We start from the raw sequence: 72,089 nt of genomic DNA, 5'->3' as shown, positions 1-72,089 counted from the left end.
ATCACAAAATACCTCTCTGAACAGGCAGTCATTCAACCTCACAAGTTTTAACCACATACTCCAAATATATCACACAGCTAACAGTACAGATCAAAGCCCAAACTTGGTATATCTGCACAACATATAATTGAATGCAGCTGTCATAACATCTGCCTGAAATCAAGCCTTGCACGACCTTTATTTACCGAAATATCAGTTCCTGCTTCTATAGACACAAGCTATGACCTATAGCCCTATTCTATGGGGGAAAATCAGCAAAATACCACTTGGTTGTGTGAGCTCGTTTACACAAATATCAAGCATCACCTGACGGCATAATAAAATCACCTGTATGACCCTCATTACTGCAATCTCGGGTCCTCAGTCAGCCACACCAAGTTCACAATGTAGACAATGGCGCAATGGTCCCTTTTACTGAAATACCGGGCCATTCGTTACTTAGGCGATAAAAATACTATGTCGCTATGGTTAGCCCTTTACGGAAATTCGACCAACACATTGCTCGGCGACAAAATACTATGGCGCTATGTCATAATGACAAAATGGGTCCCTTTTTACAAAGTTATCGAGCCCCATCTTTGCTTGGCGCCATTAATACTATATGCCCTACTGGACTCTGAAGTTCCGGCCAGGCGAAAGCCGGTCTCGAACCCAGAGTACGGTAGTGAAAGAACTCTCACAAACGTGAGCTGGTGCACATAGTCTTACCTGAACACAATCCTCTTCACTCAGCCAAATAAGCAATCTTCTCAGGGATAACATGGGTATAACGGGGCAACAAAACATAAACAAGAGGATATGTGACAAATCAGGTAAGATTCGGCTAAATTAAAAATAAAATAAAATATCTAACAGAAAACATCGCTGCATTCAAAGTTTAACAAATAGGGATTTATTACATAAAATAGAATTATTTACAAAGGATAGAACTTTTCATGATGACAGGGTAAAATAACGCTGAGCCGATGACAACCAGTTCACCGCCTTCACGAAAACAGTTGTGCTACAACAAGCATGTTACAATAATGTAAGTAACGAAGTTTAGAAAGATGGATATCCGCTTAACTACTCATAAACAGTTATTCCCATAAAATTTACAATGCCTCGCGCCGTCGAACCCCGGTGCAAACAAAAATCACCACAAAATGTACAATGACCTGACTCGGTCACGAACCCTAGTCCCATGACGAGTAAGGCGTCAAAGATACCTATGCAAACACAATAAAAAGGACACACCCAACATATACACGGGTGTCAATATCAAATGGGCCAGTGTTAAAATAAACGTAGAACAAATAGGACATAAAAAGATCTCTCCCTGCTTTCAAAACATGAAGATCGTTTCTTCCCCCTGGCACACTTGACACACTGCAGACGACCATAACCAACTCACAAGCCTGTGACGTCAAGCTCAATGACCTCCACCCTCACCACTTCACTCGCGGCAGTCCCCTAATTTATGAGCTCAAATGGGGCGGCAGGCTAAATTCTCGCCTTTCAAAGAAACATCTCACGTAATCTGCTGCTAAAGCCCTCTTTTAAATACACCTGGGCTATCTGCCCTCGTCTTAATATCTCCCGCAGTATCGCAAATCTTACTTATGCCTCTCATGGGCTAAATCCTGGTGCTACACAAACACTAATCATTAAGCGATAGTCACATGGCCATACTAGGCATCTCCACATATATTCAATAAACTCTCAATTGTGCTGGGCTCTCTCATATCAATCACAAATCTTAATTCTGCCTATCATGGGCTCATATCTCTTAAATATTCGGACTCGCTCGCTCTATTAGTGAATCTGGGTGAATTACTGGTCACGTCTTGGTCACAACTATACACATCTCCGTCTGCAGAAACAAATGCCTAAATGCGATCTAATAAAAGTACCTATCTGTTAGACTAACCTCCTATGACCAAAGGAGTACGATCAGACCCTTAAAAGCACACGTACGTTAAAATAACACAATCAAAATGAAATATGAACACGCTAACAAGGACTCTACAAATAACATTTACCTTAATGTACGGGGTTCGAGTTTGAGGCCTAGCCCTATATTACAAAGAAAATTGTCCTACCACAACTAATCTGTTGACTGACGGCCCCCATATTCCTATCTAAATTTAAATGACATGCTTGAAACAGAATTGGAAAGCTCTGACCTTATGTTATCGCTGACATTACGGAGCGGCCTTCCCTGTGGACCACTGAATCTACCACATCATGATAGACTGCGGCGCTGGCATCAGATACTGTAGACCACTTGGAGACATTCTTTCTTGTGTTGCGTCTTCGTACAGCTCCCTCTGTAGTTGGAAGGTGTCCCCTTCGACGTTGTGCTGATCATGTGCTCCCAACGTTCCTGGATCGATGCCCGTTGTCGTGTTGGCTTCAGCTCCTGGTTGTGGCTTCCTTGCAATGGTGATGTCAAACACTCGTTCTGACTTGATGCTGGGGTAACTGAAAATAAATTCATATATTACAGACTGTCCAAACTCGATGCCGGTCTCCACTACTATCGTGTCTCACACGTCACATTAACCAAGTCTCGTTCAGAGTTTTAACCTGGTACACAATAGTTTCTTCCCTCCTCTCAGTCACTGTTCTTTCACCCTATCACACGGACAACATATAGTTTCAGAATTCCTAACCTGAGCCAATATTAATTCTAGCCTTTCGTCAGTAATACCTTGACCTCATAGAAATATGAAGCTACTAGTTCATTAGTCTCTTATAAGCAGTACCTCATCTCCCCATAGCATATTCTCACAGGTAAAATCTTAAATTCATCTGAATATTCAAGTTGATTACTTACTTCCTTGCAGAAATAGCAATATGGGTAGTAGGTGTAGCTCGAAGACAAAGCGTTGTTCTCAGTACCAACACGCAGTATGACGATTCGTTCAAGCAGCCTTCTGGTCCAAGAATGACTCTGATATGCCCGGCGGCCTTATTTTATAATCCCGGGTAGCGTCATCAAGCCGCTTGACTGCGTGCAATCTTCGCGCGCCCGCGAAGTTTTCCCGCATTAAGTATATCATGAGCTCTAATTAGCGAATGCATTAATGAATGCAGCCCTAATGCATATCAAAATAAAGCAGAAATAATACAGGTTGCAATTCTTGTCTCAAATCCAATGCAACTCTTCCGTAACCAAAGATATTAATTTAATTCTTTCTTCCCTCTTAATATAAGTTTTGCCGGGGTCTGGGAAGCGTCCCCAATCTTCATCAAGAGGCTTGGCTTGGGACATAACTCCTTTTAATGCGTTTCTGGAGATTTCTCATAATGACGCTCGCGTTCACTTCACACAAGAACGCTTCTTCTGGACTCTTTTATGACATATACTGTAAGACACTGGCTTCGTGGGTGGCCTTGTGTGATACTAATATCCAATACTAAAATTAATACAATTATTGTCCCAATGAACAGGATGGTTCAATATATTAGTTTCTTAAGTTGGCCACGGCTCTACCGTGGCTCTACGCCTCTGCATTCGGGAGACTGGCCTGGGACACAGTGCCGGACTTTACGCCTGGTCCCACCCGTCGGCTGTCCTGAGAATGGTTTTCCGTGGTTTTCCATTCTCCTGCACAAAGGCGAATGCCGGGACAGTTCGTAGTATAGGCCACGGCCACCTACCCCCTCAGCTTCTCCGCACATCTCCTTCACCGTAACAAATCTCCCGGCCTGAGAGACGGCGTCACCGTCTAAGAGGCCCGCCTCCCCCTGAAGGGGAGGAATGAAAACGTTTAGTAGTAGTAGTTTCTTCACGTCATACACCCAGTAATCCTCCTTTTGATGTTTCATTTGGTGCTGGTATGCTATCCACATAATTTCACCTCCTGTCTCAGGTTTTAGTTTCAATCAATATTTAACTATTAGTTGTTGTATTTTTTTGTTGTTGTTTTTTTTTGCTTTACGTCGCACCGACGCAGATAAGTCTTATGGCGACGATGGGATGGAAAAGGCCTAGGAATAGCAAGGAAGCGGTCGTGTCCTTAATTAGGGTACAGCCCCAGCATTTGCCTGGTGTGAAAATAGGAAACCACGGAAAACCATCTTCAGAGCTGCCGACAGTGGGGTTCGAACCCACTATCTCCCGATTACTGGATACTGGCCGCACTTAAGCGACTGCAGCTATCGAGTTCGGCAACTATTAGTTTATCTGCCCGTATACTCATCCTTTCGCATATCATTCACACTCCACTGTTTGCAGTTCAGCTTGGCAATCCCCTTGATATTTTAACAAGTTTCCTTACGACTGCATCTACTGCAAATATTCTATCATCCACTCTCTAAATTGCTGCTCCATGCAATTACTTTGTTTTAACTACCAAATTAAATCCATCTTTCTGATTTTTATGTTCTATGTTCACCGAGCAAGTGGTCGTGGGTTCGAGCCCCACTGTCGGCAGCTCTGAAGATGGATTTCCGTGGTTTCCCATTTTCACATGAGGCAAATGGTGGGGCTGTGCCTTAATTAAGGGCACGGCCATTTCCTTCCCTCCGGGGAGTTAGCCGTGCGGTTAGGGGCGCGCTGCTGTGAGCTTGCATCCGGGAGATAGTGGGTTCGGACCCCACTGTCGGCAGCCCTGAAGATGGTTTTCCGTGGTTTCCCATTTTCACACCAGGAAAATGCTGGGGCAGTACCTTAATTAAAGCCACGGCCGCTTTCTTCCAACTCCTAGGCCTATCCCATCGTCGCCATAAGACCTATCTGTGTCGGTGCGACGTAAAACAAATTGTAAATAAAATATTCTGTGTTCGGCATCTTTCTATGCGGTACTTTTATACTAGCCAAAGCTCTTACTCCCTTCATTCTTGCATTTTATCTGCTCTGTCCATGTGCCGTTACTGCTTACAATAGTCCCTAGGTAGTCAAATATTTTTAACAACTGCTAGTTTTGTCTTACCCATCAACTACTGTTTACTTGTTGAGAGTTTGTCACCTCTCTTACACAACATAACTCTAATTTTCTGAGGAATAATTTTTAGATTCCACCTTCTGCTGTAATGTACTTACTACCTTATTAATATTATTTTTCATCTTGCCTGGTGTTAATGCGAGTAGAAAGACGTCAGCCACGAAGATCAGACCCACATCTTTCACTTTGATAGAACATTTAAATTACGAATACATATTTAAATTGTTTTTATCATTTTATTTGATATTACGATCTGGCTCAACGTACGAGTATATACGACAGCCCGTCTACTCACCCAATCAAAAACTTTCTCTAAATCGATTGCCGTAATGTATAATTTGCCTCTTTTCCTCTTCATGGGTTTATTCCTTTCTTTACTACCACTTGTTATTATTTATTCGATTTCTGAAACTTGATTGAAGTCTCGACAGGATCGATATATCTTACTTAGTGAATCTAGCAGCGTTATCCATCTATAGTAACTTGGATTTGATCTCTCACCCCGTTTCTTGGCCTATTGGGTAAATTACTACTTCCTTCCATAATTTTTGTATTTTCTGTTTTTTTGAGGATGAAGTTATTTTTTCTCTACTTCCTTCCAAAATTCATTATTGACACTAGGTATTGCTTCTGCTTTTTCGTGTCCCTTTCTTTGTTAAATCTTTTACTTCACCCAATGGCATTTCCTCATCTAAAGTAGGCACGATCCGCTCAATTTCCATCGAAATCCCAGTCATTTCGATTTTAACGCTCTCGTTACTTCTGTCCTTTTCTTTGTGCACTTTTCATTGTACCACCCCCACTATTTCTTGGCAGCACACGCATCTTCTTTCTTGATATCAATATAGTATTTTCTATAAGCTATATTGTCGCAACCATTTAATTATTTTCAATCGCAACTCCAATCCTTCATAATTTTGAAGCTTTCGCCTTTTAATGAGCCTTGAAGTCTTTGTTGAGGTCTTCATTCCGTCTATTATTTGGGCACTAATCTGTTTTTAATATTTCCGTGATAAATCGCATTACTCTCTTCCAGATTACAATTAGTGGAATTCTACCCATCCTTCAACTGTTACCCTTTTGATGAATGGTAATGCCTCCCTTTAACATAGTACCAGATCTATAACACTTTCTGCCGTTTCTGTTATATGTGTCAAGTTACCCTCTTTCACCCCAGGGTCACTACCCATTCAAAATATACAGTTCTTCAGTACCACATAATTTTAGTTATATTTCACCGCACCTGTTATAGTTCCATTCGACTTGACTAGTTCAATTTTTAACTAATATTTCCATCATCACCACCATATTTACCTTTTCACAGTACAATGGCTTTCGGTCTGCAACCGTCGCACTGAAGAATTCCATCAGCACAATACCTACATCTTCATACACATTCCTTAGCCTGTTTATTTCTGTTTCCAGCTCATGAAATTAATATTTATTTACACAGGGGGAGCCGTGACGATGGATGTAGATAAAACCAGGACATACACATATTTCTCCCTTCTGATTCTTTTTTTTACCCAAATTACTTCTATTTCTGTTTCGGCAAGTTCAAGTTTTTCCCGTATTTCCACCCTGTTAAGGTTAGTATTTCACCAGGACATCTCCCTGTGCGAGTTATCCTATCTCTTGTGTTGCTAAAAGAGTTTTAAAGCCTTCTACACGGACTTCATATCCTGATGCAATCCAACTCTAAACAAACGTAATAATGTCCATTTCGGACATTAATTGTTTCACATGCTCGTTTCCTGTCTTGTTCAAAAATCCTACATTCGCACATCCTAGTCTCCATTCTAGACTTTTATTTTTTTTTACCCTCTATAAGGTTGGTACCCGTGCTTCTTGTCACCCTCGCTTTTTCTACTTTTAAAAAATTCTGCTTTCTGGTTAACTAATAATTTCTATGTCCATATTGTCCATATACCCTTTTTGCACCAGAAGTCCTTTAAACTCAAACTTTTACCTCTGGCCAATATTTATTTCCTTCTGTCTTTCGTCACTCTGGTGGTATATGGATGTGACTCAAACCGGCAGTCAGCTACTCCAACGTTCACGACTTCTGGTAGTTCTACTACCTGTCCTCCTTTCGCCGACTCTGCATTGCACTGGACCGTTCTCCAGCTGTAGTTTCACACGTTGCTAATAAGCACTATCCTTACTCGCAGTAACCTTGCATATTCCTTCCTCTGTCGTACGCGTCGCACTTAGCTACTGCTGCTGCTGCTGCTGATCCATTTCTTTAGCTCCACTGGTGTCGAAGCTCCCACCAATTACCATCACCTACTATAAAGCGCATTCCTCGTATGTACGTGTTGAGTCCTGAATTCCTTTCTCTACCTAAATGTAAACGTAGGATTCTCTACTCTGTGATGATATCCCTGTCCATGTCCCTTTACACTCCTTTTCTCGTTTTACATTTCTAGTGTTCCTTAAAACTTTATTTGCCATCAAAGCCGATACTAATGTAACTTTAATTGGTCCCGTTCCCTTCACTCTTCCAACTCCGTGCACGTCATCTATGTCTGTTTCACCGCAGTTTACCTTCAAAAGGGTTTTTCATTACGTCGACACCTTATTCACTGCGTCATTTTAATTTTAATTTTCACACTCAGGTACACCGTAGATAAAAATACTTTTCCTTCTGGCTTGACCGTATTTTCTTGCCGCTTGATATGTCTTAACTCCTCCTCTAGACCCTTTACTTTTATTTAAGGTAAGGTAGGGTTATTCTGCCCGAAGGCAGGTCCGAACCTCCGCAGAGGTGCTCCTGAGCCGTAGTTTACGTGCGGTAGGGTGGCCAGTTCCTTTCCGCTCCTCCATTCCCTTACCCCCCACCAACAGCGCGTGGCAACCCATCCAACTCCTGAAAACGCCCAATGTTGCTTAACTTCGGAGATCTCACGGGATCCGGTGTTTCAACACGGCTACAGCCGTTGGCTTACTTTTATTTCAGTATTCATAATTCCCCAGTATTTTGTACAAACTTTTCTGTTATTATTCTCAGTTCCTCTTTAACATAAACTGTTCTCCATTTCGTTATATTAATTCCGGATAAGGTCTCTAGTTTGTTCCACTTGACAAGCCTCTCTGACAATTACTTTGATTTGATTTTCTCCCCTCTTCCTAGCCAACTGATCCTACTGGTCCGGGACCAGGATTCATCTCAACATCTTCTATTACAAGAAGTATTGCCATCACTGCTGCCGCCATCGGAGATATATACAGCCCGGATTGTTGCCAGTTACTTGCCGTACGCTCACACTTCACACGCCTGTATCATCGACCGATTGCCGCCCGATACTGTTGAACAGCAATACACACATACCTCACTCAGCATTCGTATTCATTACAACCTTCTGCTTCACTTGCTCGGTTGCAAATGTGCTCTCCGAAAATATGCGCCTCCATGTTTGTAGACAGGTTCGTTTCTTCAGTCCAGGCCAAATAGCAAAACAGATGCAGATTTCAACGGCCCTTGTTCCTCGGGGACTCAGTAGTAGTGAAAGCTGAAAACTCTCCCGCAACAAAGCCATACTCCCGTGTGCGGGGAAGGGGCTAAAATATATCCATGGTATCACCTGCTTGCCGTAAAAGGCAACTGAAAGGGGGACGGGGAATCTCAACACAGGAACGTGTGTACTGTAGGTGACAATGGTTCCCCTAGCCGAGTCTGATATCATTTTAACGCTCCACACTGTCATCGCCGAGCTGAGTGGCTCAGACGGTTAAGGCGCTGGCCTTCTGATCCCAGCTTGCAAGGTACGATCCTGGCTCAGTCCGGTGGTATTTGAAGGTGCTCAAATACCACCGTGTCGGTAGATTTACTGGCACGTAAAAGAACTCCTACGTGACAAAATTCCGGCACCTTGGTGTCTCCAAAACCCGTCAAAAGTAGTTAGTGGGACCTAAAACAATAATATTATTATCTCACCTTCATCCTTCTTACCCGACCACCCTCGGACAACTCTTGTCCTCTTCCGAACCCGACGATATAAGGTTTGCGGGACCTACGGAGTTTTTAATTTTCATGCCCTTTGTCCCTTCCCTTTCTTTTGCCGATATCTTCATTCTTCCATTATTCCTCCGAATAGTGCTAAGAGAGCATGGTTGCCCAGTTGTAACAGTAATGACCACCATAAATAAAGCCATAAATCTTCGTGAAATGACTCTGTAGATCGCCAGCTCCGTGGTATAGAGGTAGCGTGCCTGCCTTCTACCCAGAGACCCCTGGTTTGATTCCAGGATTTTAATCCTGAACTTGGGACTGGAATGGCCAAATGTGGATCTAACAAATTTAACCATTTTTATTTGGTTCGACAAATTTCACCATGAGGGTCTCTCTGTTATGAGGGGTAGTGGACTCAGATATGAAAATCAATCATTGTACGGCTGAAGATGTCGTTGTGGTGACTATGTTGCAAGCTAATATATAAATACCATTCATCTGGGCAGCAGCTGTCTTGACAGGCTAAGACTCTTATTATGCTGTGTGTGACCCAGGGTTTTGTTCTGTAAGTAGCCTCATCTGGTCATGTAGTGTTGGCGTTGTTGATGGTGATTGCTGATACTTCAATTTTATGGGACAAAACAGAATTATAAGATCGTCTTTATATTACGACACAGATCTCGCACATTTAAGGCTCTTAAATATCAGCCGATCACTCCCTAACAATTCCGAAATAATAAATGAACGTACATTGAGAAAATATGCAGTTTTAAATAATTTGGTTTGTTTTTTAATCTCAAACCCGTATTACAGTAAAACGTAGATATCTCGAACGTCCATTTCTCAAATTTCCAGTATCTCGAAATAATTTCAATTTCCCTACCTCTGTTCTATTCTTCACGTGTATTTGTTTCTCTGTTATTCGTAACCTGATCTCCAAAATGCTTCATAACTGCTCAGTTGGATTAATAACCCGGAATCGAGGAGGAGTATGCAGCTGTTTTGGAATATTATACAACAACCATAGTCTTGTATTATGGTTGGGGCCGATGACCTTAGATGTTAGATCCCTTTAAACAACAAGCATCAATATTATGGGTGATATGCTTGAGATCGTTGTCTTGTTGGAACACGAAGTCGTCTTGGAGGTTAATTTGTTCGTTACTGGCAGCCAGATATGTCTGTAATATGAAGCTTCCCTACTCCGGCAGAACTCATGCATCCCTAAACCAACACATTTCCACCTCCGTGTTTCACCGTGGGACACAGCTGTTTGGGCGCTAGTTCAGTATTCTTTTTGCGCCCTCCATTTGTCGTCCATCTGATCCAAATACATTAAATTTACTTTCACCGAAGAAAATAACTTTATTCCAAAAAAAAAAAAAGCGGTGCGGCGATGTGTCGTTTTGTGAAAGCAAGGCGTTTATTCCGATTCGCTTCAGAAATATAAAACTTCTTGCGAGCAACTCAACCCCTGTACCCTTCGTGTTTAAAAGCACCGTGCTTTCAGATACTGCAAAACATTGATTGGATAGCTCTGCCATTATCATTGGACAACTTAATTTTGGATCTTTCTTAATCAGACCCACCACTTTACGCTTATTTCTGGCAGTCAGTATTTCTGCATGTTCACTTCTTGGCATGTTCTGCACAGAGGTTGTAGCACAATACCGATCTATTATAGACTACATTGTCGATCGGGATCTCCCGACAAACACTCAGATCTCCGCTTGACTGTTTTCTTTTACCTTACGACTCATACTGACACCGCTTTACAATCACACATACAAACACAGCTTCAGTCGACCTCGCACACATCATCGACCGCTCTGTAATTGGACGGCTCCAATCACCGCAGCAACACTTCGTCATTTTTTGATCGGCCGGGTGGCTACTCAGCTCTAATACCAGCACCCCGCCGTGCTTAAAAAGGCACGCGGCCGACTCAGCACTAGAAGTTAGGCACCCCAATACCCAATCGTCTCTCCTAACCGTGACCACCACCGCTACCACCACAACAACCACGACCTCCGCCATTACCATTCCCTCTATTCCTAACACCACTGTTACGTATTCCTATCCTTCACCGATTCTCACAACGACACTTTCTCTGCCACCATATCGTGCTTCACCCAGTTACCTTTACATCCCTCCCTGCTACTTCTACCGCTCGCCCATCGCCGAAGAAGACTCTGCAACTCCACCGGTAACGCAACCACCAGCCCCAGCAGAAGCCGCAAGTCAACCATCACCACCACCGCCACAACCAGACATCTACAACATGTATAGTTGTGTACTCCGTGGCGTGGATCCACTCATCCCAGAGCAAGAAATCGTTCACGAGCTCAATCTTGAAGGCATTCCTGTCCGTCGAGCCTTCCGCATCCGGAAAAACTCGGGACCGACCTATTTTCTCGTATTTCGTCTTCACTTGCCCACTGCAGAAGAAGTACAACGCCTGATCCCCAGCGGCGCACGTCTCTACGGTCGACACCTCACAGTGGAACCTTCTCGCTACCCTCCTCGACCTCCCAACAGCCCACGTCGTCGTCCCCGGCCAGTCCCCCCACATCGCCCTCTACCATCCATCCGTCCACACCCTCCTAAAAGTCGCTCCTTCTTCCCACCACTCCCGACAGCTGAACTGCTCCGCCTTCATTACCACCTCCATATGTAACATCTCCGCAACGCTACACATCCTCACCTCACACATCGGAACTTCAGTTTGAACCCTCACCACTCCCTAATAAGCATCTCCCCAGCCAAGGAGCCACCATCTTTCTCCACTAATTATCATCTCCCATTACCCATCTCCCTCTTCTAACACAACTCCTAGTTCTCTCCACTTCTCCTGGCCCGAGAGGGAGCGTCACTCTTTAGGGGGTCCGCCCCGCCCTTCGGGTGGGGATGAAAACATCATTGTCGTCAAACTCGTATTGAACAACTGCTTGTCGGACGAGTTTTTTTGTATGGGAACTGCGCTTACAACGCTCTTTACAGAATACTTTCATGTCTGTATGAATACTTATGACATTAATTGTATACAGTATCTTATCTGCCCACCCCTGGTGCGTTGACCATAGGCACTTGGAGTTGTATGAACGCTCTCTTGCATCGTCACTAGACCATGCGTTAAGTGCGCTGACTATTCTCCGATCCTACATAGATTCAATCAAATGTAAATGTTGTTACAGCAGTGACTGTTGTAGAAAACCATGTGGAAGAAAAGGAGCTCGACAGTGCAACACATGTTCCTCTACTGTCTGCATTCTGTATCAACGACTTGCTACAATAAGTTTTGTAATTAAAATGCCAAAATACTTCGGTTTTTTTTTTTTTTTTTTGTGGTTAAATAACACTCATGACAGTATCAAAGCGTAGTTACACCTGCAATCCTCCCGGCGTGATTCGAGATATCGAGGTTCGACTGTATATATAATATTCTTCAACGATTGCGCTTGAGAATCCCGACGTGATTTACACCCTGTAGTAAGTGTGTTTGATTTCAGAGAAGAGAAGAAAAACATGGAGAATTGTTCAAAAAAGATGTACATGGACACGAGCGTACGGGAAATGATTTCGTTGGGTAATCAATAGACTGCCATATTTCTAGATCAGTGAATTAACGGTGGTATGGGATACGAAGTCAAATCTGTTATATGAACATGCTAGGGAAAGAACCTCGCCTCCACCCGCTCCCCAGTAAACTGATCCTAGTCTAAGCCACGGAGTCATGTTCCCGGTTTAATTAACAGCCCACAGCAAGAAACAAATAAGAGTGAAATGAGATTTTCTTCATCACAAACCATACTATTATGTAATCTACACGTTGATTCACTCCACTGAGATGATATACAGGGGCAGGTGAAGGAAGGCCTACCTGTTGCCAGAGTTAATTACACTGTGTTAGCAAACTACTGTACATAAGCCTTTATAGAACAATGGTTAATTTTTTTTCTTTTCAGCGCTCAGATGAAATCGATGAGAAAGAAGGAACCTTCCCTAGACCCATAAGATTCAATGGAATGAATTAATGATTTAGTAAATGAATGAATGAATGAATGAATGAATGAATGAATGAATGAATGAATGGAATACTCTTCCCTCCTAATTATAGACACACAATATAAAAGTGAATCCTGGTAAGTTCAACTTCATGCCTCTTTGGTGTAGTGGTTAGTGTGATTAACTGCCACCCCCAGAGGCCCCGGTTCGATTTCCGGCTCTGCCACGAAATTTGAAACGTGGTGCGAGGACTAGAACGATGTCAACTCAGCCTCGCGATGTCAACTAAGTAGAGAGGGTTCCATTCCCACATCAACCATCCTCGAAGTGGTTTTCCGTGGTTTCCCGCTTCTCCTCCAGGTAAATGCCGAGATGGTGCCTAACTTAAGGCCACTGCCGCTTGCTTCCCTCTTCCTTTTCTATCCCTTCCAATCTTCCTATCCCTCCACAAGGCCCATGTTCAGCATATCAGATGAGGCCGCCTGGAAGAGGTACTGGGCCTGATCCTCAGCTGTATTTCCGACCCAAAGTTTCACGCTCTAGTACACTGCCCATGAGGCGGTAGAGGTGGGATCCATCGCTGAGTCCCGAGGGAAAAACCAACCCTGGACGATGAACGGATTAAGAAAGAAGACAGTTTAACTTCATTTTCAGTTTACATTATTCTCTTCATAAAACATTTATATTTTTCTCTGATTTTCCTTCTTTCCTTGCAGTATTTTCGTACGTGTGCCATGTCTTTATTGCACAAAATGCATTGATTTTCCAATTCTTTTGACTTGTGAATTTATTATATAATAGTACCATCAGATTCAATCGTATTGACACTGACAGTGTTACGATTCTTTGCTTATGAAAAATAATTTAGTGAATAATTAAAAGTAGCCTATATTGATGAAAGGTAATCCGTTTAAATTTTCAAAATATACCGGTGTATCTGGAATATATTCCGCATAGTTCTAATAAGCATGTCCAACTCTTTATCTGAATGGTCAGCGTATAAGTTTTTGGTTGAGAGGTTCCCAGGTTCGATTCCTCGTCGGGAAAGTGATTTTAGCCACATCTGAATAATTCCTTCAACTCTATAATTGGGTGTTTGTAATCGAATTAATACATGTCATTTTATGTACACACAATACACTACATAACCAACAATCACAGAGACACTGTATAGTGTTCATGTGCAATGAAGCTGTTGACTCGATCGTCGGATGGGGTCGTAAAGCCTTGAGCATAACCCTTGGTGCTAGTCGTCAGGAGTAGGCTATGGGCCGTCACCGGTTTTCACCCTCTCCCTTCCTACTATCATATATGACGTCGTTGTTTCATCTCGTTAACCCCTCTGATGAGGTTGACGTCAGGAAGGGCATCCGGTCGTAAAACCTCGCTATAGAACAAAACCACGTGTAGGGCCTAGCTCAGGTAGGCATTAAGAAAAGGCATGGAAGGAGAAGTTCTACCGACGCATGGATAATATTTTAATATGTATATATTGAGGTCATTTATGGAAAAACTATAAAAAATATGCTGTTTTTTGAAACGTGTATTATTATTTTAAATGTTTCCGTCATTATCTGATAGTGTGTTCTTGTCTGAGTCATCAGTCCATAGACTGGTTTGATGCAGCTCGCCGTGCCACCCTATCCTGTGCTAACCTTTTCATTTCTGCGTAACAATTGCATCCAACATCTGCTCTAATCTGCTTGTCATATTCATACCTTGGTCTACCCCTACCGTTCTTACCACCTACACTTCCTTCAAAAACCACCTTGAGCAAGTCCTGGGTGTCTTAAGATGTGTCCTGTCATTCTATCTCTTCTTCTCGTCAAATTTAGCCAAATCGATCTCTTCTCGCCAATTCGATTCAGTATCTCTTCATTCGTGATCCGATCTATCCATTTCACCTTCAGCATTCCTCTGTAACACCACATTTCAAAAGCTTCTATTCTCTTTCTTTCTGAGCTAGTTATCGTCCAAGTTTCACTTCCATACAATGCCACGCTCCACACGAAAGTCGTCAAAAACATCTTTCTAATTCCTATATCAATGTTTGAAGTGAGCAAATTTCTTTTCTTAAGAAAGCTCTTCCTTGCTTGTGTTAATCTGCATTTTATGTCCTCCTTACTTCTGCCATCGTTAGTTATTTTACTACCCAAGTAACAATATTCATTAACTTCCTTTAAGACTTCATTTACTAATTTAATATTTCCTGCATCACCTGCCTTCGTTCGACTGCACTCCATTACTTTTGTTTTGAACTTATTTATTTTCATCTTGTACTCCTTACCCAAGAGCCTCCGTCGCTCAGACGGCAGCGCGTCGGCCTCTCACCGCTAGATACCGCGGTTCAAATCCCGGTCACTCCATATGAGATTTGTGCTAGACAAAGCGGAGGCGGGACAGGTTTTTCTCCAGGTACTCCAATTTTCCCTGTCATCTTTCATTCCAGCTACACTCTCCATTATCATTTCATATCATTTATCAGTCATTGATATCACCTTGGGGGTGGCGACCCCATTGTAATACAAGCCTATATATGTTTCATTCATTACATCCCAGACCCGGTCAAAGACTGGAAAACCGGTAGTAGGTATTCATTTTCACTCCTTAGTCAAGTCTTCGTCCAAACCATTCAGCAGCTTCTCAAGAACTTCTGCAGTCTCAGGTAAAATATCAATATCAATATCACCAGCAAATCTCAAGGTTTTGATTTCCTCTCCTTGGATTGTGATTCCCTTTCCAAATTTCTCTTTGATTTCCTTCACTACCTGTTCTATGTAAACATTGAAAAGGAGGGGTGACAAGCTGCAGCCTTGCCTAACTCCTTTCTGGATTGCTGGTTCTTTCTGAAAGCCCTCGATTCTTATTACTGCAGACTGATTTTTTACAGATTGTAGATAACTCTTCGTTCTCGGTATCTGATCCCAATCACCTTCAGAATCTTAAATAACTTGGTCCTATCAACATTATCGAATGCCTTTTCTAGATCTACGAATGCCACGAACGTGGGCTTGTCCTTCTCGATTCGATCCTCTAATATCACACGTAAAGTCAGGATTACTTCACGTGTTCCTACATTTCTTCTGAAGCCAAATCCATCTTCTCCCAACTCAGCTTCAACTTATCTTTCCCATCTTCTGTAAATAATACGTGTTAAAATTTTGCAGGCATGAGATACTAAACTAATGGTGCGGTAGTTTTCACACCTGTCAGCACCGGCTTTCTTGGGAATAGGTATAACAACATTCTGATGAAAATATGATGGAACTTCTTCTGTCTCATACATCGTACACACTAAATGGAATAACCTTGCCATGCTGGTTTCTCCTAAGGCAGTCAGTAATTCAGAGGGAATGCCATCAATTCCAGGTGCTTTGTTCCTATTTAGGTCTCTCACAGCTCTGACACACTCTGACTTCAAAATTGGGTCTCCCATTTCATCAGCATCAACAGCCTCTTCTTGTTCCAGACCCAAATTATCTACGTCTTTACCTTGATACAACTGTTGGATATGTTCCTGCCATCTTTCTGCCTTGTCTTCTTTCCCTAGAAGCGGCTTTCCATCTGAGCTCTTAATATTCATACACCTAGATTTCCTTTCTCCAGAGGTTTCCTTGATTTTCCTGTATGCACCATCTACCTTTTCTAGAACCATACAACCTTCGACATCCTTGCACTTCTACTTCAGCCATTCTTCCTTAGCTACCTTGCACTTTCTATCCACTTCATTCTTTAATCGCCTGTATTCTTTTCTGCCCTCTTCATTTCTAGCATTCTTGTATTTTCGTCGTTCATCAATCAGGTCTAGTATCTCCTGAGTTATCCACTGATTCTTAGTTGATCTTTTCTTTCTTCCTAAAATTTCTTCAGCAGCCCTACTGACTTCATTTCTCATGACTATCCACTCTTCGTCTATTATGTTTCCTTCAGCCTTTTCATTTAGTCCTTGTGCAACATGTTCCTTGAAACAATCCCTCACACTCTTTTCTTTCAACTTGTCTAGATCCCATCTTTTTGGAGTCTTTCCTTTTTTTTTAGTTTCTTCAGCTTCAGATGGCATTTCATGACCAACAAGTTGTGATCAGAGTCCACGTCTGCTGCTGGGAAAGTTTTGCAATCCAACACCTGGTTTCTGAATCTCTGCCTAATCATAATGAAGTCTATTTGATACCTTCCAGTGTCTCCAGGTCTCGTCCACGTATACAGCCGTCGTTTGTGGTATTTGAACCAAGTATTGGCAAGGACTAAATTATTATCAGTGCAGAATTCAACCAGACGACTTCCTCTTTCGTTCATTTGTCCCAATCCGATTTCTCCTACTGTATTACTTTCTCTTCCTTGGCCTACCACTCCATTCCAGTCTTCCATCACAATTAGATTCTCGTCACCTTCTCCATATTGTATTAAATCTTCTATCTCTTCATATATTCTTACGACTTCCTCATCATCCGCTGAGCTAGTAGGCATATAGACCTGCACTATTGTGGTGGGCATTGGTTTGGTGTCTATCTTGACGACAATAATTCTTTCACTATGCTGGTCGTAGTAGCTTACCCGCTGCCCTATTTTCTTTTTCGTTATTAAACCAACTCCTGCATTTCCCCTGTTTGATTTTGTATTGATAATTCGGTAGTGGCCTGACCAAAAATCCTGTTCTTCCTGCCAACGTACATCAATTATACCAACTACATCTAACTTTAGTCTATCCATCTCTCTTTTCAGATTCTCTAATTAACCACAACGATTCAAACTTCTAACATTCCACGCTCCGATTCGCAGAATGTCAGTATCCATCTTCCTGATGATCGCCCCCCTTCGTGTAGTCCCCACCCGGAGATCTGATAGTACTCCTATAATTTGTACTGATGAAAAATGATTTTACTATTGGTCATACAAAGAGAATTACTGGTCAGCCTCGTAAGGGAGTAAATATGAATGTTTTGTTTTTATCATTTACTTGCAGTTGAGTATCAGTCATTAACGGGTTTTGCTCATGTAATTGCTGTAGTAATGTCAACTAGCAGAGATGAGTATTAGCTGTAAAGACAAAGCACACCTGAAATAACAAGAATACCCAGTCACTGTTATGTTATTGTTGATACGTTGAAGGTAGGGGCTGAGGTCATTGTAAGCCATAACATTTTGTTTTCATCGGGCTTGACGATATTAGGGCAATCGATATCTAGCGTTCACCCCCTGCTTTCCAATCCCAATTTCAAGATTCCTTATGTGCTCATTCTTCCAATTTTTTCTCCCCATTTCGATAGTCATCTTCGTTCTTCAGTTTCAACAGGGGCTATTAACCATGAACCACTGTGGGTGGGGGTGGTAAAATACATCCACGGTATCCCGTGACTAAAATGGGACATATAGACTCTCAGTTTGGTGACTACAGCTCCCCTGGTTGAGTCTGGCATTGATCCGTACTGACTGACTGACTGACTGACTGACTGACTGACTGACTGACTGACTGACTGACTGACTTGCTTGCTTGCTTGCTTACTTACTTACTTACTTATTTACTTTAGTCTCCTCGTTGTCAAATGTTCTATCCGGCCTCTATCTGTCATCCCTCTTTCTCTTCCGACCCGATGATCCTAAGTTTGCAAGACCTAGGGAATCTTTCATTTTCACGCCCTTCGTGGATATTCCCTTTCATTCCCCATACATTCATTCCTCGGAGTGTCAGACCTGTTCCATCTCCTTCTGATTAGAGATAATAGAGAATAGTTGTACAGGTTTACAGAGCGGTTTGGGACACGTAGTTATCAGCTTGCATTCGGGAGATAGTGGGTTTGAACCACACTGCCAGCAGCCCTGAAGACGGTTTTCCGTTGTTTCCTATTTTCACATATCTTCACGGATCGTTCTAAAATAGGAGATAATGTTGGTTGCTCTTTCGTCATTGATGATATAAGCACGAAGATCTCGCTTCCTAAAGTATGTAGCGTGTATACTGCAAAGCTTTACGCCATCTTACAGGCTCTGCAGTTTGCACTGTGTGTCGAAAGAAGCCAATTTCTTATGTGTACCGACTCGTTAAGCTCTCTGCACTCTATTGAAACCTTTTTCACGTAACACCCACTGGTACAGCAAATACATGACCTTCTAGCCATGTTAAGGGATGCTGGCACCAGAATCACTTTCGCGTGGCTTCCAAGTCACGTTGGGATTGCGGGAAACGAACTTGTGGATGAAGCTGCAAAGGAAGCTGTACTTTTACCTCCAAGACCAATCAATGTACCTGCTAAGGATATTTGTTCTCAGCTACGCCGAACCATCTTGACGTCCTGGGAATCGGAGTGGCTAGATATCCGAACTCCCAACAAGCTGAGAACAATTAAGAAGACAACTACCGTGTGGCGGTCCTCTTTCCGACCTTCACGGAGAGAGGTCATAGTATTGTGCAGGCTGAGGATAGGTCATTTACGATCCACGCACTCTTATCTCCTAAAGAGGGAAGACCCCCCCCCCCAGTGTGTTCTTGTGGTGCCGACTTCACCGTGGCCCATATCCTCACAGAGTGCGCCGATTTCTCTGGCCTAAGACGGAGCCTCGGCCTGCAGGAAACACTCGAACGCATACTAGCCGATGACGCGACTACTGCTGATCTCGTCATCCGCTTTATGTGCGACAGTGGACTTATCAAGGGTATATAAATTACAAGTGTACTGTTACTCAGGGAACGTACGTTCCCTTTTGATACGTTAGTAATCTTTTCGGCCTAATTCTATAATTTTTTTTGTTTTTGTTTTTTGTACTGCGTTTCCAAATTCCTTTGTTGAATAAATAATTTTGTTTCATATATTTTTTTTTCCACTTATTTGTTCAGAGAGGATGATTACCTCGTTGTACTTCTTCTTAAAATCACCACCACCAATTCCCATTTTCACACCAGGTAAATGCTGGGACTGTACCTTAGTAAAGGTCACGGCCGTTGAATTTCACGTCAGTTCCTAATACCCTTCCGTGTAAATGATATTTCGGTATAACTAATATATCGTGTTGATATTACTGATGATGTGAACATGCAAATAACCTCTGACGCGTCATTCTTGATATGATTTTAAAGTTCAGAATTTTTCCGTCTCATTTGATTGAAAGACGGCCCCGCGGTGTAGGGGTATCGTGCCTGCCTCTTACCCGGAGGCCCCGGGTTCGATTCCTTGCCAGGTCACGGATTTTTACGTGGATATGAGGACTGGTTCGAGGTCCACTCAGCCAACGTATTTACAATTGAGGAGCTATCTGACGATGAGATGGTGGCCCCGGTCTAGAAAACCAGGAATAATGACCGAGAGGATTCGTAGAGCTGGCCACACGACACCTGATAATCTGCAGCCCTTGGCTGAACACCGATCGCATGGTGAGCCATAGCCTTCCGGGGCTGTTGTGCCATGGAGTTTGGTTTACTTTTTCATTTGAGTGAAAACGTGCACACTTCAATACTCCCTTTTTTTGCCAGTATTCCATGTCTGGCTGTAGAAATAATTGCATCCCTGAACGCTATCTTCAACTAACAACATATTTGCCTATAAAAACTTAGGTGAACCTCCTTGTATAAACAATTGCTGCTATAGAATTGGTCGAGATCTTTGCAATTTTTTTTTCTAGTTGCTTTACGTCGCACCGACACAGATAGGTCTTATGGCGACGATGGGACAGGAAAGGCCTAGGAATGGGAAGAAAGCGGCCGTGGCCTTAATTAAGGTACAGCCCCAGCATTTGCCTGGTGTGAAAATGAGAAACCACGGAAAACCATCTTCAGGGCTGCCGGCAGTAAGGTTCGAACCCGCTACCTCCCGGATGCAAGCTCACAGCCACGCGCCCATAACCGCACGGCCAACTCGCCCGGTCAATAGAAATGTTAACAAGACAACAAATAATGAATATACTGAATGGGAATCCTCTCTTCATGAACTACAACCCTAAAAAAAAACACGAACGTTTTTCCTGCGTGCAACAAATAAATAAGCGTGGAAGAAGGGAAATAGCGCATTTTTCCAACATCTGCACCAGAAAACTTGAACTACATACTGGTATTTGTTTAGAAAAGTACCACACAGAAAATAAATACAAATTAAAAAAATGGACAAATCTACAGTTTATCTGGTACATGTCGTTTGCATATTGAACCCATGACGTGGACCAAAGGGTTCAGTATGTAGTGTTTTATCTCCATGACCACGAAACATTTAATTGTAAAACCTTTGTGGGTCCATGTCATATTAATACACACCATTTAATTAGAAATTAAATACGATTATTTCAGGATGACACCAGCAAAGAGTTCGACCACACGGAAATTGCATTTATCTTCGTACAAACGTCACATTCTTAATCCACCTTTTAAATCATTTATATTCGAAGTATTCACAGTGGATCTGTAGTGCAATTCACAATTCATTCTTCATTCTGAAATATGGATATCGAATATCCCACACGTTCAACAGCAGACTTATATATCTTCTCTCGCTATGTACTAGAACGATATGAAGTCAGGGTCTCTGCGGGCGGATATACCGCACGAGGTTTGATATATCTCCACGAGGGATCACATCCTCAGCAGGCAGAACTTCCCAGGGGACAGTAAATACATTCTCCCCTTCACAACATTCAACTTTGCTAGTTCTCCCCTTCAGAAACATCGGGACCTCCTTGTTTCTCAGCTGGTGAATGGTAAATGCCTTCAACGTCTTTTCATAATCTCCATCTCCTTCACGTAAGTTACAGTCTATAACGCAGCTGGCCTTTGATGTTCCCCAAGTGTTCGTGAATACAAAATGACGTGTATAAGATAATATTTCTATAAGAGGTGAAAATACTGGTTCAGCTTCTGATACGTGAAATACAGTATGTATAAGGTTACCGAGGTCTGACTACGTAATACATACATGCATACATACAAAAACCAAGCCCTCATGGCATTTATGGATCATGTGCTCAGAAATAGTTCCCACATAGAAATACGATCCGATCATTCTAACACTATTAGCCTCCGTAGCGTACCGATTAGTATTATTAGCTGCTGTCCTCGAGTGCTCGTGTTCGATTCCCTGTCCTACCAGAAATGAAAGGACGGCTGGTATGCGTTTGGAATGGTACATACAGCTCACCTCCATTGGGGGTGTGTCTGAAAAGAGCTGCTCCCCCCCGGGATGAGGACACGAGTTTACTACTGTACTCTATCACTTCAGATACTTCCTCACATCTTCTAAATTAATGGGTGATATGTTTCTTTTTTGACATACGAATTCTTGGCTTAATGTTCAGCGCACTGGCGTTCAGTTAAGAAGGCCCCAAGTTCGATTTCTGGCGCGGGTAGGAATTTTAACTGCATATGTTTGATTTCTCTGACTCGGGAACTCCATGCTTATGTTCGTCCTAATACACTTAACTACCAACCAACATAGAGACACGCAATAGTGAATGCATCCCTTTGTAGAGGATTGGTATCAGGTAAGGCATCTAGTCGTAAAATTGGGCCAAACCCACGTCAAGTGCTGACCCCAATAAATTTAAAAACTCCAGGAAGAAGAATATGTTCCCTTATGTTGGGCATGTTTCTTTTTAATTCATTGTTTGATTATTTTCGTTTATAATATTTAAACTGAATATTTGCACATCCTATGTTAAGGCTGAACTTTCATATTTTCTGTCTGACCTCATTTGGTTAAATGTCATTCTCTTCTGATCCCGATGGTATTACATCTGCGAGGTCTAGGGTGACTTTCATTTCCACGCCGTTAGTTGTCCTTCTCTGTCTTTTACGTACCGACACCCTCATTCGAAGAGTTGAATTTAGTTCATGTTTTCCTCTGAACAGTGTCAAAAGATTACAACTACCTTCAATTATTTTTACTTATGTATATATACATATTTTAATCCCATCGCCTGCATGGAGTTGCAATTTGAGGATCCTACTTTCAGTGTTGTTGTTCTTTGAAGTGTGGAGAAATATACAAAACACCATCCCTTTCTCTGCCAAGAGATATTCATTCGCTCACTGGGTCGAAGGATGTCTTCACGATGACAGACCGATCTAATGAACCCACAGGTCAACAGCATTGGAAATGGGAGAGAAGAGGCGTGCCATGAATCTCTCATTCGTGAGTTCAAAAGCGTGACTGGTCAATACTACAGATGACCTCACTTCTGGAGTGACACCGCTCTTCGCTTCAATTGTACTGTACATCTAAAGCGCATCAGGCGCTGCTTTATTTATACTGACTGGTGGATGTAATAGGCCAAGGCAGAGTTTCTTTGTATGCGATTAAAATTATTGGTCCACTTGGGCTGGCATTACATTCTCAAATAAATTTGTCAAAGATCTTCATAAAAGATGAAGAATATACAGTCATTGCACACTACACTACATAAAGTATTTCATAATAGTTGATCATCAATGGTTGAAGGACAGTTCTGCGTTTGTTTAGTTATTATTAGTTCGATGGTTACAATATCCATACTACTAAAAAGAAAAGAAAACAGAAAATAAAACTACCAAGGGTTAAACCTGAGGTCCGCAAAGTGGTAAGGTGGTGCTCCTAATCAGAGGCACGGCGAAGTAATGCTAGGGAGCATGGCTATGATTCTTAAATCACATTTAAATGTTGTTAATGAATTCCATTTACATAGTGTATATGTTATTTAATGTTTTGGCAACAGTACTGACATTCATAATTCCTGAGATTTAAAATATTAATATTTTAAATGAACTAAGCAACATAGATTTGAAATAGAGAAGAACTAATTCGTTCATCCGCGTTTCAGTGTACATCCAACCATAAAAATATCCGAGTTAGTTGTAATACTACATCTTTGATACCTTTGAGTAATACAAATACAGGGTTATTTTGCATAAAACTGTTGAACTTTAAGGGTACTATTTAGTTTTAGTGTAAGAGAAAGCTTTAAATTTTCCTTCACAAAGGCATAATTTTGATTCATGATCATGCATAAATACACTCACAAGCAACTGAATTACAGGTACGTGGCTACCTTTCTACTGCATAACTGCGGTGATGCGCCGTGGCATGGACTCAAGTAGACACCGAAAGGGAGAGAAGATCCATGATCGCTGAAGAGCCACCCATAATCCACGACGTTTGTTCAGAGCAGGGTGGGCTCGTATATCTCTCCCTACACATTCCCAGATGTGTTCAATGAGATTGAGATCGGGTCTCCTCGGGGATCAGATAAGCATCTTCAACATCCGTGGAGTGCTCAACGAACCAGTCAGCCACAATACGGGAGCGATGGGCTGGAGCATTGTCTTCCTGCAGGTAGAGGTGTGGAAGGTGCTGGAGGTGAACGAAGGGGTGAACATGATATGCCAGAAGGTTCCTGTAACTTTCGCCGGTCAGGTGTGCCAGGGGTCCCATTTCATCCCACGTCAGCAGTCCCCATAGGAGGGTATCACCATCACCGACCTGAACTCTATCCAGCTGGCAAGAGGGATGTTTTGCCTCATGTGGATGTCGGCGCGCTCTTACCCGGGAATCGGCGGGTACCAACTGGTTCTTTAACAGGCAACCATACTTCGATCGTCCAATGGCAGTGTTCTTTTGCCCATGTCAGTCGCTATGCCTTGTGACGGGTGTTCAGCAGAGGCACCCTCGTGGGACACTTGCTTCTGTACGCCATGGCGAGGAGATGGTTCTGGATGGTATTACTGCTCAGACGTCGTTGTTGTCCAGCATTGAACTCACCGTAGTGATCTATTGTACTGTCTATCCGCGCTCACGGCCCGAGCTAGCCGACGGCGACCCCTGTCATCAGCGCGTCGTACACCAGGACAGTTGAGCATGGTGGCCATGGTTTCTCCTTAATACACGTACTGTACTTACGGTACATTGATACGGTGGCACTTGTAGAGCTCAGTGCCTGCACGACTTCGGAGATGGAGTGGCCCGTACGTCTGACGCCGACAGTCTGGCCACGATTAAATCCTCAGAGGTTTTGTGTCTTACTCATACAGCCTGTACGAGGTCTGACGTCCTCCCCGTCAGGATGGGAAGATAGCAATAATAATAATAATAATAATAATAATAATAATAATAATAATAATAATAATAATAATTGTACCGGGTGGTACACCTCCACGTCGCTAATTCGAACTTTGCGCCAGTTGAAACTCCTCTACTGGAGGATGTCTGAACTTTATTTACTGCTTTAATTTTCTAGTTTCTCAGAAGATGTCACTACTTGTAAATTTTGAAGTTTCTGAAATGGGTCGTTTTCGATGTATTTTTGTTTTGCCTGTAGTAAGAAGTGTGGACATTCTCTTCCAGACGGCACTACTGAAGAAATACAATTATGCACCCTAGTGCGAAGTGAAAGAACTATGTTTTTGAAGAAATTTTGTGTTCATAAGTTTGTTCTTTGTTAAATTTCTTTCAGTTATTGTTTATGTTGCCAGGTTTGAATTTAGCCAATCCCGAATTTCTTTAATTAATTTATGACCAATCAGGTGTATCTTCTTCAACTTGGATATGTTGCTTAACCCTAGCCAATAAAATTCTTGTGGGAGGGTGTTCTCATTCCTGAAACGCCTCGAACTTTCCGCGAGAGTATATAAACTGCTGATTTTCGGGTCTCCGCGCCACTTTAGTAACATCTTTCAGTGTGTAAAGTACGTAGCAGGGGACGGGAAGCGCCTCTTTCTTCGGGCAGCAGTTCATCCACAAGGTAATGGCCGTTTAATAACTTCTTTTCTTGCTAGCTCAGCAGTTTAACTCTCGGGGCAGGTCCGAAGCCTTTTACCATATAACTTTCCCTTAAAATGTAAAGACACTCGGTATCAATTCTATCTGTTTAAACTATAAATTGGGATAGAGAGTGCTTAACCCTCTCGAGCTCCCACTAATATTGCTTTGAGGTGAATTTATTTTCTCAACCGTTTCTTCCATTCTAGCGTAATGTAAATTGTCTTCTCATATAAGTCACTTCTTTAGTATGGGATTATCCCTTGCATTAACGGCCTAGTGCCAAGTAGGTTTTAAACAAAATGTATTAGGAGTGCAGCTACGCCTCCTCTCAAGTTGGTATTTTAGAGGCCAGGTAATTATCCTGTTTCTTTACTTAGTAGGCCTCAGTAGGTTGGGTATTTTACCCCTGTTTTCATGTCCTGGGAGGACAACTTGAAAGTGGAGTTTGGTGTGGCCTTTGATAGGCTGGAACTTAAGAGCGGGTTGCTCTTTCTAAAATTGTGTTTTCTGTGCGCCTCGAGGAGGCTTTACTGTGTAATTGGGAGCAAGTGCTCCTGGGCATGATTGGGGTCTTCTGCCCCTTTGTTGAATTCTGTATATCGTAAGGTTGGGCTTATAGCTCAAGAATTAGGTGTCTGGCTCTCGGAGCCCAAATCCTGTAATCATTGTAATTGTACATTTTCGAATTGTGTTTCGGCTACTGAGTACCTGTTCTATTTGTTATTTCTTAATCTTTAAAAGAAAATATAACCTTGTTAAATTTTATCTTAACTTTAATTTCGTATTTTGGGACCTGTTCACCCCTGCACCTTCTTTCACCTCTGCACATCCACGATACTCCGTAACAAGTGGTAGCAGAGCGTGGTTGAATGGGTCTCAATTTAGCTCCTTTTGACGGCTAAACATTGCCTTGTTTTCGAACTCTAACAATTTTCTCAGTTGCTGGGATTTTTTTGATTTTTCCTTTTTCAAAATTGTTCTGTCATCATGCCCGGCCCTCGCGATGTTCTCCATCTTAACTATTTGCGCAAGGAGGAGTTGATCTATGAATTAACTATTAGAAATGTGCAATCTGGAGGCACGGTTGCGGTAGACACAAATAAGCTTAGAGAGTCCCTTGATTTGCCCATTTCCATCCCCACTTTGGGAGAGAAAGAAATTGACGACTCTCTTTCCACGATCACTGACAATACTACTGAGCTAGCATCTGTAGTTAGTTTTTTTGAAGAAAATGATCCTTCTCCTAATCAAATTAAACGTGTGCAAGCCAGGTTATTTGATTTTTCTAATAGAGTTAACGATCTGTTGCCTCTGAAGTTGAATGACGTTCAGAGGAAGGAAGCTAGTGTGGTTCTCGAAAATCTTTCTGAATGGTCCAGTAAGGTTACCCAATTGTTAACTGGGGAAGTTCCTCCCAAAACTGATCAACCCACCACGGTGAATGTAGATAGCGATGAAGAGCCTCCTAAGGGAGACGCCAATAGGAAAACCGTTGGAGCTCAAACAACCTCTGCCCCATTGGACAACGAGTCTGAACGCCGTACCTCGTTGAATAATGTACGTTCTGAATTAACTTCTTTGCCACTTAAACCTTTACCTACTATGTCACCGGGGTTCAGCAGCTTGCCTCATCCATTAGCAATGTAGCTCAGAGGTACCTCTAAGTTTTCTGTTAACACTACCAGTGAAGTTATTTCATTCTTAAGGTTTTTAGTTGAATTTCAGGATCATGCCCTTGTTTTTTCTCTTTCTCCATGTCAGATTTTGCAAATCATCTATCCCTATGCAATTGGTATTCTCTCAGACAAAATAGTAAGAGCCATTGCCGAGCAATCATCTATTGAAGACTTCCACGCGCACTTGCTAGCTAAGTTTATTCCGGCTAGGGCAAGGTCCTCACTTATTCAGAAGTACTATTATCGTGTACAGCGGTTGGATGAAAACTTGGCAGATTTCATCCAAGATATTAAGTTCTATACTAGGGTGTTTACTCTTCACTTCCCTGAAGATCAGATTGTACATGCTATTGTGGAAGGTATTTCACCACCTTATAGGTCATATTTGTGTTTCGCGGCGTGCCCGCAAACCTTCTCTGAACTTGAAGCATTGGCCGTCTCAGCGGAAGGAGTTAGATACGCCGATTCCTTGCGTGTCGCGAAAGAACCCCCTCCTTCTTTTAGTAATCCTCGGCCTCCACCTCGCCGACCAGTCACACCCCGTAAATATTATGCTTGCGGGTCGCCTGACCATCTTCGCAATAAATGTCCATTGGTCAAATCTAGTAGGGCAAATAATGGAGCTGGTTCGTCACAAGGCTGTTTTAAATGTGGGGCTTTCTCACATATCGCCAAGAATTGCCCAAATTCAAATAGCACCCCCTCCTGCTCAACTTCTGGTGCAACTTCCACCAATGTCACTAATAATAAGTGACTAGCGGCTTCGGCTGAGTCGACTAATTCAGCTTCCCAAGGCTCAGCCCCTGGTAAACAGGTCGAAAATTCAGGGAAAACTCAATCTTCAGATTTATCTTTTGAATGCCCCAAAGAATGCCTTAGGATTGCGGCGGATACCCCCGCAGCTGTTCCTTTTCTTAAGATTGAATTAAATAATGAACCTGTAACAGCTCTTTTAGATTCAGGCAGTGTTTGTTCAATTATTTCGGCTCAATGGTATTCAAAATTGAAATCTATTTGTAAACTACCTGACTATGGCTCATCTCCTGTTCAATATGTTTCGGCTAATTCTTCTTCATTAGAAATTTTAGGCTCTTTAAATGTCAAAATTCGTATTTTTAAATTTACATGGAAAATTAAATTGTTCGTGGCCAAGCACTTGTCTTGCCCCATAATATTGGGAGCTGACTTCATTTCTCACACTGGTCTTGTGCTCGATCTTCAGAGTAGGTCGTGCACTTTCAAATGTGCGTCTAATTGTAAAATCCCATTATTGAAATGTAATTCTGCATCATGTTCATCTATTTCGCCTACCCAGGATGAGATGTTGTTAGACCTTAGACATCTACCTGAGGAGCAGGCTGATAGTATTCGCAAGTTGTGTCAGTCGTTTCCAGAGGTGTTCTCTGATACTTGGTGTTACTGACCTAATCGAATACAAAATTGAGGTCACGGATTCGATTCCTGTCCGTTTTCCACCTTATAGGCTATCTCCACCTAAAATGAAGGCTCTGAAGGAAATCATTGATCAAATGTTGAAGGATGGTATTATTCGGCCCTCTAAGTCAGCGTATTCTTCACCTATTTTTCTAGTCCCGAAACCCCAAGGGGGCTTCAGGCCTGTCATTGATTATAGGGCTCTCAATCGGAAGGTGGTGTTACAATCTGTGCCCCTTCCTGACCTTCATTCTTGTTTTTCATGGTTTCGTAGGCCAAGTTCTTCACCATCTCGGATTTAAATCAGGCTTATAATCAAATTCCCCTAGCTAAAGAGTCTAAACACCTTACAGCGTTTGCTACGGACTGGATTTGTATGAATACAACCGCGTGCCTTTCGGGCTCCCCACGGGAGCAGCTGTACTTACTAGATTGCTAGATAGGGTCTTCTCCGACATCAAATTCGAGTACTTGTATCACTATCTTGATGATGTCGTATTTCCGGAGACTTTTGAAGAACATCTAGATCATCTGCGAGAAGTTCTCAACAGCCTTCGTAAGGCCGGGTTAACTGTGAAGTTGTCCAAGGTTGCCTTTGCTAAGCCCTCCATGTCATTCCTAGGGCATATTGTGTCACCTGATGGTGTTGCAGTCGATCATTCTAGAACACAGGCCATCCGTGATTTTAAACCTCCTAAGGACATCAAAGGTATCGCCAGGTACATTGGTATGGTGAATTTCTTCAGGAAATTTATTCCAAATTTCGCTAATAGAGCGGCGCCCTCGAACTTACTCCGTAGGAAAGGCGTCAAATTCGAGTGGGGACCTTCTCAACAAGCCGCTTTTGAAGATCTTAAATTAGCTCTCTGTAATGCCCCTGTCCTTGCTATGCCCGATTTCTCGAAGAAATTCATCGTCCAAACCGACGCGTCGTCGTCGGCGGTAGCTGCAGTCCTTCTTCAAGAGACTGAACTGGGGAGGCGACCCATCGCCTATGCATCTAGGACTCTATCGGCTCAAGAAGCCAAGTATTCCATCTATGAGCTCGAGGGTTTGGCAGTCTTATTTGCCTTAGAAAAGTTCCGTCTCTATCTGGAACATGTCAAATTCGACCTGGAGACGGATAATCAAGCCTTAAGCTGGGTCTTAGGTAGGCCGCGTCGTACTGGTCGTATAGCCCGTTGGGCCATCCGAATTTCTGCCTTCCAATTTGATGTTAGGCATATCAGAGGTACTGAAAATGTTGTTGCAGACGGACTCAGCCGTATGTTTTCCAACGACGTCGAGACCCATGAACCGGTCGATAGTTCATCACCTCCCGAGTCCATACTATCTGAGGTTAATGCCATCTTAACTGATGCTCCCATGCCCTTTAGGGACATTGAGAAATACCAATGTGAAGATCCGACGCTGGCTCCGATAATGGAAACCCTTTCTTCTGGGGAACATGTTGTCCCTTACGTACTGAGGAATGGTGTTTTATGTTGCCCTTCGAGGCATGATAAGATGATGAAGGCTGTAGTTCCAGCTGTTCTTGTACCTATGATCTTTAAGTACTATCATGAGACCCCATTAGGGGGGCATCTAGGCATCTTTAAAACTCGTGAAAAGATTCGTGAAAGGTTCATCTGGAAGGGTATGGACGGTGAAATCCGTGAACTAGTAAAGGCTTGTAAATCCTGCTTGCTTAGTAAACCAACCATGTCCACCAAGGTAGGCCTGTTGTCGTCTCACCAAGCGTCGCGCCCTATGGAACGCCTGTATATTGATGATGTAGGACCCTTCCCCCAGTCGAAGGGAAATGCCAACAAGTTCATCTTTGTATGTGTAGATGGTTTTACAAGATTTTCCTGGTTATTTCCGACTAAGCTGGCTACCGCTCAGTCCACCATTACTTGTCTAAATTCAATGTTTGCTTCTTTTGGTCCGTGTCAATATATTGTGTCTGATAATGCTAAGGCTTTTACATCTAATCTATTCCGTAAATTCTGCTTTGACCTGTCCATCTCTCATGTGACAACTTCTGCTTATAACCCTCAACCATCTCTGGCTGAACGGGTTAATCGTAATCTCAGGTCCGCGCTTAATGTCTATCATCGTGAAGATCATTCTAGGTGGGACACGTCCCTGCATTGGTTAGCCTTTGCTTTGAACTCGACGGTTCATGAATCTCATAAGTTTACGCCAGCTTCCTTGATGTTCAAGTTTGTTCCCAACACGCCGCTCTCTAACCTCTGGTTTCTGAGTGACATTCTACCTGAGACAATAGATCCAGATAACATTAAAGATCTTTGGAAGAAGGCTAAAGCCAATCTTAAGGTGTCTCATGAAAAGGTTAGGGAAAGATATGATCGTGGACGGAGTCCCACCCATTTGAAGGTAGGTGACCAGGTGATGGTCAAGAATTTTGTTCCCGCGGGCAAGCTTGCCCCCAGATTTCATGGGCCGTGTATCATTCTCGATTTCCTTACTCCCGTTACCTTATTGTTAAGTAATCCAGCCACCGAGAGGATATTTAGGGTTCACCTGTCACAGGTGAAACCGGTGTTATTTCTGTGCTAACTTGCTTCATATAATCTTGAAAGAAATAGGAAGGTTATATTTTTTTGAGGGGTTTCACTTTTAAGGCCTTCTGTTCTTTCAATAATATTTTTTTAAATATTTAAGCATTTATTGTAAATCTTCCCCGATCAGTTAAACTGCCATCCTGTCCTTACCATGGCCATTACCACGCTCCCGTCTCCTGCTAACATAACACACAGTGGCTTGTATATGAAATGAATATCTTCACGCCGCTGGCCCCTCAACCTCTCCACAAAGCCTGTGCCCTCAAAAAAATCATTCTGGTCAAACAAAATTCTGCCGCCGAGCTTTAATGTTTCAGTGCCCCCGCAGCAGCGCGGCGCCGTACCGCTACTGAGGCAGGGTACGGGCCCGCCCTTCTCCAGTGAGGCCAACCTGTGTACGTTGAGCCGGAGTCTTCCTCCCGGCCAAGGCTGATGTGCGGCGCACAACCTGTAACTGGCCCGCGACCTGCATGTTCGCCGCGGGCGCGGCGTGCTTCAACTCCACTACTCCTCTCATAGTGCGGGCGAGCGGTATCTCAGGGTACTTGAGGGGTCCGAGCGGCCTCCTCTGGACACAAGCAGCAGCGGCCGGTCTGGCCGTCTAACGTAATCAACCTTGGATATATGTAATCAGCTACATGGACATTTAACATCAACAATTACTACAGTTTTGAATCCAACTGCAATATCTGGTGGACTTAGAATATTTTTCCTCAACTTTAAAAACTAAAAGTTTCCTTCTGAATTCAACTTCTACAAGCATAAAGACATTACATCAATAGTAATCAAAGAATTTTCAAACTTGATCCAATCATTTTAAGAAAATTTGTTGGTAAATACTTCTGCAATTAACTTCAATATCAACATCATAACTTGAACCTTGTTTTCAAACAAATTTGATGTGTCACCCCTTGGAGGAACTTTTTTTTTGGGGGGAGGTCTGTACCGGGTGGTACACCTCCACGTCGCTAATTCGAACTTTGCGCCAGTTGAAAGTCCTCTACTGGAGGATGTCTGAACTTTATCTACTGCGTTAATTTTCTAGTTTCTCAGAAGATGTCACTACTTGTAAATTTTGAAGTTTCTGAACTGGGTCGTTTTCGATGTATTTTTGTTTTGCCTGTAGTAAGAAGTGTGGACATTCTCTTCCAGACGGCACTACTGAAGAAATACAATTATGCACCCTAGTGCGAAGTGAAAGAACTATGTTTTTGAAGAAATTTTGTGTTCATAAGTTTGTTCTTTGTTAAATTTCTTTCAGTTATTGTTTATGTTGGCAATATTAACCCCTTCCTTCCGCCAGGTTTGAATTTAGCCAATCCCGAATTTCTTTAATTAATTTATGACCAATCAGGTGTATCTTCTTCAACTTGGATATGTTGCTTAACCCTAGCCAATAAAATTCTTGTGGGAGGGTGTTCTCATTCCTGAAACGCCTCGAACTTTCCGCGAGAGTATATAAACTGCTGATTTTCGGGTCTCCGCGCCACTTCAGTAACATCTTTCAGTGTGTAAAGTACGTAGCAGGGGGCGGGAAGCGCCTCTTTCTTCGGGCAGCAGTTCATCCACAAGGTAATGGCCGTTTAATAACTTCTTTTCTTGCTAGCTCAGCAGTTTAACTCTCGGGGCAGGTCCGAAGCCTTTTACCATATAACTTTCCCTTAAAATGTAAAGACACTCGGTATCAATTCCATCTGTTTAAACTATAAATTGGGATAGAGAGTGCTTAACCCTCTCGAGCTCCCACTAATATTGCTTTGAGGTGAACTTATTTTCTCAACCGTTTCTCCCATTCTAGCGTAATGTAAATTGTCTTCTCATATAAGTCACCTCTTAAGTATGGGATTAGCCCTTGCATTAACGGCCTAGTGCCAGTAGGTTTTAAACAAAATGTATTAGGAGTGCAGCTTCGCCTCCTCTCAAGTTGGTATTTTAGAGGCCAGGTAATTATCCTGTTTCTTTACTTAGTAGGCCTCAGTAGGTTGGGTATTTTACCCCTGTTTTCATGTCCTGGGAGGACAACTTGAAAGTGGAGTTTGGTGTGGCCTTTGATAGGCTGGAACTTAAGAGCGGGTTGCTCTTTCTAAAATTGTGTTTTCTGTGCGCCTCGAGGAGGCTTTACTGTGTAATTGGGAGCAAGTGCTCCTGGGCATGATTGGGGTCTTCTGCCCCTTTGTTGAATTCTGTATATCGTAAGGTTGGGCTTATAGCTCAAGATTTAGGTGTCTGGCTCTCGGAGCCCAAATCCTGTAATCATTGTAATTGTACATTTTCGAATTGTGTTTCGGCTACTGAGTACCTGTTCTATTTGTTATTTCTTAATCTTTAAAAGAAAATATAACCTTGTTAAATTTTATTTTAACTTTAATTTCGTATTTTGGGACCTGTTCACCCCCGCACCTTCTTTCACCTCTGCACATCCACGATACTCCGCAACAATAATAATAATAATAATAATATAGGTAGGTCCAAACAGAAGATTTCGTGAGGCAGTTCTTTGTGCAAAGTTCGAAGGGAGCGGAGCAAAGAAAAGTATAAGGGGACTCGTGTAATTTTTTTGTTCCAGAAGGAGGTGCGATATAAAACGTTTGAGGACCACTGGCGTTAAAGCGTGGTTTGCTATACGTGACAAGGAAGGAATCTGAAATAACTGTAGAACGGGGAATTGGCAAGATATTTTTTAAGAGTTCAGTTCCTGATGTTGCGAACCCTTCCCCGTCATAGCTAGCCCTAATGACAATGTCCGCAAGCCGTAATCTCCTTTCAGAAAAGATTTCATGCAGGCAATTTCTTCACAGGAGAATTTCATTCGTAATATGGTCACATTAACTTACTTTTAGGGTCAGTCTCAGGCATTACTGAAATATAAATATATTTTAAATATTCAGCGAATGTGAGTAGGAGATATTCTGGAGATTTAAAGTTTGAACAGCTCCCCTTTCTCATCATTATTTAAGGATTAGGCCAATTGCCTGTTCCAAATTCATACTGCCATTTTCTGTTCCAGGACGGTATATATATCTCTCTCTTGCCTTTAGGATAGTAGTTGGAGGTACTTTATTTCCCATGTGGGCTATGGTAGTTCAGCTTATGGTCCAGCATCAAGACCTATGCTGAACCTTTTATACAGTGTACAACACAGTGGAAGCTTTCCGAACGAACCCAATTCCCAGCCTAATTGCTGAATCGGGAATTCCATCTTTGCGAAGAACGTGGCAGCAGATACTCCTCCCCTACGTGCCAAAATTCGTGAAATGCCTTAATACCGATGCTGTCAGTGCCTCTTTAAACCCAACACCAGCGGAGGTACGAAACCGGATGAATGCCGTGTCGTGAATTGTTTGTGGCTAACGGTGGTTGTCTTAGGCGGACTCCTAGCAAGGTACCTCCGGGGCTTGTTCCGTGATCGGATATACGGCTATACCTACTCAGTGGATCTAAGGTGAACACGGATACCTCTCCTCATAGGAGGTATTTCCAAGACATCGTTCACCAGTATCGTTTTCACAGACGGTTCTAAGGTAAGAGAGTATGTTAATCTCTGATAATGTCAGCACTAAGACTTCGCTTTCTAGTGCCTTCAGCGTTTATAATGGGGAACTCTTCGTTATCTTAGAAGCTCTGTCGTTAGCGCTGACTGACGACGAGACCACTTTCTAATGTGTACCAACTTGTCAGGCTAAGTTATCTGCAGTATATTGGTACCTGTTTCTCGCAACATCCACTGGTGCAGCAGATTCATGACCTTCTAGCCAGGTTGTGGGTTGCCGGCACCAGAATCACTTTCGCGTGGCTTTCAAGCCACGTGGGGATTGCGGGGAACGAATTTGCGGATCACGCTGCAAATGAAGCAATACATTTACCACCTAGACCTATTAACGTACCTGCTAAGGATATTATTTGTTCTCAGATACGTCGAATCATCTTTCGTCCTGGAAACGAAGTGGCTATCTACCAGAACTTCGAACAAGCAAAGAGCAATTAACAAAACTACTGCCGTGTGGCGGACTTCCTTCTTCCCGGCCTTCACGGAGAAAGGCCGTAGTTTTGTATATGCTGAGGATAGGCCGTGGAGGATCTACACTCTATTACCCCCTAAATAGCCCCCCCCCCCACCTAAATGTGTTCTTACGGTGAACCACATCCTCGTGGAGTGCCCCGAGCTCTCTGGGCTACGATGGAACGTTGGCTTGGAGGAGACCCTCGAACGCATACTAGATGTTAATGAGAACACTGCTGATCTATCATTCAATTTATGTGTGAGAGTGGGTTAATCAAGGGCACATACATTTCCAACGTTTTATTAATCAGAGAACTTACGTTCGCTTTTTATAGGTTTGTGTCCCTTTCTGATTAATTCATTTTGGTTTTATTTTTCAATTCAATTCCATATTTCGTCGTTGAATAAATAGTTTTAATTTTAATTTTTGTCTACAATTAATTTTTTCAGAGTAGTTGTACTACTTCTTCTTAAAACAAAAACCAACACCTTCTCTCTCTCTCTCTCTCTCTCTCTCTCAGCACTCCTACCAAGCGACCGCGCCTAAGACCTAAAAGCCTGAAGATTACGAGGGGACGTGCGGCCAACACAACGAATCTTCTTGGTCGTTATTCCTGCCTTTCAAGACTAGGGCCCCCATCTCACCGTCAGATATCTTCTCAAGTGTAATAACGTCCCACCCGGATACAATTCCCTGACCTGGCGGGGAATCGAACCCAGGGTTCCGGGTGAGAGGCAGGCAATCTACTCCTAGAACATAGATGGGGCCATCCAAGTACCCCTTTCTCCATCCACCAGTCCAAGCATACCAAAGGGGTACTTCTCATGTGGCCAAAATAGGATAGCTTTTGTCTCACTACTGTATACTCCCGTCCCAGGAGAAATTCGCTTAACTGGTCCAAGATTATCTTACTACTAATACTGGTCATCCATAGCATTTTCAGCAGTCGTCGAGAACACCATACCTCAAATGTATCGATCCTTCTTCTGTCAACTTTCTTCAAGGTCCATCTTCCGCAGTCGTCAGTGGCTGTAAGGAAAACCATGTTTTAACATTGCTTTATTTCCGCCCGCTTGACTTGTAAGATGCAATTCCCTTCGTAATTAACGTTAGAACCAAGGAAGTTGTAATCCTCAACCACATCAATTCCTTAACATCTATATTCTCTGCTGCCTCCATGATCTTGGCCATCACTTCATAAAATTGTAATTCTCTCTCTTTACTAGTTCTATTTGTAAGTGTTATCTCTTTTGTGAAACATTATTGTCTGAACTTGTACATCTTGCTTTTTAAAATCTAAACCTCTGTGATATGTGATGTGATACGAATGCATGAGCGCTACAGACTTATTGGAGACGAGAAGGAAATGGATAAATTACACTGTCGTCCCGAGGAGGATAACAGTGAATTATTATTACTTTACTTTGACATGATCGTACGTTACATAAGATACTGTAAGAATCATTTTATTGTCTGGTAAGTTATTCATGTGCTTTTCCTTCAACACGCTTCTTCCAACTTTTAATGCGGTTCTACCAACTCCACTAATACCCTCACGCAGATGATGCCGTGACAAAGATCGATCAGACACACTATTTAGTTAAATCACTTAAGTTCCAAATGTTACGAGTTTCATCAGTGTCAGTTCACTCGCTGGTATCGTTCCACCTGTCCATTTGTCAGGCTGATGTGATGGGAGTTCTTAACAATCTAAACTCTGCTATTGCCTTAACCCCTCTCAGCAATTGCTTGATTACTTTACAATGATAGATCATAGAGGAAGATCCATACTAGGTTGAACACACAAGACACCTGTTTATCTAATGGTTGGAAGAACTGGTTTCTTTGCCCACAATTTCCGACATTACCAAACGTTAATAATCTATGTGTATTTTTAAACCGCTATAACCAATTTCTCTCTTAATTACTACCCTCTGCCCATACTTCCCTTCAAATCATGTGAGAGTAGACCACAAGCTTTCGAAATTATCTGCTTAACCCACGCAGTCAGCATAATTTAAACCGCTTGAAGGATTTTTGCCAACGACTCACGAGTCATATATTTATCGTCCGATTACTTTCAGCTAATAACTCTTCCAACAATTTCCACTTCAGTCTGAATAAAGGATGTCTTTCGTAGTCAGTAATAACCTACCTTGGATGTTTATTTCAAAGAATGAAGTTACCAATGGTGCCATCGTTGTATATAAACGATTCTGCTCTACATATCATCCTAGGAAGGATAGGTTCCTTTTTAATATAACTGCACTAAGGTAATAACTGAGTCCGTTTGGACCCTACAATTGGTTTTCAGCTGTGAAAACCTCAGTTAGACGCTCCCTTTGACACAGGTCTGTCTACCCTCAGGATAAAACTTCGCTTGCAAAATCCTGACTTACCAGTCACCTTTGCATGCTCTTCGTGGCACTTTTATTTATTTTGTCGATACTTTCGTTTTCCGAAAGATCGATTCTCCTCCTTTTCTTCCCCTATGATTAGTGTTTAGAGAGTATAGGTGCCCAGTTTTGCTTCCTATTAAAACAATAATCACCGCCATCTTTCCAACGAAACTTCCGGTTTTCAGGAAATAAAAATGGCAGCCTCTCAAAGATAATAAGTTTAAGTTTCTCAGTGACACTTCCTGAGGGGCTGACCGCATGGTGCAGATATGTATTTATTGCACTAGTGTCCTGCGCTGTCCTGGTAGTGCAGCAAATATTTAAGCAAGCCCATCTTGAATAGTATACACTATTGTGGGGTTACCAGAGTAGCAACCATAGCGTTCCAGACAAGCTGGCATTTCAACTAGCTAGCCGAGTCGGAAGTTCTTTCTTTTGAGCTCACGTGCCAGCACGTGAAATGCTACCATTGTCCTTTTAATACCCGAAGGCACCAGAGGTACGAAAATCTACCGAGGGCTAGAGGGCAGTTGCGATCCCCGGACTGCTAGTCAGTGGTGTGATCCGCAGCCAGAAGTACTGAACAGTTCGACACACCATTCACCAAAGATGAACATGAATACTTCTGTCCAACGGAGATGTTCCAGAGCATTTCTGATCAATTCACGGATGAATCGAAAGTAGGAGAGAAAACCTGGGGTGCTATGATGACGTATCTTGATGTTCAGAGCATGTTTGTAATTTCAGTACTGCTTGTTTTCCGCTTACTGTACCACAACATAAAAAGTAACTTCAAAAACAGTTCATAAAGTCATCAGCCCGGAGGGTGGGAAGATTCTAAATTACCACTACCAAAGGTTATGTACTTATACAGAGACCGCAAACACTGATAGTGGCCGTATAATAAAGGGTACCATACAAGATGCGGAATGAGGTAGTGTGCCATTCCTCACTGAACTAGAAAGTGCTATTTTAGCACCACTGACCCTATGAGTAGCACTTTTCACGGCATCCAGATGCACTAGTCGTGCTCTGCATGCCTTTACTCAGAATCACCAATACCTCAGAATCTACTATACACAATTGAGAATGAGACTTCCGTGGAAGCTACAGATTGGTGTGGCATGTTACAAGAGACAGATATGTGAAATAAGTTTGTAATTTACAGCATAATACACCAAGATCCAATATACTCGTAGTTATATATGAATGTTCTAAACCGTTAACATCTGTATTTGTTTGCTCTGAAATCGCCATTGCCGTCCATTTTGTGCGGATTTTCATTTAGATGTTCACATTACCTCGATTAATCAGGGATCTGATTCTACTCTGGAAAGTTCGAGAAGAACAGAGTACAGGAGGACAGGCTGAGTTTCAGTTTCAGCGAAGAAGGATCATGACATAATGGGAGAGTTTGCAATCGCATAGACGCTCAAAAGAAAGAAAATACCCAAGGTGATAACCTCTCGCTTTCCGTATACGTACTTTTTCAACCATGTTTGGATAATAGGAATTAGGAGCTCCAGAATACTTTCTGCGACATAAGATTAATATGTTCACAGCTCTAGTGATAATGCTGGCCAGGCAATTAGACGAACACCCTCTGGGGAGTGGAACACATCCACGATGTTCCCAGCCTGTCGCAAGAGGCGACTAAAATTAGGTTCCCAAGGAACTGTCAATTTGGGAGCGTGAGTTCGCGATCACTAGATCCCTAGCTGAGTCCTGCATTGCTTCCACTAGCAAAGCCTCACTTACATCTCTCCTATCCGATCATTGCTGGTCAGCTCTTGTTCTTTGCCGATCCTTCATGGCCTTCCCTTTCATTTGCTGATACCTTCATTCTTCGAAAGGTCAGACCTCTTCCCTTTTGTCTTCTGATTAATATTAAGAGAGTATGATTGCGCAGTTGTGCTCCCCCTTTAAAACAATAATCATCACAAGTGACATTACACCGATTTGTTCTATTGTGAAGGTGAGTTCTTGTATGAAACGGTTGTAAGGAAAGCACGGCTCTATATATTCAACTAAATTTCTTGGCTTAACTTGTTTGCGAATATAAAACGTTGAATTATATATATATAATTAGGTTCACAATCCTCAAATACTAATCGCAATAAGTCTCTAAGCCTACATAAATCTCTAGCCTTTAGCGAAAAGTTTTTATTTTTATCTAGATCATTTTACTTATGTAGTACTTGAGGAATTCCCTTTACTTACGTAGTACTTCAGGAACGCATGACTAACCAACAATCTTTCAACTTTTGAAAAAATCAAGAGAGCACACATGTATATCTATAATCTACTATCTTCCAGTGTGAAATGTTATTTACGGTGTAGACTAACATTACAACCATAAGGAGAAGAGAAAAGCAAACCAATAGCACGCACTGAGCGCAGCGATCCTAGAGGGATAACAACTTTATTAATAAACTAGCTGATGCACCCGTGCTTCGCTACGGGATTCTCAGAAAGACTGTTGTTGTGGTATTCCTACGTGAAGTCGCCAGTAGGAATGTAGAAATGTTATCATATAAAATACTCGATCAATGAAAAACCGCACATTTTCTCACTTTTAACGAACAGTACTACAGTGCCGATCTAACAGTCCAAAGTTCCAGTGCTGGAATGACCAGACCGCAGACAGCCGTGAACGCTCCTTTGTCATTATTCCGTTAAATATGCACACTGCTCATACCAATCAGTGCCTCAGAGTAGGGATTGAACGGCTGGAATGCTATGATGAACAAGTGTGTTACGTATCAGTAGTATCAGAAAATGTATGAACCAGAGGAACAGCATGAAATGAAGAAAGTTATCTAACTCCCCAGCTACTTCCCGCCAATATTCAGGCTGGCTGTTATACTCAGTACGACCGGGCGAGTTGGCGAGTTTTCACACCAGGCAAATGCTAGGGCTGTAACGTAATTAAGGCCAGGGCAGCTTCCTTGTCACTCCTAGCCCTTTCCTATCCCATCGTCGCCATGAGTCCTATCTGTGTCAGCGCGACGTAAAGCAAATTTTAAAAAAACTCGGTATACAGCAGTAATCCCATCTATCGGAGATGAGAGGCAACAGAGACACAAAGTACATTACAACAAACAATGGCCAGTGTAATGTTATTGTTGATCAATGTTATAAGCTTTCTGTATTTTAGGCCTTCACATTCAGTTTTTTTTCGACTCTGTAATATTAGGGTGTCTTATAAAATGAATTATAGCGTAGACTGTAGTTCCGTATTCCTCGACTTTACATACCGATTTTCATTCGATTCTGTTTACCCATTTTCTCGTGGCGGCGCTGATATGGACTTAGCAACAAAAATCCAAATTCATGAATATCTTCATTATCATAGCCGGTACAGTAAAATTGTATAAGACATAAATGATCGGAAATTTAATAATATATAATTTAGTTATATACGATTTGTCAATAGGACCACTAATAACACAAATATTTCATCATTCAATTTTAGGCCTTCCCTTAAACTGCCATTTCACACAGCGTGAATAAAATTATTTGTAGCCTAGATTGTAGCGACTTTGCCTACCGATTTTCATTATATAGGACAAATAATAACAAATATTTTAAAATTAAATTTTAGGCCTTCCCCTAAAGTATCATTTCTCTCAGTGCGATTAAGATTATTTGTGGTCCAGATTGTAGCGACTTATTCCCGGACTTTAAATACCGATTTTCATTAAGATAGGACCACTACTAACATAAATATTTAAGAATTAAATTTTAGGCCTTCCCGTACACTATCATTTCTCTCAGCATTAAGATTATTTATAGGCCTAGATTGTAGCGACTTACTCCCGGACTTTACATACCGATTTTCATTACTACTAACATAAATATTTTAGAATTACATTTTAGGCCTTCCCTTAAACTACCATTTCTCTCAGCGTGAAAAATATTATTTATAGCCTAGATTGTAGCGACTTATTTTCGGACTTTATATTCCGATTTTCATTAAATTCTCTTGAGCCGTTTTCTCGCGATGCGCGTACAAACATACATACATACATACATACATACTAGGAAAATAAAAAATTAAATATGACCGATACAGAAATACCATCATTTTAAAATTTTCAGTATTGTAAGACAAAACTCTTATTATATATATATATAGATAGGTGTAACAGAGGATGATTCTTGTATCAAGATGTGTAGCGGGTAATATGATCTTCATCTACAAAATAAGACTCTTAAGAATGCTTTCACTTTATTTCAGATAACTTCATTTAAACCGATAAACAAGACTTCAGAATATCAAAAATGCAATAAACATAGAATTTTTACTTCCAGACAAAATGGATGCTGTCGTTTCATACGTTTAACTTTTCCAATAAAATCCTTCTCCTCTCCTATACGCCTACGATGAAACAGTCTGCTTTACAGAACACGCCATACTCTTATCATTCTATCATTCACGATCATATAATTTGTACTCCATCCAAAATGACGCTCGGAGTCCTGTCTGATCTCTATATGCTGTCAACATCATTTGTGTATAAAATTACACAAGAAGCCATGACCCAGTGTACATAGCGAGGTAAACAAAAGCATATGCAAAACAAAACTTGATAACGATGTAATTAATCACTTTGGAAGTAATTAACTTGTTCATTTATTTATTAGTTTATCACCGTAATTTACAATCCAATTAGGTTACACTGCATTAAATGTACATCCATCGGAATCAAACAGATCAATACTGCTAATTGCGATCACATTCATATGTATGATCGTGAGACTCCAGGGTAATATATTCATCCTCTAGTTTAATTATAGAACGAGGGCTGGGTGGTGGTGATGACGAGTGAGGTAGAATGTCGACAGGCGGGTTATGAAACACAGGCGGTGGAAGTGGACTATCCTTTAAAATACCCATTTGAGCCTGAAACAGTACTGAATTGATCATATGTTGAGCTATATAAAAAGATCTCCGATCGTTCAAGTTTCTTAACTGGGTAGCTATATGTTCTCCAAATATTGTGTATTCATCACGAAAATCGGTCTTTTCAGGCATCAGTTCACTCGGAGATTTAACGGTAATTTTTTGAGGAAATGTAAAATTCGATTTTAAATCTGATGTAAAATGTTGAGAGCATTCTTCGCCTACATTCTGGCTCATTTCTTCTGGAACTACTCTGACTGGATCTTGCACCGGGAATAGACTTGCATTAGACTGGGCTGGACCTGAAGTTTCGTCATTCTCCTCACTTGAGCTGTATAGTTCCTGAAAAAGATGAAATAAGAATAAGCATAATATACTATGATCCAATGTGATGGTGTCTTAATCAATTAACTGAAAGTATCCCCATTTGGGGATTTTTCTGCACAAAATTTGAAGCAATCTTTATGTTGGCAGAACCAACATATTTTTTTCATTGTTGTCCAGAACTTGTTCAAGACTGTACATGAAAAGATTGTTGAACTGTTTTAAAATATATTACACTAGCTTTGGATTATTACTGGTATGAAGGACACTGATTTCTTTAAGGTCCTTCATCTCCATGTTGTTCTTAAGTTCTAAGTCATATTATTACAGTATATAGACAATCTATAATTCCAGGATATTGTATTGTTTCTCTTAGTCTGTAATTATATGTAATTTCTTTCACAACAGGTTTTGCTGTTTGCTGGAGGAGTTGAGGGGTTATTTAAAAATTGAACTTCATTTAGAACTCATGATAGGCGAGAGTTTTTGGAATTGTGTACTTTGTTGTTATTTTTCTGTTACTATGTCACTAGATACTTTAAAAAGCTTATTAAACAGTTTAAATTACGGGGAAAATTAATATGCAGTTAATCGGTTAAGCACGAATGCAAAGAACCTTTAAAATTAAGTCCTAATGTAACGATAAGAAGTAGCTGTAAAAAAGAAAAATATGAATGAGAAACATGGATACTGAAAATCGTAAATGAATATGATGATCAGAAACAAATGCAAAGTGTGATTTAACAGAAAATTACTATGTGATTTACTCGTTATATCTTGACAAGGTATTTGTACTGAGTAGCGTAATAGGAAGATCAAAAAACAGAATGTTTACATCTCTCTTATAGATTCTTTTACCATCATATTTGGTTATCACCTGCCCCTATTAATCTCAATAAAAGTATAATTTACTCTTCTTTATTACTAAGTTATATAATTCTTTCGTCGATTTATTTGTAGATTAGTAAATAATTCAGGCTGTGTATATTAATCCACAGCAAATTCGTAATATAGTCGTTGTAACAGCAAACTTCAACCATACTATAACAATATTTAAACCTCTTGTAATTGAAGCCATACTCATTATGACACAGATTAATTCTTACCCTTCCATATCCTAAGAAGAATGCTCTTTAACAAAATTGTGACCTCTGATTTCAGATTAAAACTTAGCCAGACTTTTGGCTGCGTGCCCTTGATATTATTTCTTCGCTGGTTATGTAATTCTTCTCATTATTCTGATGTTATGTTGTTTGGGTCATCAGTCCATAGACTGGTTTGATGCAGCTTTCCAACCCTCCCTATCCTGCGCTAACCTTTTCATTTCCACGTAACTACTACATCCTACATCTACTCTAATCTGTTTGGTTTGCAACTACCCCTTCCTTACCGCCTACAATTTCCTCAAAAACCAACCGAACAAGTCCTGGGTGTCATAAGATGTGTCCTAAGATTCTATCTCTTCTTCTGATCAAATTTTGCCAAATTTTTATCCTCTCACCAATTCGATTTAATGCCTCTTCATTCGTAATTCGATCTATCCATCTTACCTTCAGCGCTCTTCTGTAACACCACATTTTGAAAGCTTCTATTCCCTTTCTTTCTGAGCAAGTTATCGCCTGTTTCACTTCCAAACAAAGAAGTGATATTAACACACCAGTTTTAAAATTGGCTAGTCACTGGTTTCTTGCCGTAGTGGTCGCGGTTTTTATCCCGCCAAATGCACGTTCCTGTGGTTAGGATTACACTTATTACTGGAGGTCCTGGGGCTTATGAACACCATATCAACAGCTTCGTAAAACTACCATCATTTTCTAAAATATATGAAAGAATTAATTAAAAGTCTAAACAAAATAATTGCATTAGTTGGATAATTTAAGACAGAAGTAATCAACACTGGTTGGGGATTATTAACTTTGTCTTTTAATTCCTTTAGCTCGAAGTTAGTGGTCGTCTTAATACACTACACTTACATTAAAAACCACCACAGAAACACGCAATAGGGAATGCATCCCTCAGCACAATATTTGCATCAGCAAAGGCATCCGGCCCTTCGCTTTCTTTCTCCGATACCTTCATTCTTCGAAGGATCGGAACTTTTCTTTTTTTTTCCCTTCTGATTAGAATTACGAGGAGACGGTTGCATAACTGTACTTCCGTTTAGAACAATAATCACTACCATCATCATTGCTTTGATTAATCGATGATCATTTCGTTATCAGCCATCCCTAACGCAGGTTATCGAACATTTTCTTCATTAGGGAGCGTATTAGATGAGTGATATTGGCACTGGCTAATAAATAAAGCAACTATTGGCCAAATCCCGGCCAATCCATCAGTTACGTTTTGGTGCGGATTCCATGTAAATCTGGAGGTCCCATGGCTATGATCACGATATCCACAGTCACGATAAATCACAAGCTTACGCGCAATTTCTTTCTTTTTTCTTTCTTTCTTTCTTTCTTGTTTACAAGTTGCTTTACGTCGCACCGACACAGATAAGTCTTATGGCGACGATGGGACAGGAAAGGACTAGGAGTGGGAAGGAAGCGGCCTTGGCCTTAATTAAGGTACAGCCCCAGCATTTTCCTAGTGTGAAAATGGGAAACCACAGAAAACCATCTTCAGAACTGCCGACAGTGGGGTTCGAACTCACTGTCTCCCGAATACTGGATAATGGCCGCACTTAAACGACTGCAGACGGAATTCATCACGTAATTATGAACTTACTGTTTTTTTTTTTTTGCTTAATGTAAGAAGTACGGACACTTCGGTCAAAATTTCTACATGCTCAGTAGCTGCCTCGGTTAATCAGTGGTAGAGTTACAGACTCATGAGCCCAAATTTACGGTTGAAATTTCAGCTCAGGTATTAAATTTTTGATCTGCGGTCAAAAATCTTGGAACTAAATACCATTCTTGTTAGTATGTTAAAAACTCTCTCAGGTGACGCACTCGGTTTGCCTCGATAAAAATTAAATTGATTCAGCCATATGAATTATTCGACAGAATCTCGTTTTTGCTGCCAGACAACAGCACAATAGTAGGCAGGCTGCCTCGATGGCACAACTTTATTAGGTCTGCAACTCGGTAGCTCAGCTCATACGATTATTATTATTATTATTATTATTATTATTATTATTATTATTATTATTATTATTATTATTATTATTATTATTCCTGCAAGACATGAATATAACAAACATATTATAACAGATGTAGGATGAAGTAGTTACGTAGAAATGAAATTGTTAGCACAGGATAGGGTGGAATGGAGAGCTGCATAAAACCCAAACAGTGCATAGCATATCTACGTGTGTAGTTGTGGATACTGATTTATGTATTTGTTATTAGGACTAGGATTGGAAAATATGTAGCTGTGTCCTAAAGGTACCATCAACTAGAGGTGAATCTGGAAACCACGGAAAAGCACTCTTTGATGGCCAAAAATGTTATTTTAAACAACTTCCATGTTCTATTGCATTACCTGCAGCTGATTGTAGCCCGTTACACTTCCCGAAATCATTCTTAAATTTCATGCATGGTTAAGAATCGGGACTTTGCTAGTTAGGTGGGTAGCTACTATGCTGATCCCTAGACCAGGAAGAACTTAATTGGGAACCTAAACTCTCATCAACTTCCGGGTGAACACCCAACTTCTCTGGCAATTTTCATAGCGGAATAGCTATCAACACGCAACTCCAGTTTGTGAGTGACGTCCTTAGCGACCCAACACTTGTATGTTCTCAAACGTTCAACACGTGGAGACGGCGATCGAAATGGTTCGTTCCTTTCCGCAGTGTAGCGCCGTCGCGTGTTCCTGAGAAGATAAATATACCTCTGGAAGCTACGTTCAAAATGTTGATGTGTACCTTAGGAATTTACCATGTAGAAGATACACTGATGTGTCGCAAATAGCTTATTATTACTACTACGCTCAGTGTGGCAAGCAATAATGTATAGTCGCTCTAAGACGGGATAAGCGCGTATGTTCCTCGCATTCAATATTTGATTAGACTTAACTGTCATTAGATATAAACCCTGTGGAGCAGCAATACGGGGTAGGAAACGAAAGATGGAAAGGTGCCAATAATGACACGCTGGATCTGAACAAGGGGGTGATGATGATGCTCGACTTAAAACATTTAACCCAGGCGGTAATGCATTAAGGAAACAACCTCAGTTAGGCCATTTGCTCGTCTTCCTAAAGCATTTTACCTTAATCATTTATATCCCGCATTTAATTTCTTTTTTTTTTAAAGTTTCCATTACCCACCCTTGATGGGGTGAGGCAGGCCACCTAAAGGGCAACGCCCCTCCCTCTGGCCAAGAGATGCGGGCGGGTTGAGGAGATGTGATGGAGAAGAGAGGTGGGTAAAAGGATGTGAAAAATGAAGGAGATGGAAGGGAGGGGGTTGTGTCTCTTGGCTTTTACTTTTTATAACAAAGTAGAACATGTGATTTTCCATGTAGGTAATACAAAATGAATACAAAGATTTGCTAGTTCTGGTCGTTAACTTAATTTACCAATTTTCGGGTAATCTGCATTTAAACAAGAGGGTTATTTTGGCTTACATTAATTTGTATGTACAGTATTGTAAGTTAACTTGAAATGCTAATCTAATACAGGTAGCGGCTGTGTTTCTATCAGTGTTTACATTGCTAAAATAGTGTAAATATTTGTAATGTCACATTACCACACTTTTCCTTAATATTACAATAAGAGCTCCTTGTACGTATTAAGTTTTACTCTTGGGGGCAATTTTGTTGTGTTCCTCATCCTTCATGCCTTCAATATATGACATTCTGTAAGGAATTTAAACCAGAAATAAGGCTAGCTGTATATTTTTTCTGAAATGAACATTACCTTCCACAAATTAGCATTTATCTATATTGTACTGTATGTACATGTGAATCAGTCGTGTGCGTGCTTATTTAAAAGTACAGTAATATAATAATAATAATCGTATGGCCTCAGCTACCGTTTGCAGACATTTCGATTTGACGCCATCTGGCTGTCTGCTCGTCAATTTCGACGTTCCGGTTTACTCTGTCCGCCATCTAGCGGACCTAGAGTAAACCGGATCTCTCTTGGGCGGCTATGGCTGAGATTTAATTAATATTGTCGGGTAAATACCAAATGTATCACCAGAGATCTTTTACATGCCGACATCGTACGACATGGAGTGTCGAATGGACTTTTTTCCCGCCCTTCAAAAATCCGACTACCTCTGCCGGATTTGAACCCGCCATCTTGGGATCCGGAGGCCGACACTCTACCACGGATCCACAGTGAAACTTGTCTTAAGCGGTCATGAGTCGTTCTTCGGAAAAACAGCCGTTAGCACAGGTAGTCGCTGATATACGGTAAAGTTATGTTATATTGGAATGGGTGAATAAATCTCATATTATTACGTTATAATGACAACCGTCAGCTTTTTGGCACGTGCCCACTTAAACAACTCGGACACAAAATCATTCACTTCTCCCTACTTAGATACTCTCTTAATTTTTCACACCTTAATATTTGTTTCATTCTCACCCTTTTTTTAAATGCACTCTATTTACATGAGTTCTACCATATTTGAACATTTCTGAAAGTTTTCTTAAATAAGTTCCTTTATTTATTTCAATAAACATTTTCCTTTTCCTTTCCAATGATAAAATTACCCTTGACTTTAGCCTATTGGACATTGCTGATTACACACTTTCTTTCTTTTCCTACCGCTTTTCCCACACCTGTGGGGTCGCGCGTGCGAACTGCAGCGGATGCCCTTCCTGACGCCAACCCTATATGGAGGGATGTAATCACTATTGCGTGTTTCTGTGGTAGTTGGTAGTGCAGTGTGTTGTGTGAATATGAAGAGGAGAGTATTGGGACGGACACAAACACCCGGTCCCCGAGCCAGAAGAATTAATCAGAAGCGATTAAAATCCCCGACCAGGTCGGGAATCGAACCCGGGATCCTCTGAACCGAAGGCCAGTACGCTAACCATTCAGCCAATGAGTCGGACTTTGCTGAATGCACATTGACTGTACACAACTGAAAAACCTAACTGAAGGTATATTTCTCTTACTTAAATGGCGTTCTATTACCGTATAAAACGGCGCTAAGCAAACAATACCGTCTCATTAGTTCACCTGCTGGCAAGTTAAGACGTCAAGTCTATATAGTCTCACACCGTGGTTATCCCGTTTGAGTCCCGTTAGTGAAAAAAAAAATCACCACCAGAATGTTGTCCAGCAGAGTAGGAGAGGTGGCGGTATACAATTTCTAATTACTAGATTGCGTGCCATACGCCTGGATTCAATTCCAAACACCTCCCTATAGTCCATAGGATAGGGATGCTAAGCCTTGAGCAGACACCTTGGTGTTATTCAACACGAGTAGGCTACGAGCCGACACCGGGTTTCACCCTCCCCGTACTTCATTATCATCATCTCACCTCACACCCAGACGCTCAGGTCTCCTCGTGGGTAGGAGCGATAGAATAACACCCACGGTATCCCGTGCCTGTCATAAGAGGCAAACAGAAGAGGGTCCAGGGGCTCTGAACTTGGGAGCACTTGCTTGTGCCAGGCTGCTCACTTTCATCTATCCTATCTGAACTTATTTGGTGGAATCTTGTTCTTGTCCGGCGCCGACACTATTAGGTTCCAAGGGCTAGGGAGTATTTTATTTTCTCGCCCTTTGTGGTCCTTGCCTTTCTTTGGCCGATATTTAAATTTTTCGAAGTGTCGTACCCCTTCCACTTTTCCCTCTGATTAATGTTAATAGAGGATGGTTGTTCAGTTGTATTTCCTCTGAAAACAGTAATCACCACCACTAGACGCTCAGGTTACCCATGGGCGTTAAATACAACGACCTGCACCAACCAAGCATGTCCTCGGACACTCCCGGCACTAAAAGCCATACGATAAATAACAAATACAATATACTTTACAACTTTGTTGGTAGACGAGATTGGGGTAAATGCATTTAGTGCATCTCATTTACTGTACGAATTCGGTTGTATAGTTGTGAAGAAGACCCGCTTCGAAGGTTGAGGAGAGAGGTGTACAATAGTAGCGTTCAGTATAAAATCGACGACGAACTCTATGGATGAAGAACCTCGTAGACTGGTATGGGTTGGAGAAGATGTCTCTGTTCCGTGTCTCTGCATCCAAATTCAAGATCGCCATGTTGACCGCCAACCTTCGCTAGAAGATGGCACATTGAGGAGAAGAAGAAGAGAAGAAGAAGATAAGAAGAAGAAGTATAAAATCATGAGTGGCTGTGAAGTACAGGTCAGTGTACGATATATATGGCAGCTGACCGTGGTGGAAAGTAGACCGTTAAAATGAGGGAATGTGTATTATCCGCACACTTTATCTTGGTGCATTTGTGTACGGGGGTGAGGAGTAAGGAGGGAGCTGTCCCGGTATCGATAGTGCTGCCTGGTGCTGCCAACTGAATGAAAATGAAATCTGAATTGAATCGAGAATATGATCGATCATTATGAAATGTCTAAACCGTTATCACCTTATGCCAACAACTATGTCACATACACATTATATAACATTATAAAACATTTCTCGATGCGAATCTTGTTCCTACCATGAATTCTATGCTTTGGCTTTGTTGTGTAAACAACAACAGTACTAGTACGTAAAGTGTACGCCAGATGTCGCACAACGATGCTTAAGCGATTCATAGTTTGTGTTTCAAAGGTTGCCAGTACGAATCTTGAAGATCACCGAGGTCGACCGATTCAGCACTAGGGTGTAAATGCACCAAGATAAAGTGTGCGGATAATACATAAGCCTTATGGGGAAATTAATCGTTTCCAGAGAAAAAAATGACCGTAGCGTATACCAAATAGTTGTGACCGTTTCGGAAAGTTTCAATGTAGTATGAAGTATCAACCATAAGACAGAAACCGAGATAACTCAGATGTTCATTTCCTGTGGTACGAACTTCTCTACTTCAGCACCTGAGTACATTTATTTCGTACTTGAACTTGAATGCCTGTGGTGATCAAATCCAGAAGAAATTGTTAAAGGCCACGGAAACAAAATGAGTTATAAAAACAAAACCACCTTCTATGACTAATCTGTCTGATCTACTTCCTTCGTGAGTGACACCGTGCAGAAAAAGTCTTGAATGAAACTAGCTCATGTTACAGCCAAATACCCTTTGGATTAGATGAGAACAAGACTTGTTAAAAGGAGGTCGGATATAAAGATAAAGGGTGGCACACCAGTGTCACTGAGACAAAAGTAATGAAATAGAAATTAAATACTTTTCTCTTCCGTGTGCTTGGATAAGTTCGTGAACATGATCTCATATGCAGAGAGATGTGTGTTAGGTGAATTCCCTAGATTTCTCTCGCCCACAGAATTTTATGACTTGCAGCCTAGCAGTGAATTCAGTTAACTGTATTATTACACTAGCTGATGTACCCGTGCTTCGCTACGGGATTCTCAGAAAGACTGACTTTGTGGTTTTCCTAACTGAAGTTAACATAGGTCATTACAAAAACGTCAGTAGGAATGTAGCGATTAAAAGCAATGTTATCATATAAAACACTCGATCAAATGAAAAACCACACATTTTCTCACTTTTAACGAACAGTAGGCCTACTACAGAGCCGATTTAATAGTCCAAAGTTCCAGAGCTGGAATGACCAGGCCGCAGACAGCCGTGAACACTCCTCTGCACTTATTCCGTTAAATATGTTACTGCTCATTCCAATCAGTGACTCAGAGCAGGAATTGAATAGCTCGAATGCTATAATGAACCAGTGTGTTACGTACCAGCAGTATCAGAAAATTTATGAATAAGAGGAATGGCATGCTAAAGAAGAAAGTTACCTAACTCCCCAGCTACTTCCCGCAAATATTCAGGCAGGCTGTTACACTTGGTACGATAGGGCGAGTTGGCGTGTGCTTAGGGGCGCTCAGTTGTGAGCTTGCATCCGGGAGATAGTGGATTCGAACCCCACTGTCGGCAGCCCAGAAGATGGCATTCCGTTTTTTCCCTTTTTCACACCAGGCAAATGCCTTAATTAAGGCCAAGGCCGCTTCCTTCACACTCCAAGCCCTTTTCTATCCCATCGTCGCCATAAGACCTATCTGTTTCGGTGCGACGTAAAGCAAATTTAAAAATATATATATATACGGTACGCAGTAGTAATCCTGGAGATGAGTGGCAACAGATGACACAAAGCACATCAAAACAAACAACGGTCAATATAATGTTATTGTTGATCAATTTTATGAGCTTTCTATATTGTAGGCCTTCACAAAATATTTATAGCGTAGACTGTAGTTCATTATTCTCCGACTTTACACTCCGATTTTCATTAAATTCTGTTTACCAATCTTCTTGTGACCCGGCGCTGATATAGACTTAGGATCAAATATCCAAATTCATGAATATCTCTGTGATCATATCTGGTACGATAACAATGTATAAGACATAAATTATCGGAAATTTAATACTATATAACTTTTCATTAAGATAGGACTACTAATAACAAATATTTGGGAATTAAATTTTAGGGCTTCCACTAAACTACCATTTTTTCAGCGTAAATACAATTATTTATAGCCTACATTGTAGCCACATATTCGCCGGCTTTGTCTACCGATTTTTATTAAGATACGACCACTAATAATATAAATATTTGAGAAGTCAATGTTAGGCCTTCCCCTAAACTACCATTTCACTCAGCGTGAATAAAATTATTTATGGCCTAGATCATAGCGACTTATTTTTCAACTTTGCATACAGATTTTCATCAAGATAAGACCATTAATAACATAAATATTTCAGAATTAACATTTAGGCCTTCCTCTAAACTACCATATCACTCAGCGTGAATAAAATTATTTATGGCCTAGATTGTAGCAATTTATTCTCCGACTTTGCATACCGATTTTCAATAAATTCTCTTCAGCGGGTTTTTGGTGATGCGTGTAGAGACAGGCAGACAGAAATTACGGAAAAATAAAAAAAATGCATTTCCTTGTTACTGTGGACATGACTGATACAGAAATACCATCCTTTTTAAATTCTGAGCAATGTACAGACAAAACTCTTATTTTATGTACATAGATAGGTGAAAATCTGTTCGTGCGATATAGTTCTCAGTCGGTAATTAGCTTTCTAAAGTGGTACGATAACAACTGTTAGGTTTATTTAATGTATAGCTTACATATTGGTTTTTGTTTGCTAGTGGTTTTACGTCGCTCCGACACAGATAGGTCTTATGGCGACGATGGGATAGGAAAGGCCTAGGAGTTGGAAGGAAGCGGCTGTGGCCTTAATTAAGGTACAGCCCCAGCATTTGCCTGGTGTGAAAATGGGAAACCACGAAAAACCATCTTCAGGGCTGCCGACACTATCTCCCGGATGCAAGCTCACAGCCGCGCGCCTTTAACCGTACGGCCAACTCGCCCGGTTTACATATTGTTAAATTGTTAATTGTTTGTCTTCATATATATATATTCATGTCCATTAGGTGTCTTTTCAATAATTCTCATACTATGTAATTCTTACCATTTTGTGTACTTACGTACAATTTTCTCTGGAACAGGGACTTTAGGAGAAATATAGGGACATTCTGAGTGGTCTGTATGGATATAATAGGCAAAGAGTTCTAATTTCTTTGGAGATGGAAAAGAATAAGAGTCGACTAAGGCATTTTAGGAGGAAAAGATGTAAATTAGGTAAAGGTAGTAGCAGTAGCAATGCCAGACTTTGTTTGGCAGCTGGAGCAGCCACGCTGTTATCTCACAATATGTAAGCCTTGGGGAGGGGGGTTAAGGACTGCAGCATGGCTGTCAGTACAATAACACAGAACGACTTTACATATTTTCATCCATCTTACAGTACATTTAGACAATGTTTATATAACTATGTAAGTGCTACTGTTCATTCTCATGGTGGAGGAAAAATGTGCCTCTTACCCAGAGGCTCCGAGTTCGATTCTCGAGCAGTCCAGGGATTTAAATTCTAGATTGGTGGCTGGAACAGGGCCCACTCAGCCTCGTGAGGACAACTGAGGAGCTGTCTGATATGAGAGTCAGTGATCCCAGTCACAAAAACCATGCAATATAACTGAGAAGAATAAAACCAAACTCCATGGCGCACCATCCCCGAAGGACCGTGGTCTACCAAGCGACCGCTGCTCAGCCCAAAGACCTGCAGATTACGAGGTGTCGTGTACCACGACGAATCCTCTCGGCCGTTATTCTTGGCTTTCTAGACCGAGTCTGCTATCTCACCGTCAGGTAGCTCCTCAATTGTAATCACGTAGGCAGAGTGGACATTAAACCAGCCCTCAGATCCAGGCCGGGCATTGAACCCGGGGCCACCGGGCAAGACGTAGGCTACCCCTACACTGCGGGGCCGGAGATATAGCTGAGGATGTTGTGAAGCTGATAACACGACATTCCAATCTCTGTAGATCATATGTCTGGGCAGCAGTCTTGGAAAACAAAAGCCTAAAAGTACACTGCATATGTTACAGGATTTTTAAATTGTACATGGACACAGGTCCGCCTCTGTGGTGTAGTGGTTAGCGTGATTAGCTGCCACCCCCGGAGGCCCGAGTTCGATTCCCGGCTCTGCCACGAAATTTGAAAAGTGGTACGAGGGCTGGAACGGGGTCCACTCAGCCTCGGGAGGTCAACTGAGTAGAGGTGGGTTCGATTCCCACCTCAGCCATCCTGGAAGTGGTTTTCCGTGGTTTCCCACTTCTCCTCCAGGCGAATGCCGGGATGGTACCTAACTTAAGGCCACGGCCGCTTCCTTCCCTCTTCCTTGCCTATCCCTTCCAATCTTCCCATCCTTCCACAAGGCCCCTGTTCAGCATAGCAGGTGAGGCCGCCTGGGCGAGGTACTGGTCATACTACCCAGTTGTATCCCCCGACCAAGAGTCTGAAGCTCCAGGACACTGCCCTTGAGGCGGTAGAGGTGGGATCCCTCGCTAAGTCTGAGGGAAAAACCGAACCTGGAGGGTAAACAGATGATGATGATGATGATGACATGGACACAAACTTAAAAGTATTGGACTTTATATTGAAGAATTACGAGTATATATACTTTTAAATTAATTTCTTGAGCAAAATTGTTGATAACAGCTCAGAATGAAGGAGACTCAAATGTAGTATTATGCTCTACATGGAAAGCGTGAAAACAAAAGCTTGCATGTATAGAAAAGAGTCGGAAAATAAATAGTGTTCAGCTGTTACATGGTGATCACTATCCGGCTCCATGGCTAAATGGTTAGCGTGCTGGCCTTTGGTCACAGGGGTCCCGGGTTCGATTCCCGGCAGGGTCGGGAATTTTCACCTTAATTGGTTAATTTTGCCGGCACGGGGGTTGGGTGTATGTGTCGTCTTCATCATCATTTCATTCTCATCATGATGCGCAGGTCGCCTACGGGAGTCAAATCAAAAGACCTGCACCTGGCGAGCCGGAGTTTTCCTCGGACACTCCCGGCACTAAAAGCCATACGCCATTTTATTCCATTGTTATCACTATCAATATGAGTGAAGATTTAAAAAATAGATATGTACTCTACCTTCCTGTCAAGAGCACTGGGGAGGTTTTCCCGTTCTTTTAGGACTGAATATTAGTGAAAAAGTTGTCATCTCCATCAAACAGTTTAAAAAATCGAATAAACATATAAATTACCGGTAACATCATGTCAGAGAGACAGAGGGATAGAGAAAGAGTCCAAATGGGGTAGTTACCTTGTAAACAGGAGAGCTGATAGTGTTTGGATCGGATGAGAACATGAGTCGACAAAGTGAATTTGGATAGGAAAAATACATCAGAGGAGTAGGTTGCGGTAGGTAAGTGGCAAAGACACTGGCTTCTTATCGGGACAGTCTTACTTCGAGTCTCAGTCAACGCATGTAGAATATTTGAAATGAAAATTCACGGCCATGTGGTCTGGGTTGCACATAGGCTACAACTGGATCAGTGATAGTGTGTCGGCCTCCGGATCCCAAGATAGCGGGTTCAAATCCGGCAGAGGTAGTCGGATTTTGAAGGGCGGAAAAAAGTCTATTCGACACTCCATTTCATACGATGTCGGCATGTAAAAGATCTCTGGTGACACATTTGGTGTTTACCCGACAAAATTCTTTGAATCTCAGCCATGGACACCCAAGAGAGTTTCGGTTTGCTCGGTCTGCCATCTAGTGGGCCTAGAGTAAAACGGAACATCGAAATTGACGAGCAGCCAGCCAGATGGCGTCAAATTGAAATGTCTACGCACGGTAGCTAAGGCCATACGATTTTTTTTCTTTGCGTTTAGGCCATCTGTGGACCACGGTGCTTGTGTTCTAGCTGTGTTTTTGTCGTCGTCTGCCCCTTTTAGCATTGTGTTCTTAGTGGCCTCTTGAGCCTTCCTGTTGGCCCAGTATTCTTTCATTTTATCGCTGAATTCTTTCCTGCGCTCCTCTGACCAATTCCCGGCTCCTTTCTGGCTAGCTGATGTAAGGGATGTCAGGAAAGGTTTAGTTTTGACCATTAAACGGTATGCATTCCTGTCAGTAATGGCGGCTTGATTAATATTAAGCTCTGCAAGATATTTGTCCACTTATTTGGTCCAGGGGAATCCAGTTGCTTTGCCTTTGTTAGCAACCTTGAAGATCTTATGGGATAATCTATTAGGATCCATCCTGTATAGGTGTCCATAGAAAGACGTTTTCTTCTGATGGCATCTATGAGGTTTTCTTGATGCTGGTAGAGCTCATTGTTGGGTTTGTACCATCGCCTTCCATCTGGTAGGATCCTTGTCCCTATTACTCTTCTCCGGAATTTCCGTTCTTGCAATAGTCAATATTAATTTTGACATAAACCCTAAAGATGATTTTCCGTGGTTGCCCATTTTCACACCAGGAAAATGCTGGGGCTGTACCCTAATATTACGGCCACGGCCACTTCCTTCCCACTCCTAGGCCTTTCATATTCCATCGTCGCCATAAGACGATGCGACGTAAAGCAAAAATGGAAAAAAGAACAAAAAAAAAAAAGCTAAAACTGAATGCTGCACTAATCGTAATCGTAATCTTTATTTCTACCAGATCTACAGCAATGAAGCCTTATTGATCCTTTACGGAAGAAAAATAATAATGCCTAGCCTAGTCTGCTTAAGTTGCTGTACACATATCATAAAGCTCGTATAGTAAAAATAACTAACACCAAAAAAAAAAAGTTACTGGAAATGATAATAATCAATTGTCAATAAGTCACTGTTGTCTTTTCATATATAAACCAAACCTCAAAAAATCTCAATATTGCTGTTAAGAACAGGGATAAAACGAAAACTGATAGTATTGAAAATAATAATAATCAAATGTCAATGCTTCACTGATGTCTTTTCAGATATCAACGATCTCAATATTGCTATTGATAAAAAGGGATAAAACGAAAACTAATATAACCACTGCTATAAGGTAATTCCATCTATTTGACAATATGGCAATACTAGTAATGGGAAACTAAAACTGGCAACATATAACTGGGCAGAGTACAATGCTGTGTCGGGCTGAATCAGCACTTAGGCCACAGAGTATATCGCTTCCGGCCGGGATCTCATTCAGCGCATTCTCTCTTGAACACTGACCTTTCTTATATTCTACTTATGTTGCACACCTGACTACGTGTTACCTCCACTGTAATGCCTGAGTGCCATTTACTACACCTTAAGATTCTCTACTGGTAATCACACTTCAGCATCTAGTATTTCACTATATTAGTTACCTTTAAAGCCCAAGCAATTCGTCAACTAAGATGAAACCATATTAACTCACATATCACTAGGCTACTAGAGCCCCAGCTCATATTCCAACCATCTCCATATATTCACTTTCTCCTTAGCACCTGTCCTAGTTACACACACTCTCTTCCTCATTCACTACACACTTCACCATCTGGTATCATGCCTCTTCAGACCCACTTGTCATTTAACCGCTCTTGTCATGGCTATGTATAACATGCACACACTCCACTATTCTCCAGAACGCAGCAATTTACTTCCAACTACAGATTACCTTTTTTCCTTCTTGTCACTATGCCTTCGTCTTCTCTGTTCTTTTTGCCCCATATCTCTCTTAGGCTCAAACTTCTCCCTTTCACTAGGGCACCTCTTGCTTCTTCTTCCTGACTCCCAGTCGTATTTTCGCTTCGTTTGCGTGCTCTTGTTACATCCTGCGTTTCTACTCCCACAATCGCTCCCTGTTTTCTTCTTTCTTCTTTCCCACTGGCCTCCGTTCTGGACTCCTTCAATATTGCCCTGGTCTCCCTTATTTCCCTCCTCATCTCTGCTAATACCTCCCTGTTCGCTACTTCGAATACTTCAGCTATCGCATCCATCCCTTTCTTTCTTTCTTGCTGCGAGCTTGGATCCGGTGCTTTATTGTCCTTGGTTCTTTCTTTACCTCCATGTCCGTCTTCGCCCACTTTACTGTCTCTGGTCTGTCTTACTTCCACACTTTTCCCCACTACCATTTCGTCTTTGCTGTCATTTTCCATCTCTCGTAATTTCTCCGCAGTCCACACTCTGGTCCATATACCATTAGTCACAACTAATTTTTGACCCTTAATATAGGCTCTCAACCCTTGTAATTTAGCCCTGGCCAAATGTTTCTTCAGTGTGTTAATGTTCTTTACCCCTTCTCTGCCAATGTCTTCTTTGATCCAAATTTTTGTGCTACGTATGTTGTCTGCACCTTTTAACACTGCTTCCGCCATCAAGGTGGAAAACAGCTTCAGTTTTATCGGTCTGTCACCCCTTTTTTTGCCTATCCTTTCCACATCATCAATGTCAACTTCGCTAAAGTTAATTCTCATCATTTTCTGGATAATCTCCACTACTTTGTATGTTGTCAGTACTTTATCTTCTGCTTTATCTTCCGGTACTCCATATATAAATAGGTGTTTCTTCCTCCGTTCTCGGTTACAGTCTTCAATTTCCGATCGCAGCTTCACCACCTCTCCTTCCATCTCCCTTATTCTTGTCTTGAGTGTTATAATCTCTCTCTCGTTGGATTCCACTTTGCTCATTATCTCGTCTGTTTTTCCCTGTATCCACCGTCGTATATGCTCAAATTCCTTCATTTGCTCCTTCATCATATTCTTAATCTGCTCAAACGGGCATACTTCTTCCACCACTTCTTTCAGCACTTTTTTTATGACCTCCACGTCTTCCCAGTTCATGCTGCCACTAGAAGTCGGGCCAGGGTTTACCTCTACACCTCCTATAGTTAGTAGTACCAATATCACCGCTGCCGCTAATATCATCTCGTCCATCATTCTTGCTTCCATTATATCTCCTTTATTTCTAGCTATCTCCTTTCCCTCTTTCCTCTGCCATCTCCCAATAGCTGCACGATATTGCTTCACTCCAATCATCTTCCTCTTCCCACTCGAATTACTATACCACACACCGTTCACATTCCACGCTGACTCTCCTGGCACCTCCACACAATACGTCCGTCCCCGAACGCTGACTAGGTTAGACTGATGGATGCTGCACTAACTCAGCTCATCATGAAAAATGAATCCTCCTTGTACACGGTGCACACAACCAACTCACACAGGACAACGAGATGAGGCTAAGCGTGTGCGTGCGGCTAAACATTAGGTACAAACTGTGCAAACTGCAAATCCCTAGAGGGACGAAAGTAGGCGCGGGGACGGAATTTCCACCCCCATCCCCTTCCTTACTCTACAGTAGCAACTATCCCCAGAAGGAGCACTTACCTTATTGTACGCTAGCTGATGTGCCCGTGATTCGCTGCGAAATTCTACATTGTATACATAATTCTAGGTTAAGTAGTGTAAACGTTGTAAGATTGCATTCAATTGCATAGCTCTTACCGTTACCCCAGAAACGCGATAGGGAAGTCACTGTAACGGTTCATATCCCGTTACAAGATTATATCTGTATTTTATTATTATTGTTGTTTCATCTGTGATATTATTATTATTATTATTATTATTATTATTATTATTATTATTATTATTATTATTATTATTTCCGTATTATTATTACGTTTTTTGCTAGGGGTTTACGTCGCACCGACACAGATAGGTCTTATGGCGACGATGGGATAGGAAAGACCTGGGAGTTGGAAGGAAGCGGCCGTGGCCTTAATTAAGGTACAGCCCCAGCATTTGCCTGGTGTGAAAACGGGAAACCACGGAAAACCATCTTCAGGGCTGCCGATAGTGGGATTCGAACCTACTATCCCCCGGATGCAAGCTCACAGCCGCGCGCCTCTACGCGCACGGCCAACTCGCCCGGTATATTATTACTTTATCTGTGAGATTACTATTATTGTGTTATAATTATTATTCAATTCAATGCTGCAATGCTTGTTGCTTGCGTGATTGCAGTTAAATGTATGCATATATACGTGTGTGTAGATTAACACTAAAGACTAAAGACATGTACAGAGTTGCTGTATATCAGATGTGGATATGACATTGCTACATTGTGCAATACTGCTGGAGTAAATGCAGAGTCATCGCTGCGTCATGGCTACGTCATCGTGAGCATTTAGCGATGAGCTCAGTTTCTTTGAGTTTCCTAGGGAGCCCCGGGCTATTTCACCACTGTATATAATATCTGTCGCGAGGTGGGAGTAGATTATAGTTATTTCTGGAGATTACGTAGGTGCGTCAACCTAATGTCTATATAAGGTGGCTGCATATTGTAGCGTCAGTCATTATTCTACTGGAAGGAGAGGCCACAGTTGGCCATTAAGTGAACGAGATGGAGTGGCCTCAGTCAGTCAACGGGAGTCATTAGTTAAACGGAAGGTGAAGAGAGAAGAAGTGGATGGTGAACAGTGATGGAGTCATAGAAGGATACACTTGCAAAGAAGTCATACCATACAGACTTACAAAGAAGTCATATGATATGGAGAAGAAGCAGTCACATGGATACATAACCAAATTAGGAATGGCACATCTAAAGTAAACACCAGATCTAAGGAATACGTCGTAATTACACTCAAAGTGTTGAAGGTACAGTCAAGTGAACCAGTGAGAGAGATATTTCGTATAAAATTGTTAAATGTCCTGTCAAGATGAATTCAAATTCATGCTTAGTTTCATTTGCAATGTCATAATTTCATATTCTCATCTGTTTTGTCGCAAGAAGACTTACTATTTTTTATATACAATTTCAAGAATATATTTTGTTCTATCAAATTCATCTTTCGTTTCATTTATATGATAAAATTTCTTAACCTCAAATTTAATGGGGAAACCGAACGCCAATCTCCTTTTCTCAGAACTTATATGGTATGTTATCAAGAGTAAGTTTATTACCCCACACCCTAGAGATAGTCAAGATTCTCATTCTATTATTGCTGCACTGAGTGGTAGCTGGCGCCCATCAAATAACGTATGTGTAAGTAAGCAGGTAAGAAGTAAGTGTGAGTACAAGGTCCGACGATTGTGTATTTTATTTAATGAACATTAATTTTCGTATTTTCCATTTTAAAAGCAGATATTTTCATAATTTTCAATTTAAATGCAGTTTGATATGTTTCAAAAGATAGTCAGCGAGTCACGAACCTTCTATATCACCAACGTCTTTTCTCATGTAAAGACTGGGTTAGGGAATTTTCATTATAAAGGCAGGCACTTACTCTCCACCTTCCATTTTACATCCTCAGAAAAACTGTCTTAGTGGTTTTCCCAACTGAAATCAACATAGGGCATTACAATGACGTCAGTAGGAATGTCGCTCTTAGAAGCAATGCTATCAAATGAAATACTCGATCAAATGAAAAACAACACATTTCCTCACTTTTGACGAACAGTACTACACTGCCGATCAAACACTCCGAAGTTCCAGGGCTGGAATGACCAGGCCGCAGACAGCTGTGAATACTCCTAGAACTCAATGTTTTCTCACCTTCCCTGAAGAGGGAGGCTCTGCCGTATTCCGTTAAGTTTGCATACTGCTCACTCAAATCAGCGCGTCAGAGTAGGAATCGAACTGCTGGAATACTATGATGAACCAGTGTGTTACGTACCAGTAGTATCATAAAATGTATGAACTAGAGGAAAGGCATGCTAAAGAAGGAAGTTATCTAACTCCCTGGCTGTTTCCCACCAATATTCAGGAAGGCTGGTATATTCAATACGCAGCAGTAATCCCATCTATCAGAGATAACTGGCAGCAGAAGAGACAAAGAACATCACAACAAACAATGGTCAATGTAATGTTATTGTTGATCAATTTTATGAGCTTTCGACATTGTAGGCCTCCACCTTTAGTTTCCTTCCGAGTCTGAAATACCACTCTTACCATAGTCGGTACGGTATAACTAAAACAAAGCATAAATGATCGGAAATTGTATTATCTATAACTTTTGTTATGTAGTACTTTTCGATAGGACATGGGTATTTACAAATTAAATTTTATGCGCCTTCCTCTAAACTATAATTTCATCCAGGGTGAATAAAATTATTTATTGCCTAAGACTGTAGTTTCTTATTCCTAGACTCTACATAATGATTTTCATTAAATACTCTTGATATGGACTTAGCAACAAAAATCCAAATTCACGAATATCTCTGTTATCATAGCCGGTACGGTAAAAATGTATAATACATAAATTATCGGTGTATTCGGGAGATAGTAGGTTCGAACCCCACTGTCGGCAGCCCTGGAAATGGTTTTCCGTGGTTTCCCATTTACACACCAGGCAAATGCTGGGGCTGTACCTTAATTAAGGCCACAGCCGCTTCCTTCCCGCTCCTAGTCCTTCCCTGTCCCATCGTCGCCATAAGACCTATCTGTGCCGGTGCGACGTAAAGCAACTAGCAAAAAATATATATATATATATCGGAATGTAATACTACATAACTTCAGTTAGCCTATGTAGTATTTATCGACAGGGCCACTAATAAAATAAATATTTGAGAATTACATTTTAGGCCTTCCCAAAAATACCATTTCACTCAGCGTGAATAAAATGATTGTAGCGGCTCATTCCCTGACTTTACATAGGTCCTACCGATTTTCATGAAATTCTCTTCAGCCGTTTTCTCGTGATGCGCGTATATATATATATATATATATATATATATACAGACAGACAGACAGAAATTACGAAAAATTAAAATGTGCATTTCCTTGTTACTGTGGACTCGTCCGATACAAAAATACCATTCTTTTAAAATTCTGAGCAATGTACAGATAAAACTCTTTATTTTTTATATATAGATTACATCATTACTGAATGTTAATGGCGACTGACAGCCTGCACCCCTCTGTGGGTGGGGGCGGTAGAATAACACCCACGGTATCCCCTGCCTGTCGTAAGAGGCGACTAAAAGGGGCCCCAGGGGTTCTGAACTTTTGAGCGTGGTTTGGCAACCACGGGGCCCTTAGCTGAGTCCTAGCATTGCTTCCACTTACTTGTGCCAGGCTCCTCACTTTCATCTATCCTATCCGACCTTCCTTTTTTCAACTCTTGTTCTTTTCCGACCCCGACGCTATTAGGTTTGCGAGGGCTAGGGAGTCTTTCATTTTCACGCCCTTCGTGGCCCTTGTCTTTCTTTGACCGATATCTTCATTTTTCGAAGTGTCGGATCCCTTCTCTTTATCCCTCTGATTAGTGTTATATAGAGGATGGTTGCCTAGTTGTACTTCCTCTTAAAACAATAATCACCACCACCACCACCTGACAGCCTGCAGTTATTCGGCCTATCTTAAAATTTCAAGAGACATACCTTCAAGACCAATAGCAATATCGAGGTTTAAAAAAATAAAAAAAAGGAAAAGGTTCACGGTACGTAACATTTTGAAACTGCTCCTGTGCACAAACAACAGTCCAATTACTTCTCAGGTTGCTTCTTTTCTGGAGTCGACTATAATAATAAAGACCCCTAACGCATATTTGCCATTAAGGCCCTTTGCGTGTCAAGACGACTGCTGCCCGGCCAGATGGCCAGCAGGGAGTGATACGTGGTCAGCGTAATGATATTCTAAGCCATATCTATTGGTTTCTTGGTCCAAAGCCAAAAATGCCATTTATGGAACTACATACGATTTCTAGACGAAGAATCTCTTGTTCAACAGATCTTATCGTGTAAAGAATTACTTCTGACGGCAACAGTATAAAATATCTACAATTCCACAACAGCTACATTGGAACAAAATGAAATGCGTTTGGTAAAATTATATTTCATTGTGCACTAAATAGCCAAATGAAATGGTTTACGCCTGGTGGCCATGATCGTTAAGGCGATGAAGTCTAAACGGTCTGACAGCGATGTTAGTCGGTTCGAGTCCCGTTGGTCGAAAATATTTTCACCATCAGAATGTTGGCCGGTAGGGTAGGGGAGGTGGTGGTATACAATTACCAATCGCTACATTGCGTGCAAAAAGCCTGGATTAAATACCAAATCTCTCCGCAGTGCCCATAGGGAGTGAGGACAATGACGCTGTTGATGGTGATTCGTCCGTCGGATGGAGACGTTAAGCCTTGAGCAGACCCCATGGTGCCATTCAACAGGAGTAGGCTATGTGCCGGCACCGGACTTCAACCTCTTTCCTAATATCATATATCACGTTATAAATTTCATCTCATTAGGCCAACTCTTCTAGTGAAGTTGACGTCAGGAAGGACATCCGGTCATAAAAACCCGCCACGGCAGACTTATTTCACCTCATACCAAACCCCGTAGGGAAACGGGACAAGGGTTGGACAAATAATTAATAAGTGAAAAGCTAGGAGTCGCGAGCATGCTGGTGGTGGGTTTTATTGCTTGCGATTATTGTTTCCTTTTAAGGTTAAAACAACGATATCAAACGCCCCAGAGCTCCTTCTGTGGATAAGCGACCGGCCTCCGGATCCCAAGATCATGGGTTCAAACCCGGCAGAGGTAGCTGGATTTTTGAAAGGCAGAAAAAAGTCAGTTCGACTCTCCATGTCTTACAATGTTGACATGTAAAAGACTTCAGGTAACACAGTCGCTGTTTACCCACCATTTTAAAAATTCTTTAATAGATCTCCCAATTGGGTTCTGATTTCTGCACCATCTAGTACAGTAAAACAGATCGTCGAAACTGACATGCTAGCAACTTAAATGGCGTTAAATCAAAATATTTCAGCACAGTAACTGAGTCCACATGAACAATAATAATACGAATAAGATTAAGAATAAGAAGAACAATTCTGGGCCCAAATGTAAAAAGAATTGGGAGAGGAGACTAAAATCTAACAAAGAATTGTATCAAAGAACAGAAGGAGTGGTTGAACTGATGAGAAAGAGAAGGTTAGAGTTCCATGGACACTTGTTGAAGAGAATTCTGCAGGAAGTGGAAGACGCAACTAAAAGGGTTTCGAGAGGTGAGGTTGGACTTGACGAAGATGGGGGTTCCGGAAGATTATATCAACTCGCCAAAAAGTTCCTATACAGATAGCAGAAGAAGAAAGTACGAGAAAGAATGAAAAGATACCGGCAGAGAGCGAAGGCAGAGAAGGCTAAATATACTGCAAAGAGAGTGGTCCATAGAGGCCGAAAATAATAATAATAATAATAATAATAATAATAATAATAATAATAATAATAATAATAATAATAATAATAATAATAATAATAAAAGTCCCACCAACTCATTTTTTCGATTTTCAGACACGAAAAGTTGCCATAAATCTACCGAAACGAGGCTGGCGTATCTAAGTGTCTTTAAATACAATTAGATTGAGCTAGGATCGAACCCACACCTTGGAGTCAAAAAAAACAGCGCTGTAACGTCTGAGCCACTTAGCCTGGCTCTATTACTATTATTCTTTCTTTCTCTCTTTCTTTCTTTCTTAATCCTTTTAATATTCAGGGTTGGTTTTTTCCCTCGGACTCAGAGAGGGATCCCACCTTTACCGCCTGTAGGGCAGTGCCATGGAGCCTGAGCCATTGGGTCGGGGATTACTACTGGGGAGGAAGACAAGTATCTAGTACATGTGGCCTCACCTGCTATGCTGAACACGGACCTTGTTGGGGGTGGGAAGATTGGAAGAGATAGATAAGAAAGACGGAAGGAAGCGGCTGTGGCCTTGAGTTAGGTACCATCCCGGAATTTGCCTGGAGAAGAAGTGGTGAACCATGTGAAACCATGGAAAACCACTTCGAGGATGGCTGAGGAGGGAATCGAACCCTCCTCTACTCAGTTGACCTGCCAAGGCTGAGTGAAGCCCGTTGCAGCCCTCGTACCATATTTCAAATTTCGTGGCAGAGCCGGGGATCGAACCTGGGCCACCGATGGGGAGGGGGTGGCAGCTAATCACACTAAGAATTACACCACCGGGGGTGGACATTATTATTATTATTATTATTATTATTATTATTATTATTATTATTATTATTATTATTATTTGGCTCTTAAGGTGAATTGTCAGTGCCATAGCTATCAGTTCAGAGCGTCTTAGGTTCGACACCGGACAAGTCGGGAATGTTAGCTACGTCTGGTTAATTCCTCTACAATAATAATAATAATAATAATAATAATAATAATAATAATAATAATAATAATTAAACATTTTATGTACGTCCCACTAACTACGTTTACGGTTTACGAAGACACCGAGGTGCCGGAGTTTTGTCCTGCAGGAGTTCTTTTACGAACCAGCATATCTATCGATACGAAGCTCACGCTGAGCACTTTCAAATACCATCGGACTGAGCCACGATCCAACCAGCCAAGTTGGAGCAAGAAAGCAAGCGCTTCAAACATCTGAGCCACTCAGCCCGGCTGTTTGAATACACATCCCTTCAAATAGGCACAAAACATCACACTACTAACTAGTAGCGGCGATTTGGGGTTAGAAGTGCGCGGGGAAGGGGGGGAGGCAAAAAATGTTCAGACAACTAAAAGTACCCGGGTTTGTGATACATAGATGGCGGGGGGGTGGGGGTGGGGAGTATGAAAATCCACAGTGTTCCAGTCATTCGACCGGGACAGGAATGGAATGAATGAAGCCCCCATCTAGCGGCGAGGATAGGAATTGTGCCGGCTGCCGAAGCCTGTCGCACTCCTCTGGGGCAATGGTTAACGAATGACAGATGAAATGAAATGATACTGGAAAGTGTTGCTGGAATGAAATATGACAGAAAAACCCAAAGTACCCGGAGAAAAGCCTGTCCCTTCTTCGCTTTGTCCAGCACAAATCTCACATGGAGTGACCGGGATTTGCACTACGGAACCCAGCGGTTAGAGGCCGGCACGCTGCCGCCTGAGCCACGGAGGATACATCAAAATTGAAAAACAGCTACAAGAAGTTAATTTTTTGATGCTGTCTGAGCGAATTTCGACCGACTTAAGTGCGGTAATAATAGTATTTTGAGATATTGATTCAATGCTATACAATAAGACTTTCACCAAAGGAACAATATTACACATCCATTACAATTAAATTGAAGTACTGTACGATTATACAATTAGAAATCGTTTAATATTTGACTACACACTAAGAAACTAACAGACATTGAAGAGACTGGCAGACTAACGCGCGTGGCAAGCGGGTGAATTGTACCTCAGTGTCCATGACCTTGGCAAAAAGTTATACCCCTGCTACCCCTCCTCAAAGACCATGCAAAGTGTCTACTAGTACGCGAACCTTTTCTTGAGCCCTGAGCTCCATACTCAGGGCTCAAGAAAAGGTTCGCGTACTATACTTGCTGTGGTGCCAGACAAATCGCTACTGCTACTAACCACCACAGGAACACATAAGAGTGAATACGTCTCTCTCTACCTACATAGGGTTGCCTCAACTTGACATGCAGAACTTTAGAAACGTTATAGACACTGAATAGTAGCTAATAAGTACTCACTTTATTTTGGCTATTCCGTTTTCGTCCATGTGTTGATCCGTTGAGAAGGAACAGGAGAGGTTCGTAGCCAAACCACTTGCTACGGTACGGAAGTTCACTTTTTCCAGCCAAAGCTTTGCGACTTCTCAGCACCTTTTCATGCTCGCGATGAAACTGTGATCGTAGGTTATATACTTTCTTACTTATGTCGCCAACAGTGCAAGCATATGTGTGGGCTAACAATCGAAGTGCATCGTTCCGTATATCCTTATTTTTATACTGTACGCTATGAATATTCCAAAGAGCCTCAAGAGACTCATAGTCGGCTATTAATCTCAACGTATCAGCTTTAGACCATTCCATTAGGAATACAATATACCTCTCTAATATAAACACATAGACACAGCGCGTGGAATGGCGTCATGCGACACGAACCTGTACATGTGCGCATGCGCCATTCGTCAGACTTGTAGTGCGCAGCTTTCCTCTGGCCACGGCCGACTCTGTGTGTTATTGACGTTTCGGAATCATCAGCTTGGCTACCTTATCGCTGTATAGCGCAATTTGAACAGAACAGTATTTCAGTAGTAAAAGTATTGAAATATTATATTTAAATAGACTGCGTAATGTCCCGTTAGCATCAAGAATACATTATTAACATTGATAACATCGTAATTTAGGACTTCAACTACTGTTTAACTTTTTTTTTTTTTTTTTTTTTGCTATTTGCTTTACGACGCACCGACACAGATAGGTCTTATGGCGACAATGGGACAGGAAAGGTCTAGGATTGGGAAGAAAGTGGCCGTGGCCTTAATTACGTACAGCCCCAGCATTTGCCTGGTGTGAAAATGGGAAACCACGGAAAACCATCTTCAGGGCTGCCGACAGTGGAGTTCGAACCCACTATCTCCCGGATGCGAGCTCACAGCTGTGCGCCCCTAACCGCACGGTCAACTCGCCCGGTTTTCAGTTTTTTACTCGGTTGGCAATGCGGTTCGGAACGTCCACAGGTACTATACGCGAACCATTTCTTGAGCCCTGAGCTCCCTAGTGCTGAATCGGTAGACCTCGGTTATCTTCGACATCTATATTGGCAACCTTTGAAACACAAACTATGAATCGCTTATTCATCGCTGTGCGACTTCTGGCGTACACTTTACGAACTAGTACTGTTGTTGTTTACAGAGCAAAGCCAAACTATATAATTCATGCTAGTAACAAGATTCGCATCGAGAAATGTTACATGATGTTAAATAATGTATGTGTGACACAGTTGTTAACGTAAGATGATAAATGTTTTGAAAATTTATATCGATCGATCATATTATCGATTCAATTCAGATTTCATTTCCATTCAGTTGGCAGTATAACCGGAACCGGCAGCGCTCCCTCCTTACTCCTCACCCCGTAAAAATCGGGCGCAAGAAAAGGTTCGCGTATAGTACACAAGTGTGAGGGTGGTTACGAAGCGCGGATTGTAGTAGTGAAGTCGGTCTAGTCAACTCGTGGCGTTGAAAAACCAACGCCTACAATGCAAAGACATAAACTAACGATCGCTCATTCAGTACTTAGTAGAACCTTAGACATATTAACACCATTGTTAGCTATGGAAATGGCACACGTGGTGAGCATGGCGACTCAGGACTGGAATTAAATCCTACTGGGAATCGAATCCGGACATTCCAACTTAATGACACAGACTCTTCCATGTTGTTATTATTATTATTATTATTATTATTATTATTATTATTATTATTATTATTATTATTATTATTATTATTATTAGCCCGCCTTGTAGCCATGATCGTTGAGGCGTCAAGTCTACATATTCTGATATCGTGGTTAGCCGGTTCAAGTCCCGTTGGTCGAAAGAAATGTCACTATCAGAATGTTGGCCAGCAGGGTAGGGGAGGTGTTAGTATACAATTTGTAATCACTAGATTGCGTGTCAAAAGCCTGGATTCAATTCCAGACCTCTCCATGGTGTCCAGATGAAGTAAGGGCTTATGAAGCTGTTGATGGTGATTCGTCCGTCGGATGGGGGCATTGACCCTTGAGGAGACCCCTCGGTACTATTCGACAGGAGTAGGCTTTATGCCAGCACAGGGTCACGTCATTTATTTCATCTTATTAACTCCCCTGATAATGTTGAGTTTAGGAAGGGCATCCGGTCGTAAAAACTCGCTACGAAGATTCATCTCACTTCATACCCGAGATCGTAGAGAAAAGGGGCAAGGGTAGGACATTTATTAATAATAATAATAATAATAATAATAATTATTATTATTATTATTATTATTATTATTATTATTATTATTATTATTATTATTATTATAACTAAGACACTATAATACAGTAATAAAACCAGAATGCCTCTATGGATCAGAGACACTAATTTTGAACAGGAAAACTGATCTAGAAAATATTCAGAAAAAGGAACGCAAGATCCTTAGAAAAATTTTAGGCGCAAAACTCGTAGATGAACAGTACCGCCTTAGAGGGAAACAGGAAATCAAACAATTTTCTAACATTCACAGCGACATCAGAAAACGCAGATTAAGATTCTTTGGACATATAAAAAGGATGAACCCAGATAGACTTACCAAGCAAATAGTTGAATTTTATGAAAACCGAAGTAAAGCCAAAACGGACACAATAAAATGGATTGGCGAAATTAAAACAGATCTCAAACTGGCAGGAATTACACCTGAAGACATCCAAACCCGGGTTATCTTCAGAGCCAAAGTTCATAAGTGGCAAGTTGACCAAGAGGAGGAACCAAGGAAGAAGACCGGAACAACATGGTCTCAAGAGAGAAAAGAAGCACACAGCAAACGAATGAAGGAAGTGTGGGCACAAAGAAAGGCAAATGCCTGTCTCTAAGTACTTTGCGTAGTCCTAATGGGCTCATTCGCAAATAATAATAATAATAATAATAATAATAATAATAATAATAATAATAATAATAATAATAATAATAATAATAATTGCTTTACGCCCTACTATCTACTTTTTTACGATTTTCGAAGACTCCAAGATGCCGGATTTTAGTCCCGTTGGAGTTCTTTTACGTGCCAGTAAATCTACTGACATGAGGCTGACGTATTAGAGCACCTTCAAATACCACTGAGCCAGGATCGAGCCTGACAAGTTGGGGTCAGATGGCCGGCGCCTTAACCGTCTGAGCTACTCAGCCCAGCTTATTATTATTATTATTATTATTATTATTATTATTATTATTATTATTATTATTATTATTATTATTATGTGCAGTGTCTGGCCAGGGTTGCCTGCTATACGATGGAGTGGACCAGGTATGACGGCGAAATACGATCTACTTGTGTTAAAGACAGTCCAGTTCTTGAAAAAATATCTGTAATATTACATAGTAGCGTCTATCCCCGGCTATACCCACGCGAACATAGTTGTTGTTTTTTTTTTTTTTTTTTTTTTTTTTTGCTATTGGCTTTACGTCGCACCGACACAGATAGGTCTTACGGCGACGATGGGACAGGAAAAGGCTAGGACTTGGAAGGAAGCGGCCGTGGCCTTAATTAAGGTGTGCCTGGTGTGAAATTGGGAAACCACGGAAAACCATCTTCAGGACTGCCGAGAGTGGGGTTCGAACCCACTATCTCCCGAATACTGGAGACTGGCCGCACTTAAGCGACTGCAGCTATGAAGCTCGGTACGGTCATAGTTACCAACATTTCAAAACATTTTTTAATGCTCGACGATGCCGAAATATAAGTATTATATGCCAGAAAACTGAATCTTAATGAGGCTCATTATAGTTCAAGTTTCATTATGATACAGGTTCTCCACCAATCAGAGTTCAGATTTTCATTATGATACAGGTTCTCCACCAATCAGACTTCAGATTTTCATTATGATACAGGTTCTCCACCAATCAGACTTCAGATTTTCATTATGATACAGGTTCTCCACCAATCAGACTTCAGATTTTCATTATGATACAGGTTCTCCACCAATCAGACTTCAGATTTTCATTATGATACAGGTTCTCCACCTATCAGAGTTCAGATTTTCATTATGATACAGGTTCTCCACCAATCAGAGTTCAGATTTTCATTATGATACAGGTTCTCCACCAATCAGAGTTCAGATTTTCATTATGATACAAGTCTTTGACCAATTAGGTAAGAATAGTAAAATCAAACATGTCGGACACACATATTGTCATCAATGCACCTACTACTTCCAATACTCCACAACCACACGGCACTTTCCCGCAAATTCACTTCACCAGCTGTACAATAAACAATTTGTGTTTCAAATAATGCTAGGTTATGATAACCGTCTATCAAAGCTTTGAAAACATA

The 72,089-nt window shown here is 41.5% G+C and overlaps 1 protein-coding gene across 1 annotated transcript; it reads right to left on the bottom strand.

The window, feature by feature from the left end:
- Positions 1-41,910: 41,910 nt before the first annotated feature.
- LOC137500580 (uncharacterized) lies at positions 41,911-68,106 on the bottom strand. The gene is made up of 2 exons (XM_068227506.1): positions 67,765-68,106; positions 41,911-42,923 (listed from the first exon to the last, which is right to left on the bottom strand). The coding sequence occupies exons 1-2, from the start codon at positions 68,104-68,106 to the stop codon at positions 42,402-42,404; spliced, it is 864 nt and encodes a 287-aa protein (XP_068083607.1). The 3' UTR covers positions 41,911-42,401.
- Positions 68,107-72,089: the final 3,983 nt, after the last annotated feature.

Source organism: Anabrus simplex, chromosome 4 (assembly GCF_040414725.1).
Source record: "Anabrus simplex isolate iqAnaSimp1 chromosome 4, ASM4041472v1, whole genome shotgun sequence".
Classification (NCBI taxonomy): Eukaryota; Metazoa; Arthropoda; class Insecta; order Orthoptera; family Tettigoniidae; genus Anabrus; species Anabrus simplex.
This window is presented reverse-complemented; position numbering and strand designations above follow the sequence as displayed.

What these genes read in the sequence shown, in the direction of transcription:
- LOC137500580 (XM_068227506.1), bottom strand. Translation starts at nt 68,106, where the DNA reads ATGGAATGGTCTAAAGCTGATACGTTGAGATTAATAGCCGACTATGAG. An exon ending in AACGGAATAGCCAAAATAAA is followed by an intron (nt 42,924 to 67,764) that starts GTGAGTACTTAT and finishes CATCTTTTTCAG; the next exon opens with GAACTATACAGCTCAAGTGA.